This window comes from Schistocerca nitens, chromosome 1, assembly GCF_023898315.1.
Source record: "Schistocerca nitens isolate TAMUIC-IGC-003100 chromosome 1, iqSchNite1.1, whole genome shotgun sequence".
In the NCBI taxonomy this organism is placed as follows: Eukaryota; Metazoa; Arthropoda; class Insecta; order Orthoptera; family Acrididae; genus Schistocerca; species Schistocerca nitens.
In genome coordinates, this window is record NC_064614.1 from 1,292,464,968 (window position 1) to 1,292,537,056 (window position 72,089).

Below are 72,089 nucleotides of genomic sequence, written 5' to 3' on the forward strand. Positions count from 1 at the left end.
GCAACGAAAGGATTTTCTTTTGGGAGTCGAGTATCTTTTTCCCGAAGCATTATTCCTTCTTTACTGCACCCCACGCTCCCTAACATCGAAGAATTAACACAGAACTTGCATCGCTATGAAATGCTCTGGGTTCCATGCCTTCTCCCTCTGAATCGAGAAACGTTTCTACGGCAAGGACAGAATTTTCTATTGGGAGTCGAGTTTTTCTTTTCCGATGCATTATTCCTACTTTACTGCATCACTCGCTCCCTCACATTGACGAATAAACACACAAATTGCGTCTTATGAAATACTCTGGGTTCCATGCCTTCTCCTTCTGAATCGTGTAACGTCTCTACAGCAACGAAAGGATTTTCATTTGGGAGTCGAGTATCTCTTTTCCAAAGTATTATACAATCCTTAATGCATCCCGCGAACCCTCATATTGATGACTTAACAGAGATATTGCATAACTGTGAAATACTCTGTGATCCATGCCTTCTCCTTCTGAATCGAGTAACGTTTCTACGGCAAGGACAGGATTTTCTTTTGGGAGTTAGGTATCTCTTTTCCGAAGCATTATTCCTTCTTTACTGTATCCCACACTGCCTAACATTGAAGAATTAACACAGAACTTGCGTCACAATGAAATACTCTGGGTTCCATGCCTTCTCCTTCTGTATCGAGTAACGTTTCTATGGCAACGACAGGATTTTCTTTTGGGAGTCGTGTTTCTCTTTTCCGATGCATTATTCCTTCTTTACTGCAAACCCTCGCTCTGTCACATTGACGAATTAACACAGAGATTGAGTCGCTATGAAATACTCTGCGTTCCATTGCTTCTCCTTCTGAATCGAGTAACGTTTCTTCGGCAAGGACAGAATTTTCTTTTGGGAGTCGAGTATCTTTTTCCCGATGCATTAGTCCTTCTTTACTGCATCCCTCAGTCCCTAACATAGACAAATTAACACAGAAATTGCGTCGATATGAAATACTCCGGGTTCAATGCGTACTCCTTCTTAATCGAGTAACGTTTCTACGGCAACGACAGGATTTTCTTTTAGGAGTCGAGTATCTCTCTTCCGATGCATTATTCCTTCTTTACTGCATCCCTCGCTTCATCACAATGACGAATTAAAACAAAAATTGCGTCGCTATGTAATACTCAGTGTTCCATGCCTTCTCCTTTTGAATCGAGTAACGTTTCTACGGCATGGACAGGATTTTCGTTTGGGAGTCGAGTATCTCTTTTCCGATGTATTATTCCTTCTTTACTGCATCCGTCGCTCCCTCACATTGAGAAATTAATAGAGATATTGCATCACTATGAAATACTCTTTGTCCCATGCCTTCTTCTTAAGAATCGATAACGTTTCAACGGAAAAGAGAGGATTTTCTTATGAGAGTCGAGTATCACTTTTCCATGGAATTATTCCTTCCTTACTCCGACCTTCGCTCCCTCACATTGACGAATTAAAACAGAAATTGTGTCGCTATGAAATACTCTGGGTTCCATACCTTCTCCTTCTAAATCGAGTAACGTTTCTACAGCAACAACAGGATTATATTTTGGGAGTCGAGTATCTCTTCGCCAATGCCTTATTCCTTCCTTACTGCATCCCTCGCTCCCTCATATTGACGAATTAACACAGAAATTGCGTCGCTATGAAAAACTCTAGGTTCAATTGCTTCTCCTTCTGAATCGAGTAACGTTTCTACGGCAACAAAAGGATTTTCTTTTGGGAGTCGAGTATCTCTTTTCCGTTGCATTATTCCTTCTTTTCTGCGTCGCTCGCTCCCTCACATTGACAAATGAACACAAAAATTGCGTCGGTATGAATTTTTCTGGGTTCCATGCCTTCTCCTTTTGAATCGTGCAACATTTCTATGGCATCAAAAGGATTTTCTTTTGGGAGTCGAGTATCTTTTTCCCGATGGATTATTCCTCGTTTACTGTATTCCTCACTCCATAAAATTGGCGAATTAACACAGAAATTGCGTCGATATGAAATACTCCGGGTTCCATGCCTTCTCCTCCTTAATCGAGTAACGTTTCTACGGCAACGACAGGATTTTCTTTTGGGAGTCGGGTATTTCTTTTCTGATGCATTATTCCTTCCTTACAGCATCCGTCGGTCCCTTACATTGAAGAATTAACAGAGATTATGCATCACCATGAAATACTCTTTGTCCCATGCCTTCTCCTTCTCAATGAAGTATCGTTTCTACGGAAACGACAGGATTTTCTTTTGGGAGTCGAGTATCTCTTTTCCGATGCGTTATTCCTTCTTTCCTGCATCCCTCGCTTCGTCTCAATGACGAAGTAACACAGAAATTGCGCCGCTATGATATACTCTGTGTTCTACGCCTTCTCCTTCTGAATGGAGTAACGTTTCTACGGCAAGGACAGGATTTTGGTTTGGGATCGAGCATCTCTTTTCCGATGTATTATTCCTTCTTTACTGCATCCTTCGCTCTATCACATTGACGAATTATCTCTAAAATTGCGTCACTATGAAATACTCTGTGTTCCATGCCTTCTCCTTCTGAAACGAGTAACGTTTCTACGGCAAGGACAGGATTTTCTTTTGGGACTCAAATATCTCTTTTCCGATGCATTATACCTTCCTTAAAACATCCCTGCTCCCTTAGATTGACGAGTTAACACAGAAATTGCGTCGCTATGAAGTACTTAGGATTAAATGCCTTCCCCTTCTGAATCAAGTATCGTTTCTACAACAACGACAGGATATTCTTTTGGGAGTCGAGTATTTCTTTTCCGATGCATTATTCCTTCCTTACAGCATCCGTCGCTCCCTTACATTGAAGATTTAACAGAGATATTGCATCACTATGAAATACTCTATGTCCCAGGCCTTCTTCTTCTGAATCGAGTAACATTTAAATGGCAATGAGAGGATTTTCTTATGAGAGTCGAGTATCACTTTTCCGTGGAATTATTCCTACCTTACTCCGACCCTCGCTCCCTACCATTCACGAATGAACACAGAAATTGCGTCGCTATGAAATACTCTGGGTTCCATACCTTCTCCTTCTGAATCGATAACGTTTCTACAGCAACGAATGGATTTTCTTTTGGGAGTCGGGTATCTCTTCTCCAATGCATTATTCCTTCCTTACTGCATCCCTCGCTCCCTCATATTGACGAATTAACAGAGATATTGCATCACTGTGAAATAATCTGTTTTCCATGCCTTCTCCTTCTGAATCGAGTAACGTCCTACGGAAATGACAGGATTTTCTTATGGGAGTCGAGTATCTCATTTCCGTTGCATTATTCCTTCCTTACTGCGTCCCTCGCTCCCTCTCTTTGACGAATTAACACAGAAATTGCGTCGCTATGAAATACTCTGGGTTCCATGCCTTCTCCTTTTGAATCGAGTAACGTTTCTACGGCAAGGACAGGATTTTCTCATGGGAGTCGAGTATCGCTTTTCCGATGCATTATTCCTTCTTTACTGCATCCCTTGCTCCCTCACATTGACGAATTATCTCATAAATTGCATCGCTATTAAATACTCTGTGTTCCATGCCTTCACTTTCCTAATCGAGTAACGTTTCAGATGTGTCGACAGAAGTGCCGACGCAGTGTGATTTGAGGGGACCGCAATGCACGCTATAAACACACGAAGGATGGCGTGAGGTCTGAAACAGGATACGTAATGAATGCTATTAAGGAAAGTACGTAGCTTTTGGAATACTTAACTTTAATCCAACCTTGTTGAATACATCGTTCTTGATGAGACATGCTTTATGCGATAAGTATCAATTGCTATGTAAGGCTAATGGCGCCTTGCTAGGTCGTAGCCATGGACTTAGCTGTACGCTATTCTAACTGTGTGCTCGGCAAAGGAGCGCGGCTTCGTCAGTGTAGTCGCTAGCAAAGTCGTCCGTACAACTGGGGCGAGTGCTAGTCTCTCGAGACCTGCCGTGTGGTGGCGCTCGGTCTGCAATCACTGACAGTGGCGACACGCGGGTCCGACATGTACTAATGGACCGCGGCCGATTTAAAGCTACCACCTAGCAAGTGTGGTGTCTGCCGGTGACACCACATTCCTCCCCCGCAAATCGGCGAACGGTCGTGTTATAAGGCTTCCGCCCCCTGTGGGGAGGACCCCATGTTGACGTATGCGATGGGGTGGGGAGCCTAACAACAGGCGAGGCTGTGCCACACGCACCCGGCCATTCGGTCTGAGGGGAGCTAGGAAACGCCTGAAAACCTAGTCCATGTGGTCCGGAGCGGGCAAGAGTTCCATGGCGGAGGACGGCTGGTCACGGGAAGCGATCGGCGGCGCGTGACCCAGGGAGGCGCCAGGCGGTTGCAGCGACGCGTCCACTGCGGGCGGCGCCGGCGGGAGAACAGGCGGCGGCGGCGGCGCGTCGCCATAGGGCAAAATGAAAGGCAGCGTCGGTAACACCTCGGGAGGAGGCGAGCCAGTAGATGGGTCCCGAGGGCGCTGACCGGATGGCACCGTCGCTGAAAGCAGACGGGGAGCGGCAGAACCCAGGCGACGACAGAGGCGCAGCTGATTGAGATGCCGACGCACCTCACCAGAGGCCCCCAAAACCAAATACATCACGCGGCCGAGGCATCGAAGAATGCGCCCTGCGAGCCAACGCCGTGAACCGCGATAGTTGCGATAGAATACAACGTCGCCTGGAGCAAAAACAGGAGTCTGCCGCTGCACAGGAACCTGATGCAGCGGATGCAGCAAAGACATCAAGGTTCGATGAGGACGACCGTGGAGCAACTCAGCCGGCGAGCGACCATCTCGGGGCTGAGAGTGATACGAAGACAAAAAGAGCGACAACGCGTCCTCCTGAGAATGCGACTCTTTCAACTTCAACATCTGTGACTTGAAAGTCCGGATCAATCGTTCAGCGGCACCGTTTGATTGAGGCGAAAACAGCGCGGATGTCAGATGTTGAATACCATTGGACTTGCAGAATGACTGAAATTCTGTGGACATGAATTGTGGGCCATTGTCGGAAACAATAGTCTGTGGAAGACCTTCAATGCAAAAGATAGCAGATAACGCTTGGATGGTGGCAGATGACGTCGTGGAAGACATCCAGACAACAAAAGGAAAATTACTGAAAGAATCGACCACAACCAACCAACGAGCATTCTAGAATGGACCAGCAAAATCTATGTGCAAGCGTTGCCAAGGGGAAGTGGCTTTCGGCCATGCAAAGAATTTCCGCGGCGGTGCGGATTGTTGTTTGGCACACACCATGCAAGAAGAGTACATATTCGTAATCGCTGCATCGATTCCGAACCAAGTACAATGCTGACGAGCAAGTTGTTTCGTTCGCACTATACCCCGATGTCCTTGGTGAAGAAGCCGTAAGACAGAGGACTGTAACGAACGTGGGACCACGACTCTGGGCTGATCATTATCAGAACGCAACAACGAAACACCACGTCGTACAAAAAGTCTCTCCTTGTGAGCAAAAAATCGGCGAACCAACGGATCCTCGATCCGCGACTTTGACAAGGGCCATTGTGTAGCAACAAAACGCAAAACAGTAGCAAGGACAGGGTCAGCAGCTGTGGCTGTAGCTACACGACGAAAATCAATAGGAAACGATTCGACCACGTCATCGGTTTCCGCATCAATGAACATGCAAGCAAGTTCGGAAGAATCGAATGCTCGATCCTCAGCAACAGGCAAACGGGACAATGCATCGGCATTTCCGTACTTAGCAGTGGACCGATACAAGATACCGTAGCGGTACTGCGAGAGAAAAATTGACCAGCGAATGAATTTCTGCGCTGTATGCGGAGGTACAGGCTTGTTCGGATGAAAAAGCGATGTCAAAGGTTTGTGGTCCGTGATGATGGTAAAGTGACGACCATACAAGACATCATGGAAAATAGTAACACCAAATACGAGAGCCAAAGCTTCTTTCTCGATCTGTGAGTAATTTCTTTGCACAGACGATTGCAACTTGGACGTAAAGGCAATAGGGCGATCATGCGATCCATCTTTGTGCGCAAGCACAGCTCCGATCCCAAAATCCGATGCATCTACCATCAACAAAAGGGGTGTCTGGGGATCGAATGGCGTAAGGCAAGTATTTGACGAATTAACACAGAACTTGCGTCGCTATGAAGAAACCTGGGTCCCATGAATTCTCTTTCTGGACTGGGTAGCGTTTCTACGGCAACGAAAGGATTTTCTTTTGGGAGTCGAGTAACTCTTTTCCGATGCGTTATTCCTTCTTTACTGCATCCCTCGTTTCGTCTCACTGACGAATTAACACAGAAATTGCGTCGCTATGAAATACTCTGGGATCCATGCCTTCTCCTTGTCAATCGAGTTCGTTTCTACGGCAACGAATGATTTTCTTTTGGGAGTCGAGTATCTTTTATCCGATGCATTATTCCTTCTTTACTGCATCCCTCACTCCCTCACATTGACGATTTAACACAGAAATTGCGTTGTTATAAAGAAACCTGTGTCCCATACATTCTCATTCTGGACCAAGTAGCGTTTCTACGGCAATGACAGGATTTTCTTTGGGGAGTGAGGTGTCTGTTTTCCGAAGCATTATTCCTTCTTTACTGCATCCCAAGCTCCCTAATATTGACGAATTAACACAGAACCTGCGTTGCTATGAAATACTCCGGATTCCATGCCTTTTGCTTCTGAATCGAGAAACATTTCTACGGCAAGGACAGAATTTTGTTTTGGGAGTCGAGTTTCTCATTTCCGATGCATTATTCCAACTGTACTGCATTTCTCGCTCCCTCACATTGACGAATAAACACAGGAATTGCGTCGCTATGAAATACTCTGGGTTCCATGCCTTCTCCATCTGAATCGTGTAACGTTTCTAGAGCAACGAAAGGATTTTCTTTTGGGAGTCGAGTATCTCTTCTCCAATGCGTTATACCATCATTAATGCATCCCACGCTCCCTAAAATTGACGAATTAACAGAGAAATTGCGTCGCTATGAAAAGCTCTGGGTTCCAGTCCTTTTCCTTCTCAATGGAGTATAGTTACTACGGCAACGAGAGGATTTTCTTTTGGGAGTCGATTTTCTCTTTTCCGATGCATTATTCCTCCTTTACTGCATCCCTTGCTTCGTCACATTGACGAATTAACACAGAAATTGCGTCGCTATGAAATACTCTGTGTTCCATTCCGTCTCCTTCCGAATCGAGTAACGTTCCTACGGGAATGACAGGATTTTCTATTGGGAGTCGAGTATCTATTTTCGATGCATTATTCCTTCCTTACTGCATCCCTCGCTCCCACAAATTGACGAATTATCACAGAAATTGCGCTGCTTGGAAATACTCTGTGATCCATGCCTTCTCCTTCTAAATCGAGTAACGTTTCTACGGCAAGGACAGGATTTTCTTTTGGGAGTCGAGTATCTCTTTTCCGATGCATTATTCCTTCCTTACTGCATTTCTTGCTCCCTCACATTCAGGAATTAACACAGAAATTGCGTCCCTAGCAATACTTTGGGTTCCATGCCTTCTCCTTGTGAATCGTGTAACGTTTCTACAGCAACGAGAGGATTTTCATTTGTTAATCGAGTATCTCTTTTCCGATGCATTATACCTTCCTTAATGCATCCCTCGCTCCCACATATTGACAAATTAACACAGAAATTGCGTCACTATGTCGTACTCTGGATTCCATTCCTTCTCTTTCTCAAACTAGTAACTTTTCTACTACAACGACATGACTTTATTTTCGGAGTCGAGTATCTCTTTTCCGATGCATTATTCCTTCTTTACTGCATCCCTCGCTCCCCCACATTGACGAATTAACACAGCAATTGCGTCGCTATGAAATACTCCGAGTCCCATGCCTTCTCCTTCTGAATCGAGTATCGTTTCATGGCAACGATAGGATTTTCTTTAGGTGTCGAGTATCTCTTTTCCGATGCATTATACCTTTCTTAATGCAACCCTCGCTCAATCATATTGACGAATTAACAGTGATATTGCATCACTATGAAATACTTGGTGTTCCATGTCTTCTCCTTCTGAATAGAGAAACGCTTCTACGCCAATGACAGGATTTACTTATGGCAGTCGAGTATCTCTTTTCCGTTGCATTATTCGTTCCTTACTGCGTCCCTCGCTCCCTCACATTGACGAATTAACTCAGAAATTGCGTCGCTATGAAATACTCTGGGGTCCATGCCTTTTGCTTCTGAATCGAGTAACATTTCTACGGCAAGGACAGAATTTTCTTTTGGGAGTCGAGTTTCTCTTTTCCGATGCATTATTCTAACTTTACTGCGAAACTCGCTCCCTCACATTGAGTAATAAAGAAAGGAATTGCGTCACTATGAAATACTCTGGGTTCCATGCCTTCTCTATCTGAATCGTGTAACGTTTCTACAGCAACGAAAGGGTTTTCTCTTGGGAGTCGAGTATCTCTTCTCCAATGCGTTATACCATCCTTAATGCATCCCATGCTCCCTGAAAATGACGAATTAACAGAGAAATTGCGTCGCCATGAGAAGCTCTGGGTTCAAGTCCTTCTCCTTCTCGATGGAGTATAGTTACTACGGCAACGAGAGAAATTTCTTTGGGGAGTTGAGTTTCTCTTTTCCGATGGATTATTCCTTCTTTACTGCATCCCTCGCTCCCTCATATTGACGAATTAACAGAGAAATTGCGTCGCTATGAAATACTCCGAGTCCCATGCCTTCTCCTTCTGAATCGAGTATCGTTTCATGGCAACGATATGATTTTCTTTAGGTGTCGAGTATCTCATTTACGATGCATTATACCTTTCTTAATGCAGCCGTCGCTCAATCATATTGACGAATTAACAGTTATATTGCATCACTATGAAATACTCGGTGTTCCATGCCTTCTCCTTCTGAATAGAGAAACGCTTCTACGGCAATGACAGGATTTACTTATGGTAGTCGAGTATCTCTTTTCCTTTGCATTATTCGTTCCTTACTGCGTACCTCGCTCCCTCACATTAACGAATTAATACATAAATTGCGTCGCTACGAAATACTCTGGGTTCCATGCCTTCTCCTTCTCAATCAAGTATCGTTTCGACGGAAACGAAAGGATTTTCTTTTGGAAGGCGAGTATCTTTTTTCCCATGCATTATCCTTCTTTACTGCATCCCTCACTCCCTCACATTCACGAAATAACACAGAACTTGCGTCGCTATGAAATACTCTCGGTTCCATGCCTTCTCATTCTGAATCGAGTAACGTTTCCAAGGCAACGATAGGATATTCTTTAGGCGTCGAGTATCTCTTTTCCGATGGATTATACCTTCCTTAATGCATCCCTCGCTCCCTCACATTGTGGAATTAAAAGTGATATTGCATCACTATGAAATACTCGGTGTTCCATGCCTTCTCCTTCTGAATCGAGTAACGCTTCTACGGCAATGCAAGGATTTACTTATGGCAGTCGAGTATCTCTATTCCGTTGCATTATTCGTTCCTTACTGCGACCCTCGCTCCCTCACATTGACGAATTTACACAGTAATTGCGTCGGTATGAAATACTCTGGGTTACATGCCTTCTCCTTCTGAATCGTGTAACGTTTCTACAGCAACGACAGGATTTTCATTTGGGAATCGAGTATCTCTTTACCGATGCATTATACCTTACATAATGCATCCCTCGCTCCCTCAGATTGACGAATTAACACAGAAATTGCGTCACTATAAAGTACTCTGGATTTAATGCCCTCTCCCTCTCAAACAAGTATCTTTTCTGCTGCAATGGCAGGATATTCTTTTGTGAGTTGAGTATCTCTTTTCCGATGCATTATTCCTTCTTTACTGCATCCGTCGCTCCCTCACATTGACGAATTAACACAGAAATTGCGTCGCTATGAAATACTCTCGGTTCCATGCCTTCTCATTCTGAATCGAGTAACGTTTCCAAGGCAACGATAGGATATTCTTTAGGCGTCGAGTATCTCTTTTCCGATGGATTATACCTTCCTTAATGCATCCCTCGCTCCCTCACATTGTGGAATTAAAAGTGATATTGCATCACTATGAAATACTCGGTGTTCCATGCCTTCTCCTTCTGAATCGAGTAACGCTTCTACGGCAATGCAAGGATTTACTTATGGCAGTCTCTATTCCGTTGCATTATTCGTTCCTTACTGCGACCCTCGCTCCCTCACATTGACGAATTTACACAGTAATTGCGTCGCTATGAAATACTCTGGGTTCCATGCCTTCTCCTTCTGAATCGTGTAACGTTTCTACAGCAACGACAGGATTTTCATTTGGGAATCGAGTATCTCTTTACCGATGCATTATACCTTACATAATGCATCCCACGCTCCCTCAGATTGACGAATTAACACAGAAATTGCGTCACTCTAAAGTACTCTGGATTTCATGCCCTCTCCCTCTCAAACAAGTATCTTTTCTGCTGCAATGGCAGGATATTCTTTTGTGAGTTGAGTATCTCTTTTCCGATGCATTATTCCTTCTTTACTGCATCCGTCGCTCCCTCACATTGACGAATTAACACAGAAATTGCGTCGCTATGAAATACTCCGTGTTCCATGCCTTCTCCTTCTGAATCGAGTAACGTTTCTACAGCAACGTAAGAATTTTCTTTTCGGAGTCGTGATCCGCTTTTCGAATGTATTATTCCTTCCTTACTGCATTTCTCGCTCCCTCACATTCAGGAATTAACACAGAAATTGCGTCGCTATGAAGAAACCTGGGTCCCATGCATTCTATTTCTGGACCGAGTAGCGTTTCTACGGCAATGACAGAATTTTCTTTTGGGAATCAGGTATCTCTTTTCCAAAGAATTATTCCTTCTTTACTGCATCCCACGCTCCCTAACATTGACGAATTAACACAGAACTTGCGTCCCTATGAAATACTCTGGGTTCCATGCCTTTTGCTTCGGAATCGAGTAACATTTCTACGGCAAGGACAGAATTTTCTTTTGGGAGTCGAGTTTCTCTTTTCCGATGCATTATTCTAACTTTACTGCATCACTCGCTCCCTCACGTTGACGAATAAAACACAGTAATTGCGTCGCTATGAAATACTCTGGGTTCCATGCATTCTCTATCTGAATCGTGTAACGTTTCTACAGCAACGAAAGGGTTTTCTTTTGGGAGTCGAGTGTCTCTTCACCAATGCGTTATACCACCCTTAATGCATCCCACGCTCCCTGAAAATGACGAATTAACAGAGAAATTGCGTCGCTTTGAGAAGCTCCGGGTTCCAGTCCTCCTCCATCTCTATGGAGTATAGTTACTACGGCAACGAGAGAATTTTCTTTTGGGAGTTGAGTTTCTCTTTTCCGATGGATTATTCCTTCTTTACTGCATCCCTTGCTTCGTCAAATTGACGAATTAACACAGAAATTGCGTCGATATGAAATACTCTGTGTTCCATTCCGTCTCCTTCTGAATCGAGTAACGTTTCTACGGCAAGGATAGTTTTCGTTTGGGAGTCGAGTAACTCATTTTCGATGCATTATACCTTCCTTAATGCATCGCTAGCTCCCTGAAATTGACGAATTAACACAGAAAGGGCGCCGCTTTGTAATACGCTGGGTTCCATGCCTGCTTCTTCTTAATCGAGTAACGTTTCTACGGCATCGAAAGGATTTTCTTTTGGGAGTCGAATTTCTCTTTTCTGATGCATTATTCTTACTTTACTGCATCTCTCGCCCCATCACATTGACGAATTAACACAGAAATTGCGTCGCTATGATATACCCTGGGGTCCATGCCGTCTCGTTCTGAATCGAGTAACGTTTCTACTGGAACGACCGGATTTTCTATTGGGAGTCGAGTATCTCTTTTCGATGCAATATTCCTTCATTACCGCATCCCTCGCTAATACAAATTGATGAATTATCACAGAAATTGCGCCGCTTTGAAATACTCTGTGATCCATGCCTTCTCCTTCTGAATCGAGTAACGTTTCTATGGCAAGGACAGGATTTTCTTTAGGTGTCGAGTATCTCTTTTCCGATGCATTATACCAACCTTAATGCGTCCCTCTCTCCCTCACAATGACGAATTAACAGTGATATTGCATCACTATGAAATACTCTGCGTTCCATGCCTTCTTTTGAATAGCGTAACGTTTCTACGGCAATGAAAGGATTTACTTATGGCAGTCGAGTATCTCTTTTCCGTTGCATTATTCGTTGCTTACTGCGTCCCTCGCTCCTTCACATTGACGAAATAACACAGAACTTGCGTCGCTATGAAATACTCTCGGTTCCATGCCTTCTCATTCTGAATCGAGTACCGTTTCCACGGCAACGATAGGATTTTCTTGAGGTGTCGAGTATCTCTTTTCCGACGCATTGTACCTTCCTTAATGCATCCCTCGCTCCCTCACATTGTCGAATTAACAGTGATATTGCATCACTATGAAATACTCTGTGTTCCATGCCTTCTCCTTCTGAATCGAGAAACGTTTCTACGGCAACGTAAGGATTTTCTTTTCGGAGTCGAGATCCGCTTTTCTGATGTATTATTCCTTCCTTACTGCATTTCTCGCTCCCTCACATTCAGGAATTAACACAGAAGTTGCGTCGCTAAGACATACTCTGGGTTCCATGCCTTCTCCTTGTGAATCGTGTAACGTTTCTACAGCAACGACAGGATTTTCATTCGTTAATCGAGTATCTCTTTTCCGATGCATTATACCTTCCTTAATGCATCCCTCGCTCCCACAGATTGACGAATTAACACAGAAATTGCGTCACTATGACGTACTCCGGATTCCATGCCTCCTCTTTCCCAAACAAGTAACTTTTCTACTACAACGACAGGACATTCTTTCCGGAGTCGAGTATCTCTTTTCCGATGCATTATTCCTTCTTTACTGCTTCCCTCGCTCCCTCACATTGACGAATTAACACAGCAATTGCGTCGCTACGAAATACTCTGGGTTCCATGCCTTCTCCTTCTCAATCGAGTATCGTCTCTACGGAAACGTAAAGATTTTCTTTTGATAGGCAAGTATCTCTTTTCCCATGCATTATTCCTTCTTTACTGCATCCCTCGCTCCCTCATATTGACGAATTAACACAGAAATTGCGTCGCTATGAAGTACTCTGGATTCCATGCCTTCTCCCTCTCAAACAAGTATCTTTTCTACCGCAACGACAGGATTTTCTTTAGTGAGTTGAGTATCTCTTTTCCGATGCATTATTCCTTCTTTACTGCATCCCTCGCTCCCTCATATTGACGAATTAACACAGAAATTGCGTCGCTATGAAATACTCCGAGTCCCATGCCTTCTCCTTCTGAATCGAGTAACGTTTCACGGAAACGATAGGATTTTCTTTAGGTGTCGAGTATCTCTTTTCCGATGCATTATACCTTTCTTAATGCATCCCTCGCTCAATCATATTGACGAATAAACAGTTATATTGCAGCACTATGAAATACTCGGTGTTCCATGCCTTCTCCTTCTGAATAGAGAAATGCTTCTACGGCAATGAGAGGATTTACTTATGGCAGTCGAGTATCTCTTTTCCGTTGCGTTATTCGTTCCTTACTGCGTACCTCGCTCCCTCACATTAACGAATTAATACAGAAATTGCGTCGCTACGAAATACTCTGGGTTCCATGCCTTCTCCTTCTCAATCGATTATCGTTTCTACGGAAACGAAAGGATTTTCTTTTGGAAGGCGGGTATCTTTTTTACAGGCATTATTCCTTCTTTACTGCATCCCTCACTCCCTCACATTCACGAAATAGCACAGAACTTGCGTCGCTATGAAATACTCTCGGTTCCATGCCTTCTCATTCTGAATCGAGTAACGTTTCCAAGGCAACGATAGGATTTTCTTTAGGTGTCGAGTATCTCTTTTCCGATGCATTATACCTTCCTTAATGCATCCCTCGCTCCCTCACATTGTGGAATTAAAAGTGATATTGCATCACTAGGAAATACTCGGTGTTCCATGCCTTTTCCTTCTGAATCGAGTAACGCTTCTACGGCAATGCAAGGATTTACTTATGGCAGTCGAATATCTCTTTTCCGTTGCATTATTCGTTCCTTACTGCGACCCTCGCTCCCTCACATTGACGAATTTACACAGTAATTGCGTCGCTATGAAATACTCTGGGTTCCATGCCTTCTCCTTCTGAATCGTGTAACGTTTCTACAGCAACGACAGGATTTTCATTTGGGAATCGAGTATCTCTTTACCGATGCATTATACCTTCCATGATGCATCCGTCGCTCCCTCAGATTGACGAATTAACACAGAAATTGCGTCACTATAAAGTACTCTGGATTTCATGCCTCCTCCCTCTCTAACAAGTATCTTTTCTGCTGCAATGGCAGGATATTCTTTTGTGAGTTGAGTATCTCTTTTCCGATGCATTATTCCTTCTTTACTGCATCCGTCGCTCCCTCACATTGACGAATTAACACAGAAATTGCGTCGCTATGAAATACTCCGTGTTCCATGCCTTCTCCTTCTGAATCGAGTAACGTTTCTACAGCAACGTAAGAATTTTCTTTTCGGAGTCGTGATCCGCTTTTCGAATGTATTATTCCTTCCTTACTGCATTTCTCGCTCCCTCACATTCAGGAATTAACACAGAAATTGCGTCGCTAATAAATACTCTGGGTTCCATGCCTTCTCCTGTATCGTGTAACGTTTCTACAGCATTGAAAGGATTTTCTTTTGGGAGTGGAGTATCTCTTTTCCAATGCATTATACCATCATTAATGCATACAACGCTCCATGAAAATGACGAATTAACAGAGAAATTTCGTCGCTATGAAATACTCTGGGTTCCATGCCTTCTCCTTCTCAGTGGAGTATCGTGTTTACGGCAACGATTAGATTTTCTTTTGGGAGTCGAGTATCTCATCTGCGATGCATTATTCCTTGTTTACTGTAGCCCTCGCTCCCTCACATTGACGAATTAACACAGAAATTGCGTCGCTATGAAGATACCTGGGTCCCATGCATTCTATTTCTGGACCGAGTAGCGTTTCTACGGCAATGACAGAATTTTCTTTTGGGAATCAGGTATCACTTTTCCAAAGAATTATTCCTTCTTTACTGCATCCCACGCTCCCTAACATTGAAGAATTAACACAGAACTTGCGTCGCTATGAAATACTCTGGGTTCCATGCCTTTTGCTTCTGAATCGAGTAACATTTCTACGGCAAGGACAATTTTTCCTTTTGGGAGTCGAGTTTCTCTATTCCGATGCATTATTCCAACTTTACTGCATCACTCGCCCCCTCACATTGACGAATAAACACAGGAATAGCGTCGCTATGAAATACTCTGTGTTCCATGCCTTCTCCATCTGAATTGTGTAACGTTTCTACAGCAACGAAAGGATTTTCTTTTGGAAGTCGAGTATCTCTTCTCCAATGAGTTACACCATCCTTAATGCATCCCACGCTCCCTGAAATTGACGAATTAACAGAGAAATTGCGCCGCTACGAAATACTCCGTGTTCCATGCCTTCTCCTTCGGAATCGAGAAACGTTTCTACGGAAACGACAGGATTTTCATTTGGGAATCGAGTATCTATTTTCCGATGCATTATACCTTCCATAATGTATCCCTCGCTCCCTCAGATTGACGAATTAACACAGAAATTGCGTCGCTATGAGCTACTCTGGATTCCATGCCTTCTCCCTCACAATCAAGTATCTTTTCTACTGCAACGACTGGATTTTCTGTTGAGAGTTGAGTATCTCTTTTCCGATGCATTGTTCCTTCTTTACTGCATCCCTCGCTCCCTCACATTGAAGAATTAACACAGAAATGGCGTCGCTATGAAATACTCCGAGTTCCATGCCTTTTCCTTCTGATTCGAGTAACGTTTCTACGGCAGCGTAAGGATTATCTTTTCGGAGTCGAGTTCCGCTTTTCTGATGTATTATTTCTTCCTTACTGCATTTCTCGCTGCCTCACATTCAGGAATTAACACAGAAATTGCGTCGCTAAGAAATACTCTGGTTTCCATGGCTTCTCCTTCTGAATCGTCTAACATTTCTACAGCAACGACAGGATTTTCTTTTGGGAGTCGACTATCTCTTTTCCGATGCATTATTCCTACTTTACTGCATCGCTCACTACCTCACATTGACGAAATAACAGTGATATTGCATCACTATGAAATACTCTGTGTTCCATGCCTTCTACTTCAGAATCGAGTTACGTTTCTACGGCAATGACAGGATTTACTTATGGCAGTCGAGCATCTTTTTTCCATTTCATTATTCCTTCCTTACTGTGTCCCTCGCGCCTTCACATTGACGAATTAACACAGAAATTGCGTCGCTATGAAATACTCTGGGTCCCATGGCTTCTCCTTCTCAACCGAGTATCGTTTCTACGGCAACGAAAGGATTTTCTTTTGGGAGTCGAGTTTATCTTTTCCGAAGCATTATTCTTACTTTACTGCATCCATCTCTCCCTCATATTGACGAATTAAAACAGAAATTGCGTCACTATGAAATACTCTGGGTTCCATGCCTTCTCCTTCTGAATCGAGTAACGTTTCTACGGCAACAACAGGATTTTCATTTGGGAATCGAGTATCTCTTTTCCGGTGCATTATACCTTCCTTAATGCATCCCTCGCTCCCTCAGATTGACAAATTAACACAGAAATTGCGTCGCTATTAAGTACAATGGATTCCATGCCTTCTCCTTCTCAAATTTTCTACTAAAACGACAGGATTTTCTATTGGGAGTCGAGTATCTCTTTTCCGATGCATTATTACTTCTTTACTGCATCCCTCGCTTCTTCACATTGAAGAATTAACACAGAAATGGCGTCGCTATGAAATACTCCGAGTTCCATGCCATTTCCTTCTCAATCGAGTGAAGTTTCTACGGCTACGTAAGGATTTTCTTTTCGGAGTCGAGTTCCGCTTTTCTGATGTATTATTCCTTCCTTACTGCATTTCTCGCTGCCTCACATTGACGAATTAACAGTGATATTGCATCACTATGAAATACTCTGTGTTCCATGCCTTCTCCTTCTGAATCGAGTAACGTTTGTACGCCAACGACAGGATTTTCTTTTTAGAGTCGAGTATCTCTTGTCAGATGGATTATTCCTTCTTAACTGTGTCCCTCGCATCCTCACATTGACGAATCTACACAGAAATGTTTTCGCTATTGTTGTGTCTAGACAAGCCAGTTGAGATTTAAGGCGAGGAAGCCGAAAGGGCCCGCGTGAGCTCACGCAGGCTAGTTTAGGTCTGAAACAGGTACGTAATGAATGCTATAAAGAAAAGTACGTAGCTGCTAGAATACATAACTTTATTCCATCATTTGTGTACAGCATTCTTGATGATACAAGTGAGACTCTATCTTGAAATGGTTAATGGCGCCATGCTAGGTCGTAGCCATGGACTGAAGGCTATTCTGTCTCTCGGCAAATGAGAGAAAGGCTTCGTCAGTGTAGTCGCTAGCAAAGTCGTCGTACAACTGGGGCGAGTGCTAGTAAGTCTCTCGAGACCTGTCGTGTGGTGGCGCTCGGTCTGCGATCACACAGTGGCGACACACGGGTCCGACATGTACTAATGGACCGCGGCCGATTTAAAGCTACCACCTAGCTAGTGTGGTGTCTGGCGGTGACACCACAGCTATAAAATATTCGGGGTCCATGCCTTCCCTTCCTAATCGATTAAGGTATCTACGGCTACGGCAAGATGTTTTTTTGGGAGTCGATTACCTCTTTTCCGAAACATTAATCATTCCTTACTGCATCCCTCACTCCCTCACATTGACGAATTAACACCGAAATAGCGTCGCTATGAAATACTCTGGGTACCATGCCTTCTCATTCTGAATCGAGTAACGTTTCTACGGCAACGAAAGGATTTTCTTTTGGGAGTAGAGTATCTTCTTTACGAAGCATTATTCCTTCTTTAGTGCATCCCTCACTCCCTCACATTGAGGAATTAATACAGAAATTTCGTCGCTATGAAATAGTCTGGTTTCCATGCCTTCTCCTTCTCAATCGAGTATCGTTTCTGCGGCAACGAAAGGATTTTCTTTTGAGAGTCGAGTATCTTTTTTCCGATGCATTATTCCTTCTTTACTGAATCCCTAACTCCCTCACATTGACGAAATAACACAGAACTTGCGTCGCTATGAAATACTCACGGTTCCATGCCTTGTCCTTCTGAATCGAGTAACGTTTCTACGGCAACGAAAGGATTTTCTTTTGGGAGCCGAGAATCTCTTTTCCGATGCATCATACCTTCCTTAATGCATTGCTCGCTCCCTGAAATTGACGAATTAACACAGAAATTGCGCCGCTTTGAAATACTCTGGGTTTCATGCATCCTTCTTCTGAATCAAGTAACATTTCTACGGCAAGGACAGGATTTTCTTTTGGAAGTCGAGTATCTCTTTTATGATGCATTATTCTTACTTTACTGCACTCCTCGCTCCCTCACATTGACGAATTAACACAGAAATGCGTCGCTATGATATACTCTGGGTTCTATGCCTTCTCCTTCTGAATCGAGGAACGTTTCTACGGCAACTACAGGAATTTTTTTTGGGAGTCGAGTATCTCTTTTCCGATGCATTATACCTTCCTTAATGCATCACTCTCTCCCTCAAATTGACGAATTCTCACAGAAATTGCGCCGCTTTGAAATACTCTGTAATCCATGCCTTCTCCTTCTGAATTGAGTAACGTTTCTACGGCAAGGACTGGATTTCCTTTTGGGAGTCGAGTATCTCCTTTCGATGCATTATTCCTCCATTACTGCATCCCTCGCTCCCTCAAATTGACGAATTATCACAGAAATTGCTCCGCTTTGAAATACTCTGTGATCCATGACTTCTCCTTCTGAATCGAATAACGTTTCTACGGAAGGACAAAATTTTCTTTTGGGAGTCGAGTAACACTTTTCCAATGCATTATTCCTTTTTTACTGCAACCCTCGCTCCCTCACATTGACTTCAACACAGAAATTGTGCGCTCTGAAATACTGTGGGTTCTAAGCGTTCTCCTTCTGAATCGAGAAACGTTTCTACAACAACGACAGGATTTTCTTTAGCCAGCCGAGTATATCTTTTCCGATGCATTATTCCTTCTGTTCAGCATCCCTTGCTCCCTCACATTGAAGAATTAACACAGAAATTGCGTCGCTATGAAATACTCTGGGTTCCGTGCCTTCTCCTTTTGAATCGAGAAACGTTTCTACATGAACGACCGGATTTTCTTTAGGCAGTCGAGTATCTCTTTTCCGATGCATTATTCCTTCTGTTCAGCATCCCTCGCTCCCTCACATTGGAGAATTAACACAGAAATAGCGTCGCCATGAGAAACTCTGTCTTCCATGCCTGCTCCTTCTGAATCGAGTAACGTTTCCACGGCAACGACACGATTGTCTTTTGGGAGCCGAGTATCACTTGTCCGATGCATTGTTGCTTCTTGAATGCATCCCTCGCTCCCTCACATTGTCGAATTAACATAGAAATTGCGTCGCTATGAAATACTCTGGGTTCCATGACTTCTTCTTCTGAATCGACTAACGTTTCAACGGCAAAGACAGAATTGTCTTTTGGGAGTCGAGTAGCTCTTTTCCGATGCGTAATTCGTTCCTTACTGCATCCTTCGCTCTCTCACATTGACGAATTAACACAGAAATTGCGTCGCTATTAAATACTCTGGGTTCCAAGACCTCTCCTTCTGAATCGAGTATCCATTCTACGGCAACGAAAGGATTTTTTTTCGGTAGTCGAGTATCTCTTTTCCGATGCGTTATTCCTTCTTTACTGCATCCCTAACTCCCTCACATTGACGAATTAACACAGAAATTGCGTCGCTATGGCATTCTCTGGTACCATGCCTTTTCCTTCTTAATCGTGTAAAGTTTCTACGGCATAGACAGGATTTTCTTTTGGTGGTCGAGCATCCCATTTCCGATGCATTGTTCCTTCTTTACTGCATCCCTCGCTACCTCACATTGACGAATTGACACAGAAATTGCATCGCTATGAAATACTCTGGGTTCCATGCCATTTCCTTCTGGATCGAGTATCGGTTCTACGGCAACGAAAGGATGTTCTTTTGGTAGTCGAGTATCTCTTTTCCGATGCTTTATTCCTTCTTTACTGCATCTCTCGCTCCATCACATTGACAAATATTGCAAATCAGAACTCACTATTCAGCATACTATGACAGAACCACTTCTTCATCCAGACAACTGCTTTTTGCTGTTGACCCATCTTGTGCCTCCATTTAGCATTTGAAACTCTTTGTTAATCTTCTGTATTCCTCTGAGGAACTCAGCTTCCTATCGTCTCTTGCAACACTCTGTCCCCTCTAAAAACATTCCAGTTATAGTTCCTGAAGTTTTCTCTTACACTTAAATGTAATAACATATTATGTGCTTGAAGAATTATAAATTGGTGCAATTTATATCTTTGTCTAAGTAGATCTATTCAGTCTTGCTATTAATAATTACCAATTGCGTGAAAGTTTAATGTAGTGAAAAAAGTGCAGCAGCTTTGATTTGTCTCCTATGGTTTCCACCGATGGGATGCTACATGTTGGTTTTGAGTGAAGCTAGCGACACTATACCTGGATATACTGCACAACAGACTTGAAAACATCCATTTTTGTACCCTTTGGCTGTGTTGTGCAATACTAAGCACGGGAAATTTTTGAAGAAATGAGGTCCCATTATGTACAACACTACACACTTTTAATAACTACCTGAGATTCTGATAAAAATTCATCTAATAGGCATGTATTCTACAAGCGTCGTCAGATGTGGCGCAGCTCTACCGTTTCTGAGCTGCGAAGAGACGAACCAGGAATAGCCGGCACAGGGCAGGAGCTGTCTGCGCCGCCTCCCCGGACAGCGCGTGCGAAGCCGCTGACGCCATTAACACCTGTGACGACTGCCACGATATAAGCAAAATATGTCTCACCACTAGGTGTTTCTGATGCTGTAATAAAACAGCGGCAACTGCATTCTAAGATATACTGAACAACTCTGTCACCATGAATAAAACTAAGAATATCTGGTGGCCTGAAAAGACCTCCTGGGACAGGTTACACAGTGCAGAGAAGACTCTCCTCAGCTTCCGGTAGCGGTCCGCAAATGGTCGCCGCTGGCATCTCACTTGCTCTGTAGCTCTCAGACACTGGTTGAGTTAACGTAAGTCACTCCTCACCAGAAGAACTAAGTCCACATACCTGGAAACAGCGGTAACTGCAATACAACTTGAGAGCCGTGTTAACATGTATGTCCATTTCATTTCGATACTCAGAAAATTCAACGACTCAGCAGCTACACGTAGCGCGAGACAGCCTGCAAACACCAATTCGCTGGAGATCCTCACCGCCGCACCGGAGAAATGGCGCGACTCCAGGATACCACTGTCCCGATAAGACAATAGACTGAGGATCCTGTGAGACTTGTGGATGTTTCGAAACAAGTCTTCGGTGACCGCCGTCACCGCGGTAGCGTAATACGTCATCATATAGGCAACCAACCACACAAAGGTGATGGAATCCTTTTTTCTCGCGTTTATAGCTTGCAACCAGGTTACCACATGTGCTGTTACTGCCACGTTAATGACGAGAACAACATCTGCGTACAGTGTACCAGCACGTGTCCTCCGTAGCTCACACTTCTCAGTGTCCACTGGGAACGGCGTCAGCCCGAAAATCCTGCAGGTGGCGTAGTATGGTGCTACTGATCTTAAGAGGTGTCTTCTATTCGCCATTTCTACATTGGCTAGAACTACAGGATACCTACGTCACCTGTGATGAAAGAAAAAATTTCGCCACTTGTAGTAAGCAAGACGCTTGCATTAGAAACAGAATTAACCTGAAAAGATCGATATGTGACTGATTAACAGAGTACACTCAGCCTGAAGACGGCACTTCCACGACAAATGAGTCACGGAGTAAACATAGGCATGACCAAACAGCGAATTCATAGCCTCTATTTTTCGATATCTGAAATCGATACAAAGATGCAACAATTATAACAAAACAGAACTTGACCAACCAGTACAGTTGCCGTACCTCTACAGACCGAAAATAGTGAAAATTGAGAACCCGAATCACTCCAAATTTCTTGAGTATGATGTGTAGGTAAATTTTGGTTGTTTTATCGCATAACTTCTTATGTTCATTTAAGAAAGTGAGCTAACTGACCTTGCCGTAATACATTTATTAATTACTACAAGTATTATTATTGTTACACAAAAACCGTATATCAACCTTATTGCAAAATTTACTGTTAGTAATATCTTTAAGAAGTCTTGCTTACATCTCAGACAGAGCCAGAAAGATTTAAACATTCTGGGTAAAGTAACAAAATAATTGAAAGTAAATAAAGCTCAAAAAAGCTAGTCTGAGAAAAAACATCATTATACACAACATAATGTGATCACAAATTTGCCATTCTCTAGGTCAGTCCTGTAAATTTACTCGTCTGACTGTTTATAAGTTAACATATTGGGGCTAAAAGCAATTACACATTTGACTAGACGTAAGGATTTTTCAAAACAATATTTATACCACATCTGAATCTCACTGGCATGAAATTATCTTCATTGGCTCACAGTTAAAACAACAAATTTAGTAAAATTACACAATGCTTGTCAGTTCCATCCACCAATAAAAAAAGATATGTGCTAAATATTTTACATGAAATAGGAAGTTTCATATACATGATGAAAGATCCAGACATTATTTTGAACGAACAGGTCAAACCAGAAATATTCATTGTAAATTTCACTTATGTTATTCTACGTGCTTCATGTTGAAATACTAGATAATGTGTTAACATAGATACCATTATTTGGGATTGAATTTATATAGTTTGTGATATAGCAAAGATAATCATTATCATTGTATGTAAAGCACACCGCCATTGAAAATTACACAATAACCAAATCTGTTTGTTCTAATTGCCACAAGGTTATATATGTTACTGGCTAATGTCTCTGACATGTGCTAAGAATGCAGTGTATGTAAGTTGTGTGAAAAAACAGTTGTCATGTTAACTAATAAGAAACACTAGTCACTTGACATAAATCTGTCTGGAAAGATAATTTGTCTTCTCTAATGATGGACATTTGCGCTTGCTACTTTCCCAGCAGTGTGTAAACAAAGAAATTCTTTGTTATTCAGTCTATGTCAGTGAACCCCAATACCGCTGGCCGGAGTGGACGAGCGGTTCTAGGCGCTACAGTCTGGAACCGCGTGACCGCTACGGTCGCAGGTTCGAATCCTGCCTTGGGAATGGATGTGCGTGATGTCCTTAGGTTAGTTAGGTTTAAGTAGTTCTAAGTTCTAGGGGACTGATGACCTCAGCAGTTAAGTCCCATAGTGCTCAGAGCCATTTGAACCCTCAACCCCAGTACCAATAACCCTGATGCCACATACTTTTCATAACTCAATACAAAATCTCCTTTTCCTGGTTGAGTTTTAATAATCACCATGTCCCAATGCATAAAATAGCCCCAGAAACCTATCCATATTTTAAACTTTAATGTAACACACTCATCATATCACAAGTGAAACCTCAAAATGATTCTCTTCCTGCAGAACTGAAATGTTACATAAATACCTCCCAGTTCTTACATACTAAAAATTAGTTTCTTCCCTCATAAGTATGGAAAATCTCTTTTCTTCTAACTATTCCCAATGCTGTCCTGATCATGATTCCTTATTTATAGCTACAAGCAGTACACAGTATCATCAACCTCATTCACTACATAAATGACTGGAATAACTAGAAGAAAAAACGCAGGTGTGCAAAATTTGAAGGCAATCACATCAAAGGTGTGGTCACGACAAAATAATTCTATTAGTATAACAGACGTTACTGATGAACCACCTAATGGTACTAACAAATCAGAAATGTTATAAAGGCCAATTGAAGCCTTCCGAGGCTCGTCGCCCAGGAAGAGGGAGGCAATTCACAAAACATGTTGACAGTGGTCAGATAGATGCCGGCGAGAAGATTGAAGACGATTAGGTGAAGAGTCTTTTGAGGATAAATCTGATAATAAGATAATCCGAGCTGTCATTAATGCTCATATATATGTTATACCTGTTGATATTACTGTTCATACCGGTGCAACTATGTCTGTGATAGATTATATGCAATAGAAACAACTAAATATTTTTAGAGAGATTCCAATATTGCCTATTTAGAAATGTAATGTTACCGGCGCATTTGGGGGGGGGGGGGGGGGGAATTTAATATCGACCACGATCTGAAACTTAATTAATTTAAGTCTCGACGTATGAACTACAGTGAAAGTTCCTGGTCATGAACAAACTGTCAGTACAGTGTATCTGGGGATCGGAATTCTTATATAAAATGAAAGCGGTGACAGACCTAAATTTAGGTACTATTACATTAGACAATAGTGGTAACATGATTACAGTAAATCTGGTAAGCAATGTGGATCATCTTTTAAAGTATGCCATTGGTTTAAATATAAGTTATATCATGCCTAATCGTATAGATTGGTGTGATGAAATGCATACTCAGTCCATTAATGCAATGAACATAGAGCTCTGTGATCATGTTAATGAAAAAGTCGCTGAGCCTACTTACCTTACAGAACACCAACAGATCTAGTTAAGTCATTTATTAACGAGGTATATAACATTTTTTATAGTAAACCATGTGTAATAAAAGGTTATGTTTGTCATCTAGAAATACATCCTTATAAAACATTTTGTAGGTCATCATATTTCATACCTTGGTCTAAGAAAGAAGCCATATCAAAAGAAATTCGTAAGCTGTTGGAATGGAATATTGTAGAACCTTCACATTCCCCCTACAGCCGTCCTTTGTCAGCTTTAGCAAACCAGACAGTAGCATTAGACTCATGATGGATGTTTGACATATAAATAACATTATTGTACCTGTTAGAATATGACTAGAGAGCTTCGAAGAGTTGTTATAAAAATTTCATACTATGAAATGTGTAAGTTCTGTAGACATAAGACCTCGTTCTGACAAATAAATCTTCATGAATAATTCAGAAAATGTAGAGATAATATATTTTCTGGAAGAAGCTACCAGTTTCTGGCAATGGCTTTTGTGCTAAACATAAGTGGTGGAGTATTCATAGCAGTCTTGGATACAGTGCTAGGACCTGAGTTAATACAATTACATCATATGTAGATGATATTCTACTCGCTACAGAACCTTGGGAAGAAAGAATCGAAGTCTTAGACTTTTTTAAATTAGGTGTTACACCATAATAATTGAATTTCTTAAATACCTTTTCTAAGTTTGGTAAGAATCAAATGAAATGTTTTAAGTCACATTATATCACCTACAGGAATCAAACCCAATCCAAAAAAAAACTGGATGCAATAAGAAACATACCACATGCAACAAACAAATGGCAACTGAAATAATTTCTGGGTTTGGCTTCGTTTCTTAGAAAATTTGTACCTAACCATCTACTGGGTAACGATCATTTATTAAATTTGTTTCGGAAAAATACTTCTTGGTACTTGTCAACAAACTGTGCAGAAGTCTATAAACAGATCAAAAACGTTTTAGGTAACCCTTGTATTTTGTACCACCATAATATATCTGAAGACTTTTGTTTATTCACTAACGCAGGTTTAGCTGGGTTATTCTCATCTTTACTCCAGGTAATAGGGGATGAAAAAGAAATTAAAGCAACTGAGTTTGTGAGTCAAGTTCTATCATTCAACGAACGTAATTATACCGAACAGAAGTGGAGGTTTTGGCTGTACAATGGGCATTGGAAAAGTGCAATTATTTCATTTATAGAAAACACTTTAAAGTATATACACACCACCAGTCAGTATGCTTTCTATTGACCTGTAAATTACTAGATAGTATACTTGCCAGATGGGCATTAGTGCTTCAAAGTTATGATACAGAATTAAATACATTAGTGGAAAAGATAATGTAGTGGCTGATCCTCTGTCGTGACTGCCACAAGGCCAAAATGGTTTAAATGAAACTGTTGAACAATCATCTGCTTTTAGAACACTGATAATTAAGAATTCTCCATTCAAAAGTCAATATCTGTCTATGTGTAAAAATCTAGGGCCGTTAGAAAAGAGAGTCATATACTAGAAACAAGAAAGAGCTCGAATGATAAATGAAGAGAAAACTATTCTGTTAAATATAAGTTGTATAATGATATCTTATTTTATAAGAGGAACAACAACTTTAGGATATGGAAGGCAAGTATTCCTGAAAATTACTTATTGCACATAATGTTATCTGATAATGCTTCATCTTTCGTTAGAAATAAATGGAAACACTGCATGACATGGAATAAGATCAAACACATGTTAATAAGTTGACTCCATCCAGAGTGTTTAGAGAGTTGAATCGATTTATTAGACCATATGCTCCCAGTCTACAATATCAGTGGATAGACCATGTACCTGTATTCGAAAATGTACAGAATAACTTACGGCATTTATCTACCAATCATACACCTGTTGAACTCATGCTTAATGAACCTGAAAAGAATGAGTGGGTTAATTCCATACCTGTAATTCCTGAAGTGGCAAGACGCAAAGACTAGTCTGAGAGAAGTTAAAATCTGCTGCTCTAAAAAGAAAGGAAAAATATAATACTGAAATGGGTAACCTTATAGTATTTAGTATTGGGATAAGATATTGTTAAAAAAGACCTGAACTCATATTTAATGAAGATACAGAATAAGAAGTGGCAAGAAGTTTATTCTGGACCTTACATAATAAGTAATATACCACATGAAGGTAGTTATTTATTACAACACTCTGAAACTAGAAATGTGAAGGGTTTATATCATCATAAGGACCTGAAAAAGTTCTATGAGTGATGCCTTATATTCAATAATAATATAGTACGTTTCTGTGTGAATATCTTTATGTGGGGGGCTTAATTTTTTGTGTATAATAAAGATCTAAGATTGTCTTCTTTTAGTGTGTTTTCTTAGATGTAACTTTTGTTCGGTTAGATTTAAGGTAATGTTTCAATTTTGTCATGTTCCACTGTGAGTTAAAGTTATAGTCTGGCAAGTTGTTATTCTCACAGTAGAAGCTCTGGATTCGTAATATTTACGTAAAGGGCTGCAATACGCTGTTTGAAGTTAATTTTTAAATTTTTCTGATTAAATAATATTTAGAATTCCTTCTTATAATGAGTTATTTCGTGACAGTTTAAAGATTTCAATTGCTGAGCCATTATTCTCGCAATTCAAGATCTTTCTCACCAATTCATTACGAAAATGCTGCAATATGTAGAATGAAATGAGATTTATTAAACACTTGCAGTTAGTTAGAGTACTGGAATTTTTCAATTTTATGTTGTTCTTTCAATTAGCTAGTAATTATAGTGTTATTAGGTTTAGTATTAACCAAATGTGCACACGTAAAGACATTTGTGCATTAACACCAAATTCGCATTTGTAGTTACTTCTTTTATTAAAAAAGACAGAAAATCTGGTAAACTGACCCAATTACATCAAGTTGAAATCGTCTTATCTAAAACAAAAAAAAATGGCGGTATATTTCTGCCTCTTGCGATTTCATCAGAATAAATTTCCTTTTTCAAAACCTACGTTAGTGGTTATTGCATGGTCGAGGCAACAAGAGCCATACACAATTATCACTAACAGCTAAGCTCTCGTTAAATACTTATAATATCGTTATTACTAATGGGTACTCACTATATGATTATGTGAAAAGTATCCACTGATGTATATCGCATTTGTAGTCAAGGAAATCATGACATGTAATGAACTGCAATTAATGCTTGAAGTGTGATTGTGTGATGGGACTCTGATGATAAAATATCCAAATATCTGCACAAAAGACAATACTGGACTATTCTATTGACAGATATATACGAACTGTAATTACATTGATACAATGTCTGTGAATAGTGAGTATAGTGATACACAAACATTAAATAAATTCACGATACACGACAACTGTCACATAAACATGAATTTAACGAATCATAATAGTGATAAGTGCACACCTGGAACACAGAGGAATGAACAAACATCTACTTTGTGTTTCCAGGAACAAGGTTGAAATGGCTCTGAGCGCCATGGGACTTAACATCTGAGGTCATCACTCCCCTGGAACTTAGAACTACTTAAACCTAACTAACCTAAGGACCTCACACACATCCATGCCCGAGGCAGGATTCGAACCTGCGACCGTAGCGGTTGCGCGGTTCCAGACTGAAGCGCCTAGAGCCGTTCGGCCACACTAGCCGTCCCAGGAAGAAGGTATCAATATTAAGTATCTTATATATGTTCTTTATATTGTTTCATGACAAATCTCGAGACATGGTCCTGTTAGGTTTCGGATTTTCAACTCACCAGCTACAAACCTAGTAGGTCATGCCATCTGGCCATCAAAACGTCTTCAACATGAGAGCTACAGCAGTCGATCATGAAGACAAAAAAAAAAAAATGTCATAAGACATTTTGTAAATTTTGTTATTTTATTAACTGAGCTTCTGACCACAATCCATTGGTTATGACCTGTAGATTAAAACTGAAGAAACTGCAAAAAGGTGGGAATTTAAGGAGATGGGACCTGGATAAACTGACTAACCCAGAGGTTGCACAGAGTTTCAGGGAGAGCATAAGGGAACAATTGACAGGAATGGGGGAAAGAAATACAGTAGAAGAAGAAGAATGGGTAGCTTTGAGGGATGAAGTAGTTAAGGCAACAGAGGATCAAGTAGGTAAAAAGACAAAGGCTAGTAGAAATCCTTGGGTGACAGAAGAAATATTGAATTTAATTGATGAAAGGAGAAAATATAAAAATGCAGTAAATGAAGCAGGCAAAAAGGAATACAAACGTTTCAAAAATGAGATCGACAGGAAGTGCAAAATGGCTAAGCAGGGATGGCTAGAGAACAAATGTAAGGATGTAGAGGTTTATCTCACTAGGGGTAAGATAGATACAGCCTACAGGAAAATTAAAGAGACCTTCAGAGAAAAGAGAACCACTTGTATGAATATAAAAAGCTCAGATGGAAATCCAGTTCTAAGCAAAGAAGGGAAAGCAGAAATCTGGAATGAGTATATAGAGGGTCTATACAAGGGCGATGTACTTGAGGACAATATTATGGAAATGGAAGAGGATGTAGATGAAGATGAAATGGGAAATATAATACTGCATGAAGAGTTTGACAGAGCACTGAAAGACCTGAGTCGAAACAAGGCACCCGGGAGTAAACAACATTCCATTAGAACTACTGACAGCCTTGGGAGAGTCAGCCCTTACGAAACTCTACCATCTGGTGAGCAAGATGTATGAAACAGGCGAAATACCCTCAGACTTCAAGAAGAATATAATAATTCCAATCCCCAAGAAATCAGGTGTTGACAAATGTGAAAATTACCGAACAATCAGTTTAATAAGTCACAGCTGCAAAATACTAATGCAGATTCTTTACAGACGAATGGAAAAACTAGTAGAAGCCGACCTCGGGGAAGATCAGTTTGAATTCCATAGAAATGTTGGAACACGTGAGGCAATACTGACCCTACGACTTATCTTAGAAGCTAGATTAGGGAAAGGCAAACCTACGTTTCTAGCATTTGTAGACTTAGAGAAAGCTTTTGACAATGTTGACTGGAATACGCTCTTTCAAATTCTGGAGGTGGCAGGGGTAAAATACAGGGAGCAAAAGGCTATTTACAATTTGTACAGAAACCAGATGGCAGTTATAAGAGTTGAGGGACATGAAAGGGAAGCAGTGGTTGGGAAGGGAGTGAGACAGGGTTGTAGTCTCTCCCCGATGTTATTCAATCTGTATATTGAGCAAGCAGTGAAGGAAACAAAAGAAAAATTTGTAGTTGGTAAAAAATCCATGGGGAAGAAATAAAAACTTTGAGGTTCGCCGATGACATTGTAATTCTGTCAGAGACCGCAAAGGACTTGGAAGAGCAGTTGAATGGAATGGATAGTGTCTTGAAAGGAGGGTATAAGGTGAACATCAACAAAAGCAAAACGAAGATAATGGAATTTAGTCGAATTAAGTCGGGTGATGCTGAGGGAATTATATTAGGAAATGAGACACTTAAAGTAGTAAAGGAATTTTGTTATTTGGGGAGCAAAATAACTGATGATGATCGAAGTAGTGAGGATATAAAATGTAGACTGGCAATGGCAAGGAAAGCGTTTCTGAAGAAGAGAAATTTGTTAACATCGAGTATAAATTTAAGCGTCAGGAAGTCATTTCTGAAAGTATTTGTATGGAGTGTAGCCATGTACGGACGTGAAACATGGACGATAAATAGTTTGGACAAGAAGAGAATAGAAGGATTTGAAATGTTGTGCTACAGAAGAATGCTGAAGATTAGATGGGTAGATCACATAACTAATGAGGAAGTATTGAATAGGATTGGGGAGAATAGAATTTTGTGGCACCACTTGACTAGAAGAAGGGATCGGGATCGGTTGGTAGGACATGTGTTAAGGCATCAAGGGATCACCAATTTAGTACTGTAGGGCAGCGTGGAGGGTAAAAATCGTAGAGGGAGGCCAAGAGATGAATACACTAAGCAGATTCAGAAGGATGTATGTTGCAGTAGGTACTGGGAGATGAAGAAGCTTGCACAGGATAGAGTAGCATGGAGAGCTGCATCAAACTAGTCTCAGGACTGAAGACCACAACAACAACAACATTGACTGAGGAATTATGTTAGGCTCAGAGCAATTACTTACACAAATTTCTTTGAAATACTACATGAATAATTTTTTGAATTATATAAATGAGCCCTCCTGTTAAGCTCTTCACTAAAATATTTAACTAATTTTCTTTCAAAAATAATTATTGGTATTAATTACTTAAATGTTTATCTGTGGTTATAATTTCAAATATTTTCAAAGAGCAAAATTTTTAGGGTCATATAGTTTAGAGTGCTTAGCGATATTCATTTTTTAGTGCCTCTCTTGAACTAAGTGTGCTAATGTAATTCGCAACATTTATTTCAAGCGGCCTATTGAAGACACTGTTTCATAGTATAGTAATTGAAATACTTATTTTTATTTGAGTTACTTACATGAGTTATTATATCAATTTTTGTTTGAAATTTATAAGTTTATTAATATTGTAAAATAATTTAGATTTTCAAAGAAGCTAACGGCTTCAGAATAACAAGTAGGTGTTACATTGCTTAGTTTTTTGTTTTTAGTAGTATCAGTGTATGTTTTAGACTGTAGCGATATCTTCTGTTCTGTTAGCTCTCTTACAGTTAGAATCTCGGTTCCATTTATGTTTGTTGCTGAAAAGTGTTATTTGTGAAAGTTTCGTTACGTATGAGTTACAAATAAAACATAATCAAAAGTAATCTCTGGTTCAGCTTCGTTGTTTATGGGTTTTTATATGTGCTCTTATTGAAGTGCTACGATTTTACATCTGAGGCTGTTTGGTTTAAAAATACTAGACTTCACCTACAATAATTTTGAAATCATTCTCAATTCAACAGCAGTTACACAAGTTTCATGAAAAAGTTAACTTCCGAGTTATCACAGAGCGATAGGCTAACTGTCACTTATTTGAAGCCGCGTTACGTCTGCTATTACTGTTTCAAGAGATTATAATGAAGTTTCTGACATGTACTCCCAGTTTCAAATAAAAATAAACTAAACGTGACCCTGGAGATCGAAGACATTGTGGGGGTCGACAGAAGAACATCTGTGAATGCACAATGAAACGCAGCATTATTCTGTGGCGGCGAGTGCACTAACAATCTGCTTTACTCTTTGATTCTTATAAGTATTCTTTGTGTTGACTTATGTTCTTTGAGTTGACTGGTGCTCGAGCTTTAGCAAATAAAAAGAATTTTGTTTGACTACGACGTTGTATCTCTTCAGCAGACGGAGATAAGCTGTAGTTGACCAAACAGCGTCGCCCGACAACTTAATAAACTCAAATTTAGAACCCGCGAAACACTACAAAAGGAGGAGGAGCCACATTACTCGTTATTGAATATTGTTATCAATAGAAGCACTAACCTATTTCACAAGAACATGTAGTCCATTTGCCTCGGCAGTTGCGGCTGAAAGTTCTTATTGCGCCTTCCTCAGCATTTGTGGTCACTGGAATAACATCTCGGAGGTGACAGATATGTACATTGCGATTGTGAGAAACGACGCAGAATGTTCGGGCTGTCGCTCAGGTGTAGGTTCGTAATGAACGAGAAAAACATTGATTAAAACATAAAAAATGAAATGGTCTGTAATTGATGTAGCGTAGGATGGAAGTAACATTTTAAGGAAGTAATATTTTTAAGGTGGCTGTCAGTTTAACAGCCACTGCAGGAACAATCGAATCAATACAGGAGACTAAAACCCACACAATTTTTTTTTTTTTTTTTGCTCCGTAATTTCTTTGTTTGCCTAGTTCAGTATTTCGTATTTTCTCAAACCCTTTGGTGTCAATATTATGCTTTACTTTACTATGCTTCGGAATTAATTATCCAAAGATTATGTATCACCACGTAGGCTCATATTCATGTCATGAGAGAAAAAAACTCGGGCAAGAACTAACAGGGAGTCAGCACTTTGAATGCCTGCAGTGAGAACCTGTTATTTGGTTATATAGCAGGAGCCACGATTATTATGCAGTTTTTTATCAATGATTATTTGTTTAGTTTTAGTCAGTTATGTTAGCTCTAAGACACAACGTACATTGCACGTGAAAATTCTCATAACATACACAAAAAACTGATTACAAATACTTAGTATAATTGTGCTGTTTGAGGCTTTCCCGGAGCTGCATATGCTTGATAGGTTCCCGGGAATTACGCCGGATAATATTGTAGAAACCGCACAATATTTCAGCGAGACAACTGCCCGCCATCTTCAGGTGCTACTGTTGCGTCGCTGAGAAGCTCGCCAATTTATTATATGCTGGCTTTCTAGAACAGCGCAGGCGCCAGCGGGGCACAACGTCATCGAAGACCAATCGTCGACAGCGTCGGATACCAGAGTCCTCTGCTGGAGAAACGGGTCGCGGTCTGCGGAAGCGCGCCGCGGCGCGGGAAAATGCGGCCGTGAGCGACGGATCCCGTTCGCGCGCGCGATGTGTTGGCGCGCGATTTAAGCATCTGCGCTAAGGCTTCCCATCTGCGTTGACTCGGTGCGGTTGCTAATCTGTGGCTGACGGTTCCTTAGTGCCGCCAAGGCTGGCTCCCAGTCTTTGCTCAGGTGAATCCCCGTGTCTCTGTTTATTAGGTGACTGCTTATACGTATTTCGACCGCCTCTTTGATGATAGAGTCCCAGTATGTGGAAGCATGCGAGAGGATCTTGGTTTCTTCATAATTCATGCCGTGTCGCGTGTCAAGGCAGTGTTCAGCAACCGCAGATTTCTCTGGCTGACCCAACCTCGTGCGACGTTTATGTTCGTCGCATCTGTCTTTGACCTACGACACGTCTGACCAATATAAGACTTCCCACATTGGCACGGGATTTTATATATTCCTAGTCTCCTCAGGCCGAGGGTGTCTTTAACAGAGCCCAGCACTGACTGCACTCGTGCTGGAGGCCTGAAAACACATTTAATCCGGTATTTCTCGAAAATTCTGCCCATCTTAAAAGACATGCCACCGACATACGGTAGAAAAACCAACCCCGTGGTGTTCTCTGCTTCTTCAGGCTGTTCTTGAGGTCTGGAGTGTGCTGGTCGAAATGCGTTCCGGATCTGCTTCTCGGAGTACCCGTTCTGGGCTAACACAGAGCGGAGATGGCTAAGCTCTGCCGATAAGCTGTCCTGATCTGAGATGGCTCTAGCCCTATGCACTAGCGTCCGTAATACACCGCTGCGCTGTTAGGGATGATGACAGCTCGTAGCTTGTAAATACAAGTCTGTGTGCGTAGGCTCCCGGAACACACTGTGACCCGAGGAGCCGTCTCCTTTTCTACGAACCAAAACATCCAGAAACGGGAGCTCACCATATTTTTCTACCTCCATGGTGAAACAGATGCTTGGATGGAGGGAGTTCAGATGTTCCAGGAAAACATTTGGGTTTCAAAACCGCCGTCTGAAGTGCTTTATCCTCCAAATCTTCCATAAGAAGATTTGCTACTATGGGAGACAGAGGGCTACCCATAGCAACACCGTCAGTCTGCTCAAAATACTGGTCGTTAAATAAAAAGTAAGTCGAGGTAAGCACGTGTTTGAAAGGGTGTAAGACGTCCTCTTCCAGCTTAGCTCCTACGAGTTGTAATGAGTCCATCAGATGCACCCGTGTGAACAAAGAAACCACATCGAAAACTCACTAGTAAGTCGGTAGATTCAAGACGCAGGTTCTTCAGTCGCCGTATAAAATCTTCTGAGTTTCGAATATGGTGTTCACATTTCCCCACCATGGGACTCAGAAGAGAAGCCAGATGTTTAGCTAGATGGTATGTTGGGACACCTATATTACTGACGATAGGGCGAAGCGGGACATTCTCCTTATGTATCTTTGGCAGGCCATAAAGTCGTGGCGGAACTGGTGCTCGTTCTCTTAAACTCTTCTTCAGATGGTCGGGAAGTTGGCTGGATTTGAGGAGAGCGGATGTCTTCCATTGTACGGCATCCGTCGGATCCTTCTGGAGACGACGATACGCTGTATCCTGTAGCAGGTCCATCATCTTGCCAAAATAAGATGTAGCAGGCAGAAGAATAGTGGCGTTATCCTTGTCAGCTGGTAAAATTACTATGTCATTGTCTTCTTTTAAAGAACGGAGCGCTCTTCTTTCTTCAAAGGTGACGTTCTGCTTGGGTGCGGGCATCCTGGTTATTGATCTACAAGCCTCTCGCCTTATTTCTTCAGCAGCATCATTCGCAAGTCTTAAAACACCTTGTTCAACTGCACTTAGTACAATTATTGAGATATTTAGGTAACTTAAAATGCTGCCATAATATAGTTATTAAGGCATGTACGACAATTCTTACTGTGGTGTCACCGCTAGACACCACACTTGCTAGGTGGTAACTTAAATCGGCCGCGGTCCTGTAGTACATGTCGGACCCGCGTGTCGCCACTGTGGGATCGCAAACCTAGCGCCACCACAAGGCAGGTCTCGAGAGACTGAGGAGACCTCAGCCCAGTTGTACGGACAACATAGCTAGCGATTGGACGTGCTAAGCCTTGCTCTCATTTGCCGAGAGATAGACAGTAGAATAGCCCTCTGCTAAGTTAAATGGCGACCACCTAGCAAGGCGCCATTTGTATCAGTGCCTATAGCTTACTAATATTCAAGAGAGATGTATTCCAAGGACTAATTAAAAGTTAAGTAACAAGCATCTACGTACTTTTCTTCTTATTCATTTATAAGTCTCATGTTCCAGACTTCACGCCCGTCTGCGTTAGCATTGCGTGCCCTATCGGCTACAGCATTGTGTCTAGGCTGTATGGTCTAGACACAACACTTACATTAAATGTTTAGCACAATACCGAAAATATTAACTCATTTGTAAAGTAATGATGAAACTTCCTGGCAGATTAAAACTGTGTGCCCGACCGAGAATCGAACTGGGGACCTTTGCCTTTCGCGGGCAAGTGCTCTACCATCTGAGCTACCGAAGCACGACTCACGGCCGGCACTCACAGCTTTACTTCTGCCAGTATCTCGTCTCCTACCTTCCAAACTTAACAGAAGCTCTTCCGCGAACCTTGCAGAACTAGCACTCCTGAAAGAAAGGATATAGCGGAGACATGGCTTAGCCACAGCCTGGGGGATGTTTATCAGCGCACACTCCGCTGCAGAGTGAAAATCTCATTCTGGAAACATCCCCCAGGTTGTGGCTAAGCCATGTCTCCGCTATATCCTTTCTTTCAGGAGTGCTAGTTCTGCAAGGTTCGCAGAAGAGATTCTGTTGAGTTTGGAAGGTAGGAGACGAGATACTGGCAGAACTAAAGCTGTGAGTACCGGGTGTGAGTCGTGCTTCGGTAGCTCAGATGGTTGCCGGCACGGTAGCTCAGCGCGCTCGGTCAGAGGGTTAGCTGCCCTCTGTAATTAAAAAACTGAGTTAATGGATCAACAACGAACTGGAACGGGTGTCTTTCGACGTCCGCCCAGAGCAGATACAACGAACGAAAACGAACAAAATGAGATTAAAAAAAAAAAAAAAGATGGTAGAGCACTTGCCCGCGAAAGGCAAAGGTCCCGAGTTCGAGTCTCGGTCGGGCACACAGTTTTAATCTCCCAGGAAGTTTCATATCAGCGCACACTCCGCTGCAGAGTGAAAATCTCATTCTAATGATGAAGATGTTTGAAACATGGGAGATTCATTCTTTAACTAATGAGGGGCTGGCGTGTGGGTACGGACAGTGGGACGTTAAATCTGTGAAGGAAAGCATTTAGAATCTAAGGGAAACAATACGGATAAGGTAAATTACTTATTACGGAAAGAAATTAGTTTACAAACTATGGAATGTTCCTGTGACAATTATTCAGATGTAGGACCCAGAAAGCATCCTACTTGCTAGTATACTACAGAACTCTCCCTCATTGGTATACCACAGATTCCTAAATTTAGAATTTTGCAACACTAAATATCGGTGTGGTGGTGAATAATTTAATATCTCGTTGAAGTAGACCTATGTCAAAGTCCAATTTTTTATTGTAAAGTGGCAGGTTCAAAACAATTTTTACTTTTTTCTGTATTTATCAAAGCTCTTTACGTTACAGAATAACATTACGAGCTTCGAAGAACTGATTGGGAATAATAATACTTACTCGTCATTTTTCTCTCTTGGCCTTCTAAATGTTTCGTACTAGTGCGTGAACGTTACTGGCACTGATGAGGCTACGTCGAAATTTCGCGACGTGTTGATGAATGCCAATCCTATCATCTCCTGGCGAAATGTCGAGATTGCGTTGGTATCCCACATACAGGGTCTAGTGCGTGTAAGTGCAGTGGTACTTCAAAAAGTCACTAATGTATGTGTTGGTAGTTTTTTCTCTCCGTCGTGCAGTCTTCTCACAAAGACGTCACAAACTTTATGACTTGATGTTTTCTGCACAGTCCTAACAACACCACTAACAAGGGAACATCCCCATCGCACCCCCCTCAGATTTAGTTATAAGTTGGCACAGTGGATAGGCCTTGAAATACTGAACACAGATCAATCGAGAAAACAGGAAGAAGTTCTGTGGAACTACGAAAAAATAAACAAAATATACAAACTGAGTAATTCATGCTCAAGATAAGCAATATTAAGGACAGTGCGCACTCTGAAGCGCCGTGGTCCAGTGGTTAGCGTGAGCAGCTGCGGAACGAGAGGTCTTTGGTTCAAATCTTCCCTCGACTGAAAATTTTACTTTCTTTATTTTCGCAAAGTTATGATCTGTCCATTCGTTCATTGACGTCGCTGTTCACTGTAATAAGTTTAGTCTCTGTATTTTGCGACGGAACTGCAAAACCGTGCGATTAGTTGACGAAAGGACGTGCCTCTCCAATGGGAACCGAAAACATTTGATCGCAAGGTCATAGGTCAACCGATTCCTCCACAGGAAAACACGTCTGATATATTCTATACGACACTGGTGACAGCATGTGCGTCACATGACAGCAATATGTTGTCGACCATCCTAACTAGTACACTTGGCGAATGGGTAAAAAGATTCTTCTACCTTGCCCGATTTAGGTTTTCTTGTGGAAGTGATAATCACTCCCAAAAAAGGGATGAAAACATAAGAGTTTGTCACATAAACTGAAAACAAAAAGGTAAAATTGTCACTCGATGGAAGACTCGAACCAAGGACCTCTCATTCCGCAGCTCATCACGCTAACCACGGGACCACGGCGCTCTTGAGCTCGCACAGTCCTCGATATTGCTTATCTTGCGCATGGACTACTCAGTTTGTATATTTTGCTTATTTTTTCATAGTTCCACAGAACTTCTTCCTTTTTTCTCGATCGATCAGTGTTCAGTTTTTCAAGGCCTATCCACTGTGCCAACTTATAACTAAATCTGAGGGGTGTGCGATGGGGAGGTTCCCTTGTAAGTACCTTTCGGGATAGACTTACGATTTTGCGTCCTCGTGTCCACACTTCAACATCTGTGTTTCTTCCCAAGGGAAAATAAGCATTAATGGCTTCTTCTTGCCACACACACTTGGAGAGGCTAATCAAGCTACAAACATATCACTTGTGTTAGCTATAATTATAAGTTGCAAATTACCTGAATGCTGACATAATGTTGTGCAGTACACCGTATTCAGGCAGTAATAGAAACATCTGCAATTATAGCCGTTACACCCTGTATACACCCGAGATGTGGTCGACTATCCCCAAGAGTGGTGTGTGTGTGTGTGTGTGTGTGTGTGGAAGGGGGGGGGGGGAAGGCTTTGATGATGCTCTCACAAAATTCACTAACTCGGCACAACTTATTTTCTTTCTCATATTCCAACGTATGCCCTTCGTTGAGGCTGCGTTTAACAAGTGCTGATTTGTCTTTACGCCACATGCGTACGCATCTAATGTGTTCCATCCACCGTTGCGAGATGCTGTGCTGCGTTTTCCGAATCTGTTGGCGGCGACACTCTCAAAGCATGCCCATATATACCTAGTATTCACAAGTGAATTATATCATTTACCGAGCTAAACATATTTTTCGTTTTTCGTAGTGGTTGAAAGACTGCTGGTCTTTTTTCCCGCAGTTCCTCACCGTTTTGGCTTACATAGTCTCATCATAGGCGATAAAGGTATGTTCCAGTTACTTACGGATGGCTCTATCATTCGTTTTCTTCTATGCACGTGAATCTGCGCTTCACTGTACTCTATTTCTGGCAGCATACAGTCTAAGCTGTTGCAGAGCATCTCTGCGCCAGTGACGTTAGCTCGTTGCATGGAGGTACAGATCTGAGTGGGTCTTTTTTCGATAGACTGCGTCTGCTAGGAAGACGGTATTTATCTCCTCTTATTAGCATGTCCAAAACTGGAAGACATCTCTTATGTTCTAGCCCCATCGTCAGTTATTTGTTTTCGCGGACGCTGTTCAGGTGGTCCAGTACCTCAGCCAGAGCCTTTCTGTCATGTTCCCACAGGACGAAGGTGTCATCCACGTAGCTTATTGGCTCTTACCTATTACTACGTGTAGTACGGGCCGATGAAAAAATATTAGAGATTGCACCTGCTGGTTGTATTCTCTTAATTATTACCTAGAAATGGAATTCTATGGAAGATTTTTTTTTAAATTTTGTGATGTGATTGCTATGTCACTGTTGAGTGTTTTAGGGTGTCTATTAGGGAGCTGTTATAACCATTTGCAGTTCCTGTTTGTTTTATTATTTCAGTTTATTGTTCACATTTCTAGGCAATATTTCATATCAGTTTGCCAATGTCTTCAAACGAAAACGCTTAAACATACCCTTTACCGTAGACAACAAGACTGGACAGAAGTTACCTCACAACAATAACACACGAAACCCAGTTCATCGCACAGGTGTGTACAAAATCGAATGTTTGGACTACTTCTACAACGCCAAACAGATAGATCATTTGAGATTAGATTTGAAAAAAAAATACCACACATCAGCAGCAGTCACCCACCTGCATGAAACAAAACATCATGTTAACAACACAAGAAGCAGCATCATACACGTCAGACCTAAAGGCAAAAAACTAGACATCCTTGAAACACTGTAATTATACAGGCACTAAACAAAACAACCGGAATCCAGCTTAGATGACAATATTTACAAGAATATTTTCTGTTCTCAGAAATTGCCTAGGTTATTAAATTTGCAGTGCGCGCGCACACACACACACACACACACACACACATACAACTTAAAATTTACCATAAATATTTAGTTATGTTACCATGACATCCCCCAAATATGCAAAGGATTGAATTCATTTACAAATATACCATCACATCAACAGTTTGTACATTCTGTCAGCTTGACGCTATATGTGCATCAACTAATGGAACAAGTTTCAGATCGATTTGCACGCTTTAAAGCATTAACCAATGTATTACCACAACCTGTAGTCAGTTGTTACATGTAACAGATATAATCTTTAGAAGTCCCTGCTTTAGAAAGTTTCCTCTCATCCAATCACTCCTTCCACCCTCTCTCTTTCTCTCCCTCTTCCTCTGCTTCCAGCCTTTCATTAACATCTGTGAATCCTAACCAAAATTGTTATTTATGTATAATTTTACAACTGTAGCCAACATAACTGTTGTGCTCAAAGTTTGGAATGTGTTACCTGATTGTATAAACGCGAACGAAGTTTAAGCTACATGAACTTTATAAAATCTGATTTATATACCACCTGAAATATTTTTACCAACACATGTATTCAACACCTCAAAACAAAGCTCTCCAAAATGCTTTAAAATTTATTCGATAATAATGTTGTTATCATGTATATTCTTTGTAGTTTGTGATAATGTTTCTCTTTTGCGATATGATCCTTGCATCTAGTAGCTTTCAGACGCCATATATGTTTACAAAATATGACAGCATAAATATGACATGTTACGACTGATGATCTTAGATGTTAAGTCCCATAGTGCTTAGATCCACTTGAACCACTTGTTTGAAACGTTAAAAAGCGTCGTGGATATAAATCAATGCGGACTGGTAACAGTAAACTTATTTCATTTGGTGTCAATAACTGTCACGGTAGAACCTAACCTAAAATTTTCGCATTTAAAGATTTCAATTTTTCCAGCGTTTCTTGTAACGCCGTAATATTCTAAAAATATAATGATTTACACCGTCAGGCGCCTTTGACCCATCACAAAATATCACAGGAGCCGATAATTTATGTCTAATGAATTAAGTACATTATCACTATGTGTGTAAATATCGTTCTGAGCATCTAAATCGCGAAGGAATCCTAAATGTGATTTTGTTACCAAATGGTCAAGTAGCCAGTTGTGTAAATCTTTAACGACAATGTTCTAGAACGCTGGCAATGGAAACTGGGTGGAAATTGCAACATTTCTGTACCTCAAGTCCTGCGCAAAGCCTTAGCTTCAGCATATTTCAGGCGCTGATAAAACTGACTACACAAATGACTTCATATGTTACTAAGGTCTAAAGAACACTCTTTATATTACTCTGTTGATATGATATTAACACAACAAGATTTTTTTATTTTGAAGCTTTTATGATGGATGTTGGTTTTTATAGTGAGGTTACCATAGCATCGCTTAATTTTAATTGTATCTCCCCCTCTTCGTCGGCGACTATACCAATTTTCTCCTTTGCTATATCAGACATTGTCTTTATTATGTCACGTCATGAACCTGTCTTTTTCCCATAATGCATTGTCGGTATTAGCGCCTGCAATATTATGCAAAACCATTAATATAAGACCTGTTTCAGATTGATGCATACAGTTTCCTATTTATTGTAAAGGTTATCTTTAGTCTTTCAGAAATATATGGTTGCTATGTAGACTTCAGACTACATAGGAAAATGACTTTAAACTAAAGCAATGACTTGAGTAATAAAAGTATCGTGTTTTTCATTCATGACATGAGTGTTGCATACATCCTTTGTTCATGACTTTGAGGAGTTCCTAAAATAATCAGTTTTGTCTTGCTGACTTTTGTGTCGGCTTCTGTGGGGTCAGCACCGTCACAAACAAGGAAGGAGAGAAGTTGCGATGGAGGGTGGCAGGAATCCAAAACGATTAGTTCTAAAGAGGAATGAACCAAAACTTAACTTCTAGTTATGAGACATCTTCGTGTGCTTGCCGTGCGTCATACATAAAAGTACTTTTATACACTACTAGTATTGGCAGAATGCAGGCCAAGTATCGTCTTCCTATTACTCAGTAATGATGCTCTCGAAGTCTGTGACAGAACTGGGGCCGACCGACGGCAGCCGGCTGGTTACGCCAGCGTTAACAGGGGGCGCTGGGTGTGGCGCTGCCCGCTCTGTCCAGTGGCGCCTCCAGCGGTCCAGTTCCATCAGTTCCGCAGGCGGTGCCGAGGAGACAACCGGGGGCGGCCACGCCGAACGCAAGATCACCGTAGGATGCGAATCTGGGGACAGAAAATCTGCGCAACAGTCTCGCAATCGACAAGCAAGAATGTGGTTTTGACGGCGGCGCAGCAATCCAGCAGCACATTGAATTAAATACATGCAAGCGCCCAAATTTCGAAGAATCGGCCCTCTCTTCCAGCACCTGGTGCGACCAAAAACTCTGAAGAGATTAGGACCAATAGGCGCAAAGCGATACATGAGGAGCGTGGGAGGCGTCGTGCGCTGTGGTGGGTGCAGCGACTGGAGCAGCGTGCTGGAGCAACTGGAGCAACATGGCGACGGCCGTGTAGGAGCTCCGCCGGCAGCAGACCGTCGCGGGGCTGGGAGCGGCGCGTCGCGGGGAAGAGCAGCGGCGCTTTGTCCCGTGTGTGCGAGGCACGTAGTTCTTTCGTCTGTTGCTTGAAAGTACGCACAAATCGTGCGGGTTCTCCGTTCGGCTGATGATGAAACGGAACACTGGTAAGGTGGACTGTACAAGGCTGTTCAAAGTCCTGAATCGTAAACTGTGGTCGTTTGTTTGTAACCGACACTTCAGACAAACCTTCCAAGTAAAAAATAGATGACAAAGGTTGAAAGGTACTACGCGACGTAGTCGAGTTCATAGGCCACTGCAGACGTATATTTGCTAAAAGAATCCGTAAAAGTAAGCCAACGAGTGTTCCCAAAGGGACGAGCAAAGTCATTATGCGCTCGTTGCCACGGCGATTGAGACGTTGGCCAAGCTGAAAACGTTTGCGGCGGGGCCGATAGTGTTTCAGCACAATCGCGAGTCTATGAGGCCACCTCTTTAATTTGGGCGCCCATGCCACGCCACGCACATTGTCAACGCCTAAAGTGTTTCGTGCGTACAATCCCCCAACGTCCTCGGAGGAGCAATCGCAACACACTTTCTTGCAACACTTTAGGAATAAGCGCACCATTCCGGAGTCATTTTGTAATAAAATCACACCGTGCTAAACGGAGAAGTTACGCGTACAAGCAAAATGTCGGCGCACAAAAGAATTCGGAAAATTTTTCACTGAACGAGGCCAGGTCATATAGATGTAGTGCAACAGGGGGTCAAAGTCACGGTCTGATTCTGTGGCCAGAGAAATTTTCCTATAGCGCCGTGGAGAAGTAGGTAAAAGTTCAATGTGAGGCGCATGTATCTGACAACAAGATGCGGCAGTAACATCGAATTCAGAGTCACGACGAATAGGAAGCCGAGAAAGGCCATCAGCATTTGGATGCTTAGACGTGGGCCGGTACAATATTTCGCACTGGTACTGTGCAAATAACAGAGCCGAAGTTGAACCATCTAAGTCGTGCGCGGTGGAACAGGTTTGGACGGATGAAAAAGAATGAAGTCACTTATGGTCCATCACTACGAAAAACTTCCGATAATGGTGAAACTTCGCCATGCCATAGATGATAACGAGCGCTTTCTTATAGATTTGAGGATAGTTACACTGAGTTTTCGTCAATAACTTGCAAGCAAAAGCACTCGGCTTATGCACTGAAGCAAATCTGTGAGAGTTCAGAGTTCCAATTCTCTACGAAGAAGTGTCCATCTAGCTAAGCCACAGGCTTAGCGGGATCGAAGAGAACAAGGCATCTGTCACTCAACAAGAAATTTTTAAGTTTCTGAAATGCCTTCTGACACTCTTTGGTCCAAACAAAAGGCAGATGCTCCTGGAGCAAGCGATGCAACGGAGCCGCGATCTGTGATGCGTTGGCTAAAATTCGGATATAATGTGCCATCTTCCTGAAAACTGACAGCATTACCGTCACGTTCCGCAGGGCAGAAGGTGCTGGATGGCCAGAAAATGTAACTGAAAGGGATGAACACCTTGGATGTTAAGAACATGTCATCAATACTGAATTTCAATCTGAAGAAAGCACGTTTCTCCAGGCGAAACTTCAAACCTGCAAATGAAACTACTTGAAAAAGCGTACGACGGATTCTGATATTTTCCTGCGGTATATGTCCTGACACCACAATATCGTCAAAGTAATTTGAACAGAATGTAACTTTTGCAGTAAGCTGTTCAAAGTACTGTTGCTATATGGCTGGTGCGGAGGCGCTGCCAGAGGGTAAGCGCAAGACATTTGAACAACCTAAATGCGTGTTGACCACAAACAGTTTCTGACACTCCTCATCTAACGGAATTTGCAAAGACGCATCGCGTGAGTCAGTTTTTGAGAAACAGCGGTTGCAGCAGGCCTGTCCTGTAATTACTCAGAGCGAGGCAACGGATAAGTATCAAATATTCTGCTGTTTAAGACTTTCCGGATGTAGTAGATGCTTCATTGGTTCACGGGCGTCGCGTCGGATAATGTTGTGGAAGCTGCACAATATTTTGACGAGACAGCTGCGCGTCATCATCAGGTGCTTACTGCTGTACTGCTACAAAGGCTCGCCAGTATATATGCTGACTCGCTAGAAAAACGCAGGCGCAAAGGGTTGAGGCTACAACGTCATCATAGACGTAGAGCACGGCGGCAACCAGTGCCCCCTGCCGTACAAACGGGCCACGGGCTTCTCAATGGTGACGCGGGAGAAGCGCGGCCGCAAATAGCTGGCCAGCACGCGTGCAGGCAGTGTGTTGGCGCCCAGTTTAAGTGTGTGGACTTCTCCGTCTGTGTCCACTCAGATTCGTCCGTCCGCGGCCGATGATGCCTTAGTACCGCCAGAGCTGGTTCCCATATCTTACTGAGTTGAAATCCCGTCTTTCTATTGACCAGGTCACTACTTATGCGAATTTCGACTGCTTCTTTAATGATGAAGTCCCAGTACGTGGAAGTGGACGAAAGGATCTCTGTCAGCCAGGAAAGTCTGCTGTGGCTGAAAACTCTCATGACACAGGACAGAGCATGAACTACGCAGAGACAAAGCCTGGCGTGACGAAGATGTAATGGCGTACTGTGGTCTACAGTGACGAAAGCAGATTCTGCCTGCACCCAAGTGATGGTCGTTTGCGCGTACCACGTAGCCCTGGTGAGCGCTGCCTCGTAGAGCGCATTCGTCCAGGACACTCTGGCCCCACCGCAGACGTTATGGTGTGAGGAGCGGTAACCTACGACTCTCGCACACGTTTGGTGTTACTGGAGGGGACGCTAACCAGCGCTTGCTACATGCAGAGTGACGGTAGACCCGTTCTTTAACCGTTTTTGCAACAGGAAGGTTATATTTTGTTACAACAAGATAATGCTGGCCGTCAAACTCTACGTGATCTGCAAGACGTGCAGCAACTTCCCTGTACTGCACGATCTCGGGAGTTGTCTCCAACCGAGCACGTTTGGGACGTGATGGGACGAGGAGTGACTAGTGCGACTCGTCGACCAACTACTGCAGAACTACGTGAACAAGTCGAGCAGGCGTGGAACAACATACCACGGAACAGTATTCGCCATCTGTACGACCGACTGATACCAGAATCTGTACCTCTATTGCCGCCTGTGGAGGCTACACGACGTACTAACATGGTGATGCAGCATGGATTGATGCTTGATGCCTCACAACGTCTTGAGCTGTTGATCTGTAAATGTAATCATTTCATGCAATCGATATGTAATAATAAATTCTGAGTGAATTGAAAACACCAAAAGAGTGCACTAATTTTGTTCTGGCAGTGTAATTTGCAGAACCTTCCCAGAACTCTGTCATTCTAAGAATAGGAGATAGGTGCGTGCAATAACCAAATTCAAATCAGTTTTCGAGCACTCTAACATTATGCTACTCCAGGCGGGTGTAAAATGAATGTGCGCAACGAAAAATAATAAAACGCTAAAATGAAGATTTGGACCAGCCTCACTACCTCCTGAAGCAGACCTTAGGATCTCTTGGTTCTATAAATTACAATCTAAACACAAACGAATGATGAAGGCAACTAATCCTACTAAACGATAAGCGTTGTTCCTGCTTATATATTCATTTTAGATTAAAAGAAACCTTTACATTACAAAGTTTACATTTCCTAAGTAAAATTACTGATCAATTGCCCAACTCTGCCCTTTGTTATGACTGCGAGGTCTAATATCAATAACGCGGAATGACTGACATCATCTACGTACGAAACACTTGAAGATACTACTTTCAAAGATGATCTACGGTGACGTGGAACCTCAGTGGAAGTAAACTACCGTGATCACAGCTGTTTAGCTTTTACAGCCCTAATAAGCCGAAGCAATTTGCGATATCGCCATATATACTGCGTCCGGTGCGCCGAAGTGATGGTTCTCGTACTCGTCTGCGACGATGGAAAAACTCCAGCCACAAATAATTTTTTTCAAACGCTAAGACGGCAGAAGGCGGTCCTCTGACTAATATAATCTAATACTGTCTTCTCCTCTCTGTGTTCTACAGACGAGAAACGCGAACTCCCAACCACAAGGACGGTGTTCACGTAACGTCTCAACGTAAGTATAGGAAGTGCCCTCAATTACTGAACGCTGCGTACTCAACGACGACTTCAAACCCGCAGGTGAAGTCCAGAATCGTATACGTTCGCAACAGTACAGTTCGTAACTGTTCAAACTATAAACTCTACTGAGAGCAAAGACAGCAAGTCTGTCTGTACCAACAAAAGCTGATATCGAGCGACCGTCACACACGGGCGCTCACAACGGAAGACCACGTCTCTCCAGCTGTGGCTTCCCAGCAAGTCTTGGCTCCCCGTCATTGTAATTCCGAAAACTAATCATATTCCCGAAACCACGGAATACTCTCCCTCTCTACAGATTCTTCCGAACGCCGACTAACCATATTTTAGTCTTTTGTTGTCCAGCGCGGACAGTTTGCGAGGAAAAACCTATATCGTACAATGGTACACTTGTGAGTAAAAATCCTGGGAAATAACCCAGCCTTCGTGTTTTCCAAGGTGCCGCTTTTTCGTTCTTCTCACCTGCCTCCAAGATTTTCAGCGTTCGGAAGTATTACCCGGTTATCCTTCCAGCCCCTACCACAACAAGGCCGGCCGTCACCCTATTGTGCTCCAGAGCTCAGGTGCTACGGCGTCCGTCTTGCTATTTCCTGTGTTTAAGCAGGACCAACACACCTGTTGGGTCTTCCACCCAGAGCTTGAGTTCCGCAGGCCGTTTCATTTCCAATGGCGTTCCAACCTCCACTAGTATAGACAATCATTCATTACGCCGTTTTTGTAGTAAATACACTCCGTCATCTTTCATGTACTAAGCGTTAACAATTATTTACAAGACGTACGTGATAATGTCAGTTCAAAATGCTTCAAATGGCTCTGAACACTATGGGACTTAAGATCTCAGGTCATCAGTCCCCTAGAACTTAGAACCACTTAAACCTAACATAAGGACATCACACACATCAAAGCCCGAGGCAGGATTCGAACCTGCCACCGTAGCGGTCACGCGGTTCCAGATTGAAACGCCTAGAACCGCACGGCCACCAGCGGCCGCCCGATAATGTCAGTCTCCTTTATATATGCATATATACGATGTACAACCTATCACGTGATACCTAATTGTGTTTGCAGATCACGTAAAAGTATGTGGAGGAGTGCTTGTAAGGTGCGAAATTATAGCCACCCTACAATACCTCCACCTAACTAACTATTTTGTACTATGATGGGGTAATTCTTATAGTATTATCTCATCCTGTACAAAATCATATGACCATCAATTGCCTGTACAAGCGAACTAATAAGAATACGAGGGCAGAGGAACACTTGAATCGATATGTTTTTCTACAGTCATTCTGCATTCATTCATGGGTTTACTGCCATAAATTCACTTATTACATGTTTATTACAATCTGTCTAATCTTTATGTTTGAGACATATTTCCGAGACGCGACAGTTGGAATATACAATATCAAAAGAAATTATCTAACATTACAAAAATTTTTAATACTCTTTCAAAAATGGCAGTTCCCATCTTTCTTTAGACTTAAGGCACACGTTCTCTGTCATTCATCCATCCCTAAGACATAGGTCGAGGCAAGAAATATTAAAGTAAAGTATCCTAATCTTTTCAAAGTGGTCGCCCAATAAGTTATATGTGCTTCATTTAGCCATTAATATGCAAGAGAAGCAGTTACATCAAATATTCAAGAGGTTATCTATTGTTCATTATACAAATGTATAAAATTCTGTGAAACAGTTTGCGTAATTTTTACTTGGTCATATTTATGCTCTTGGTCTACATCACAAAAAAACATCATTTCACAAACTGATTGACCAAGTCTAGTGTTGCCCTAACGTGTATACTCTTTAAACATTTCCAAAATCTATGTTCTAAAGTGTTCTTTGACGACTGCATTTACATTTACTGTGACAATTAGTATTTGTAATAAGAGTTCGGATCGACCACCAATTTATCTAATGTGTTTGTTCACAGTGTGGTAAATGTAATACATAAAATAACAACCCATAGCATCATTAACAAAGAAATGACAAAGAATAATTTTACATAAATACATACACAAATAAAATTCTGGAAGTACGCAAATAGATAAAAACAGTGAAGGACATCGCATCATTATCAAAGAGAATGTCAAACAATATTTTACATGAATACATACACAAATATTTTCTTAAGAATACCCTGAAAAATAAGTAAAAATGTTCACACAAATGGTAGATGTCGGAAACTGTTAGTTTGTGGGTGTAACTGTTCAGAGTTCACTACATTATGCACCTTTTTCATGAAGAGTCACACACTTATTTGGATTTCACAACACACTTTCATCTTAATTTGTGTACGGGGATGGAAGCACTGTTTTCTGTGAAGTTTAGGAAGCGAAGATTGTTCGAGATCGTACATGCTGCCTTTACAAGTCAGTCTTTGGACCCCCAGCCGGGGGTGAACAGCCTGGTATGAGTGTGCATAGGAAACAATATTTCGGCAATCGACCACGTTGCCATCATCAGGTGCGCGGATGTACTGACGGCGGTGGGCCGGCGCCAGGTATATATAGGACAATCCCTCTCCCGCTCCTCCCTCAGGCGCTTCCTATGAGTCGGTTTGCGCGCGGTCCAGGTACAGCGTCCGTTCTCCCGCCGTCTGGGCGCTGCGTCCTAGGTCTTCTCGTTCAGGATGGTCTGCCGGCACCGCTCTCGTTAATTCTTTCCTCCTCCCCCGAAGTCGGTACACTCTGGGAAACATCCTTTTTCTTCTTAATCCGGGTGATCGCGGGTTCCCACGCCTTGCTAAGGATGTAAGCGCTGTCACGATTTAGTTGTGGCTCCCTTACTCTGATCTCTGTGGCTTCTTTGATAACACAGTCCCAGTATTTGGAAATCTTTGTCAGGACTTTGGTTTGGTCATAACCCATGCTGTGGAGTTCCGACAGGCAATGCTCAGCGATTGCCGACTTACTGGGCTGTTGCAGTCTAGTGTGCCGTTGATGTTCTCGGCATCGGTGCTCAATGGTACGAATGGTTTGACCTATGTATATACTACCGCATTGGCAAGGTATCTGATAAACCCCTGATTTACGTAGACCAAAGTTATCCTTGACACTACCAAGAAGGCTCTTGGTTTTGCTTGGAGGACGGAAGATGGTTTTCACTTGGTGTTTACGTAAAATTCGTCCAGTTTTTCCGGATAAGGCCCCACAAAACGGAATAACCGCCAAGGCCGCCTCCTCCTAAGGTTCATCCTCAGTTTCCGTCGGTGTTGCAGGTGTGGGATGTAGAGCCTTCCGAATTGTGCCTTCCTTGTAACCGTTTCTCCGAAACACGGTCTTCAGATGGTCCAGTTCTTGTTGGAGACTGTCCCTGTCGGAGATGGTGTAAGCTCTGTGTACAAGAGTTTTGAGCACGCCATTCTTTGGTGCCAGGTGGTGGCAACTATCCGCATGTAGGTACAAATCGGTGTGCCTCTTCTTCCTATACTCGCGGTGGCCCAAAGTGCCGTCAGCTCGTCTTATAATCAAAACATATAGGAAAGAGAGCATCCCATCCGTTTCGATCTCCATGGTGAACTTAATATTCTCGTGTCTGGAGTTGAGATGTGTGAGGAAGTCTGCCAGTTTATCTCTTCCATGTGGCCAAATATCGAAGGTATCATTCACATATATAATGAAACAGATGGGTTTTAGATGTGCTGATTCAAGAGCGTCTTCCTCGAAATGTTCCATGTACATATTTGCGACAACAGGTGAGAGTGGACTCCCCATGGCTACTCCTTCCGTCTGCTCGTAGTATTCACCGTCAAATAAGAAGTAAGTTGATGTCAGAACATGTCTGAAAATGTTGGTGGTCTCTTCGTCAAATTTCTGGCTGATGAGTTTAAGTGAATAGAGATACCACGTCGAAGCTCACCAGTATGTCAGATTCCTTAAGCACAAGGTTGTTGATGCGTCCCAGGAAATCCACGGAGTTACGGATGTGGTGTGTACATTTCCCAACGTAAGAGCTAAGCAGTTGTTTGAGGTGCTTGGCGAGAAGGTACGTTGGGGCACCAATATTGCTCACAATGGGACGTAACGGAATCGATTCCTTGTGCACCTTCGGCAGTCCGTAAAGTCTAGGAGGGACAGCAGCCGTCGGGCATAGCTTCTTAGTGATCTCGTCAGGGAAGCTGGAAGCCTTGAGAAGCGCCAGAGTCTTCCTCTCGACCCTCTTGGTAGGATCGGCGTCAATCTTGCGGTATGCGCTGTCACCAAGAAGGCCCCGCATCTTCTCAGCATAATCCTGTCGGGATAGGATCACTTTTGCGTTGCACTTGTCTGCAGGTAATTTTACTATGTATGCATCTTCTCTTAGCTCCCGTACGGCGGCCCTCTCCCTGTAGGAAATGTTCGGATTCATCAGCTTTGTTTTGGTTAGAGCTCTGCAGGTTTGGCGACGAACTTCTTCAGCAGCTTCGGGTGGAAGTCGAGCATGTGTTTATTCCACTGTCCTAATGATGTCAGCAATGGGTACATCTTTAGGAGTCGGAGCGAAATTCAATCCTTTCTTAGGAACCGAAATACCGTCATCATCCAGTTCCTTGTTAGTGAGATTGATGATGGTTCAAAATAGTTCAAATGGCTCTGAGCACTATGGGACTTAACTGCTGAGGTCATCAGTTCCCTAGAACTTAGAACTACTTAAACCTAACTAACCTAAGGACATCACACACATCCATGCCCGAGGCAGGATTAGAACCTGCGACCGTAGCGATTGCGCGGTTCGAGACTGTAGCGCCTAGAACCGCTCGGCCACTCCTGCCGGTATTGATGATAGTCTTTCCGCTGCTATCAGAAGGTTGTTTCTCCGATATACGTTCAAACTTGGATGCCTGTCGTTCGGTTGACTTCCTCTGGGTTGAGTTTGCTGTGGCTCATGTGACACCATCAACCCAATTCCACGTCCAGGGGTTGAACCGGTTGGCCAGTTGTAGATGTAACTGTAGGAGTTCTTTGTTGGTAGTGTCCAAGCGCCATCGCGTGAAGCGAACTCTCTCTCGTACCAAAGCTAGGCTGGCACGTTTCTTGATTCTTCTGGCAGCCGCTTAGTCGATGTGACGATTACCCTTAGCAAAATTCGGTACCACACGTTCTTCTCCGCACTTCATAAGAAAAACAAAAGAACTCAGTAGACGACTTCTCCGATGACGCAGCTTGTCGATCCTTTTCATGCTGCGATACATCTCCTCCCCGTAGAGGTATGTGATGTGCTTCATCCTATGCACACTCGTACCAGGCTGTTCACCCGAGATTTATTTCTTGATAAAATACGCCTGGAGAAATTGAAGAATCACCTCAGCCGATTGTTGATCTCATTAGGGTACCAGTCTCTCCCAGAACTGATGATGTGGAAAGATCCTCGAATTATACAGTCAGGTAAGTGGGTGTATTATTTGAAAGTTTTCGTCAACTCTGCACACAGTATGAGGGAGGTACAGTCAGGTAAGATCGTTATAGGTCACCTAAAATTCTTCTGCGTCGGCTAAGAGAAATGTAAATGTGCCTAGTCTTCAGTTCTTCGTGTTTCTTCTTTTACTATGTTTGTGTTCCTACTCTTCTGTTCTTCATGTTGCTTCTTTCTCGTGATATAACTATTGTATTTTGGATAAGGATATCGGTAATTGTGGACAGGTAGGTTGTGTGTTTGGTGACACTATACATGGAACTTGAGTCGTTGTGCGTGACTCAGATTCCTCAGAAGCCAATGCCAGGTGACTGCAAAAGACGGCAGAGGGCCGCAGAAGACGGCGGAGGGCCGCAGAAGAAATCAAATATAGTTGACAGTTCCGTACAGCTATTAGCAGTTGCTGTAGGCTTACTTGACTGTATTATGTGTACAATTGGCTTATCTCGTCTCCATCGTGTAGTACAACGGTGGAAACAAGTTATCGGTGGCCGTTTAGAGACCCATGTTTCCCCGAACGAGCAGGGCTGTTGCGGCTGCCGCCTGTTACCTGCGCCGTCATTGTCTGGCGCCCGAGATCTTTGAGGTCGCCGATGAATAGCCCAGCTGTTTGCCCACGTCCGCGATGCGGCTTTGGTTTACAGACGGCGTCCCATTAGCCTCCCATTCCGTCTGCACGCCATGTTGTTGCTTCCAGTGGGTCTCACAAAGCTTTTTTTTTTTTTTTTTTGTGCATCCTGTACTCACTAATGCCCACAAGTAGTTTCCGATTTACAACAAATACTATACAATACATAACACAATTTATTGACATTTATGAGATAGAAAATTTTAAGATGCATTCAATAGTGAGGTCATTTACCCTTACATTTATTATTCTGCTATTTGTATAATTAGCCAAGACACTCACGTATTTATTATAACAAAAGCAAAACGAGGATAATGGAATGTAGTCGAATTAAATCGCGTGATACTGAGGGAATCAGATTAGGAAATGAGATGCTTAAAGTGGTAAATGAGTTTTGCTATTTGGGGAGCAAAATAAGTGATGATGGTCGAAGTAGAGAGGATATAAAATGTAGACTGGCAATGGCAAGGAAAGCGTTTCTGAAGAAGAGAAATTTGTTAAGATCGAGTATAGATATAAGTGTCAGGAAACCGTTTCTGAAAGTATTTGTATGGAGTGTAGCCATGTATGGAAGTGAAACGTAGATGATAAATGGTTTAGACAAGACGAGAATAGAAGCTTTTAAAATGTTGTGCTACAGAATAATGTTGAAGATTAGATGGGTAGATCACACAACTAATGAGGAGGTATTGAATAGAATTGGGGAGAAGAGAAATTTGTGGCACAACTTGACTAGAAGAATGGATCGCTTGGTAGGACATATTCTGAGGCATTGTAAGATGGCAAGAACTATGCCTCTTACATGAAGCCATTAAAGATCACCTAACTCACGTTGAGCGAACAGTAGGGCTGAACATAAATGACTGACAAGGCACGATGCATCTTGTAGAGGGTATAGTATGGACGGCAATTGAAGCCAAATTAATTGCGAAAGGTTGCAAGGAAAATAGTGAGAGAAACTCGGGACTCCACGAAAAGCACGGCAAAAGTAGGAAAGGTCATGTTATCAAGGCTACAAAGCTGGATAAAACGTGTCGAAGAAAAGCAACAAGAGCAACCGGACATAGGGCCTAACGAGATGTTGAAAGAGGAGGTGGAGAGATTAAAAAGAAATTTAGAGGACGAGGTATAACGTCTCATTACAGAGACGTCAGGAAAGGAGAAGGGTGTAATTACTGCGTCGACTGAACCGTCACGTGCCGGAACACAGATAACCGCTTCACGGTGTGACAAAGTTGACACTATAAACAACGGGAGCCACGCCTTCATTCACAGCTCTGAGGCAACGACCGAGGTAAACACGGACAGCGCGCAGCAGTCCAGTGAGTACAATTGCTGCCGGCTGATTAGATGTACCGAACAACTGTCGAACATTCCGGGGCGGGAGAGATGACGATAGCGTGTCGGAACGAATTTCTCCACGTCCCGAAGTTCATACGAATCGTAAGAACGGTCGAAATGATAACTCGAATGATGACCGGTTTGACTACAAGTATTTTGTATCAGTCCGAAAGTTCCATCGCTACAAGGACGAAGGTAATAGCTTGCATCCAAAACCTTTTATGGGACAATTCGAGTTATCTTTGCCCCCACACTGGCCACTGATGTACCAGCTGGATTTTGTGCGCTCCCCTATGGAGGGCGCGACCGCTGAGTACATGAGAAATGTAGAGAAGACGAGCGTCTCGTTCGAAGAATTCAAAAATGCCTTCTGGCTAGTATTGGTCTAAAGAGTCCCAAGAAAGGATCAAACAAGAAATTATGGTGTCCAGAGATATGGAAGGGGCAAGGTACTGGAGTCCGGTCAAATTTTTTGAAAATATGACAAAAAGGAACCAGTACCTAGACAACCCATGTAGCGGTGTGGAAATCATCAGATTATGCTACATGGAACTTCCCATCTCGTATCAACAATCACTTGCCGGTCGTTGTGGTAGCGATACTGAGGTATTTAAGGGCATTTTGCGCTAACTGGAATTCGCATTTCAAGAGGAACAGGGACGGGAGAAACGCCGACTGCGTGAACAAAACAACAACCGTCGCAATAATGGACCTCAGTGGGATAGTAGGCCAGTGCCGAACTACAACGGCCACAATCAAGATAAGAGTAATGCCAACTCGAAAAGAAGGTACACGGAAGAAGAGCGACACTCTCCGGTGCAACATAATAAATTACAAAGGACTTGGGGCGGTAATCAGCAATCGGGAAGGAACAGGAATAATGGTTACCAAAATAACAACCAGGAAGAGGTCGAAGTCCGCCCTCCGAAGCCTGATCCATCCCACCTTAACGGGCAGGATTACGAATGACTAGACCAGAGCGCGGACGTAGTAAATATAGGCTTAGAATAACGATTTTTGCTAAAGTGTCTTGTTTGTTTGTGTATGTACTGATCTTAGTGGTAGAATGTCTCGTTTATATGTGCCGATATTTTGTGTTTTTATTGTTAATAATATCTCGCCTCTCGATGTTGTGAAAGTGAGGTGCACTAGATTATTTTGTAAAAACACACGATTAAAGAATGGAAAACAAGTATTTCTGGGTGTACCCCTAGAAAAAGATAGATTAGGAACTCTGTAAATTACGCAAAAGTTCCCCGTAATTGTATCTCTGTCATTGGAGAACATATTTAAGGTGGCCAGTCCCGTAGGTCGTTACGAGGACGCACCGATGCATCTCGTATGCCCCTGAATACGTAAGAGGTGGACAGCTATGCGCAGTTGCGTGAATTAGCACACCAAGTGCATGTTGAAAAAGAAACGGATGTAATTATCTAAAGAGCAAACGGCAGCATTAATACGCCAGAAATACTTGTTGATACCAAGATAGTGCAACAACTGCGAGTGTGAGCAGTGAGCTATATTTGTGCTGTGCCATTGAGACATTGCTAATACGAAATATGTTCACAGGTCTTATAAAAACATTCGTGACAATAGTATAAAACGGGAAGAAAGTAGAGGAGAGAAGAAGTGTCGCAATAGAACACGATAAAGGAAGCTATCCAAACTTCCAACAAAAATCTTGGTAAGACTGACACATGTCTACGTTTGTTGTGTTTTATACATGTTCGCAGGCACAATAAGAGGGACGTCTGCCACATAGGGAATTCAGAAGAAAAAACAAGATTAGAGATAAAAGGTAGTTAATAGTAGGTATGTAGTCGGGTTGGCCAACACCGTGTTAGTCGTAGGAATTGGTAGTTAGAAATGGTGATGGGATCCTGTCCAGATAATCTTGATTCCCTATCCCTTGATTGTGTGTGTGTGTGTGTGTGTGTGTGAACGACTGTGAAGCAAGTTGTCTTGTACAATTTTATGTTTATGTATAAAAAAGTTCTGTTACATTTCTATTTTAATTGATCCTGAAGTAGATTTACAAACAAGTAAAATTATTGCTTTTGCAATGAAATAAGTTCATTGTCTTCAAAAAAAGTATGGTACTGATGGTTAAACATAAGCACTTTCCGTGTACTAAAATTAGTTGTCTTAGTGTGTTAAGGTGGCGTAACTGAACGAGAGGGAGTTGAAGCTACGACACCTGGCACACCACACACGAGCTGACAAGGGACGAGGACGACAGCAGTGAGGGGAGCACACAGCTGACGATGGTGATGGCATGCAGACCACGCCCTGAATCGACTGGGCCGGTGGTCAACCCAGCAGCCAAGGAGAGGTGGGATCCAGCACCTCTGTGTACGACAGAGGGGTCGGTCCTGGTCTCTGCACACGGTACGGATCGGGGGCAGCAATGAAGATGTCCAAGAAGGTTTCTATATTTGTTGCTCGCCACGTCAGGTGGAGCGACAGCGCAGTTGACCCTTCGTGCCTAATGACACCAACTTTTAAGGCCTGAGCAAAAAATAGGCTCTTGTCTGATCACGGTCCCTCCCTTGCCCTAAAACGTCTATAGAAGGAACAATGACCTGTGGCTGAGCCGCTAGAGGTCACCGATCATAGATGCACCGATGGGGTCTTGTGCCTGTCGGACAAGATGTCAACAACGAGCTCTTAGGTGAGAGCCATCCTGCCTCAAGAAGATGCGGGCGCCTGTGGCGCCATCTCCGTAATCGACGTTGCTCTCTTCTCAGCCGTTAGCCATTCCTCAACTTGCTAGTCAGAACTAATGTCACTTCCGTGCCTGCAAGAAACTTGTGCCGTGTGTGTGTGTGTGTGTCAGTGTGGATTCAAATGAATAACATGCGCCTCAACGAACGTAAAGTACTCATTTGTTCTGTTTATGTATTATGTTATAAGAAAGTTATGATTATATAAATGTGCCATTTGTTAAAACGTCATATATTTGTCATGCCACGTCTCTTTGTGTTAGAATAAGATTTCATACTTATACCTTGTTACAAATACACAACAGTGGTTGCTCAGTACGCAATGATTCTTCTCATTTTGGTTGTGTTATATATATATATATATATATATATATATATATATATATATTGTGTATACAAAATCCAGACACTGGACTGGGCCAGACCTTGTTGAATTGTGTAAAGACGACACTTTCACCATGCACAATATAAACGTCCAACGACAGTGAGAAAAAAAGAAAAAAAAAAGAAAAAAAAAGAAAAAAAATTCATTTATAAAATGTCAAAGGGGCGTTCACATATAATTGAATGAGAGCAACCACTATCAACTTCACAAAATGTTACATGGATATTCTTCATGTATGTTTTTAGTAATTTAAGTCGAGCAGGGATGGATAACTGAGAGTGAATGGACCTTAAGTTATAATTGCGGGTCTTGCCATTCAAATGACAAGCACAGAGGTGCTTAAACATGTGTATTTGCCCTTTGCGACGTGTGTCGTTGTAATATAATTGTAGTTCTCTTTTGAGTACTCCTACCAATAATAGTCTCAGGAATCGGCAGAGATTAAAATAAAATTACGACTAAATAATGACCACGTATTTACCAGTAAATCCAGTCATTGAAGGCAGGTACCCTAGGAATGAATGGGAGTTTGCATCAGAGAAGAGCAATGGTAATCAATTGCCCATAACTAATCACGCAAACGGATTAAAATACCAGTTATGGAGATATTAATTTTGTACCATAGGTGGTAACACCACAGGAGTCATCACCTGTACTACAAAACTGATTTGAATAGAGGGGCTATGTAAGATGGCAAGAACTATGCCCCTTGCATGAAGTCATTAAAGATTGAAAGGGTACAGTACCGCCCGACATTGAAAATAGGTACAACATACTTCATTATTTTTTTCAGAACAACACATTTTTTTTTTTGTAAAACTAACTCAATTTCAATTAATACAGCGAAGCCGGATACCAGTGTGGGAAAGAATGACAATTTATTTATTTAATTGATCACATGTGCACTCCCACAAAGTAAATCCCTACATCCAGTTTGGTGAGATCTGTGAAATGAATGAATGTATGGTAGTCTGCTAACCGCAGATAGTGAATGTGAATATATGATCATCTTTGAGTCGATCCTTTGGCCACCTTTGGTGGGACCAAAGAGATGAAATTTACCTGAGCTTTGAGCGCCTGAAATGTGGCTGACCAATACGGTAGCAAGGTGCTCCCCCACTTCGACAGAGGTGTGAGAGGACCTGGAGAACGGCCATGTTTCAGCACTCTGCCGCTGGATCTTGTGCTGTTAAGACCTGTTTTAGTTGTGCTCCATAATGAGGAAAGAGTGGAGACATGGTATGCATGTGGAATATTTAAGAGTAGTTTGAAATAATAATTTCTCTATTTCAGGAACTTTTGTGGGGAGAATTAAATGTCAGGCAGGTAATATTAATGGGATTGTAGTAATCTTCGGAAGTGACCAATGGTCACAATGAAACCACGTGTAGCAATAAGTTGAAATACTTCCGTGTGCTTAAGTTAAGCTGAATTACTAGCGTGTGTACAATAAGTTGAAATATTTAAGAAATAGCGTGTGTACCATGAGTTGAAATATTTAAGAAATGGCGTGTGCAGGACTTGAAATTAGAGACGAGTACTTCCACGTGGTGAGTACTGTGTGAGTCTCAATCTGTGTATGAGACAAAGGATAAAGAGAAGTACTCGTCCATGGTATCAGTTGAGGACTCGCGTGTGTGATGAATATGATCTTAATATTACTTTGCGTGATATGATTCCGTGTGACGCTAGATTCAAACTCTGAGAGAGAAGCAAGGTGAGTCGGCCGTCTATCCAGCAACGCCACTTGGCTTGCATTGCACAGGAAGACGTGCATATATCTCCAGAGTTCATAGTAGGAAAGTAGAATTACAAAGTGGGGCAGTGTCGTGTGAAACTGGGATAAATACTAATTGAAGTGGGAAAGCTGAAAGTGATAGTGTTGTGACTATTTAGTGTTTTGTATTTCTTATTGCAGTGTGATGTATGCCATGTAATTTGGGTATGTGTGGTTTGCATGGGAGAGTAGCAAGGTAGTTTCAAAAGATTAGTGGGTTATGCTTGTTCCTTTTGTACTGCTCGGTCTGGAGGAAAGTTTCGTGATGATGATTGTGAGAGTCGAAGTGTGAGAAATAATAAAAGATCCACCATCCTATCCAGAAAGTGCACTGTAGCGTTAAATAATTACGAGACCATAATATAGAGATTCACCAATGTAAAGCCATGCCCACTGGGCGGAATTTCTCATGTGTTATTGTTGTAGGTTATAGAATTTGTGTGTTTAGGTTATAGAACTTATCGGAATAAATAAGATAGTGAAAAGAAAAAGATTGGTGGACTTTTCCTTGGAATTGTATGTTGTCATGATGTCCCGAATTTATAATGTGTGCGCCATTCATATTCAGTGCGGTGGCCACGTGTTGATAAAAGCCGTTAAATAAAAGACAAAAAGAAAATGTGGTATTGCCAGTGCGTAGTGAACAGTCAGAGTTCTGTAAATCACTGATAGTCAGATATGTGTTTCCGTTGCGCATTATTCATACAGGAGGATAATTTGTAACTTTATCGTGAGTACTAGAGTTCAAGTTACTCGACAGATAAGAATGAATCCACTCGCTTGGCAGACCACTCATCTTGCGGGCCTAACTGCTTGATGCCACAGTATGAGCAAGGCATGTGGGTGCCTCTCAAGATCACCTAACTCACGTTGAGCGAACAGTAGGGCTGAACAAAAATGACTACCCTCTACAAGATGCATCGTGCCTTGTCATAGTATGGACATATTTGAATCATTAATGTCAGGTGATGGTTTTAAAGTAATTCACATGACATGAAAACTTTGTGGAAACACGTCGATTTACTGGGGGCTAGTTTATCCCAGGGAAGTATTCGAGTTGACTGTGGCTGGCTGGTGAGCGGCAAAGGGAAGCGACAATAGGCAGCTTAGGGTGGCTCAAGCTCTGAGAAAGCAGTAAGGTGGCACGGCCTCCAGCTGCCTTAAGATGAGTGACAGTGAGTGGGTGGTTAACCCCATGCTGCTATACTGGGAAGCAGACGGAGAACTTGTACGCCTGTTGATAAATGTCCGTTGTCCCGTTTTCAGTGAAACATGCGAGAAAACCGCGCAAAGCTGCGGTGCAGCGGTCAATTGAGGCCAAAATATGCGTGTTCGTGACTATAGCAACTTCACGCTGAATTCACGGTCCACAGAGTCAGAAGTAAATCAGGTGAAGAGCGATAGAATGAAATACGCCAGCCTCCGATGGGAATGTAGTACCAAGGAATCTGAAGTACTCTCCTGGAAGTCGGAATTCCGGAAAAATTGGTGTTTTGTGCAGACGCTAACCTTGATGGATGGCCTGGGAGGAGCTAAATAGCAGAAGTTGAGAGGAAGGCAATGTTTGTGGGGATTTGTTCACTTCCCAGAGCAGGCATTGGTCAGCGCTGGGAAGCGACACATAATTAACTCGACTTGCGCTGCAATTGGCGGAAGTGATTTTGCTGGAGGGGAAACCGAGGCGAAGAGCGGACTGGGAGAAGTCTCCGTAGTGGTCTTCCGTTCCCAGCTTGCCTAGAGTACGGACGTGGCGTTCTTTACTCAGCTTGCCTGAGAGAGAGTGAGCATCTCTGCAGTTTAGGACTTAGCAAACGGAACGATTGAGCTTGGAGATTTTCGTTCAGCTATGTACTGAGCAAGATAGCTAGAAGTGAATAGACGAGCACAGCCTTGCAGCACCACGAGGTCGGCCGACGTCCGTATAAAGACGCCACTCCGCCACGCTGCATTCGGTGATATTGCGCCCGCTACGGCCACTGATTAATTTGTTGGATCCCGTCGGAAAAGTTTCCACGAGGGTTTCATGGGCCATGTATTGTAGAATTCTTCTCGCATTTCGCATTACGCCTGGGTCAGTCGACAGGAATTACTTTTGATTTATCGCGCTTTACTCCACGCAAAGGCAATTTATTACCACTGCCTGTTAGGAGAGTCATGTAATGTGATGACTGAAGGTCGTGAGTTAAAATAAATCTGTGCTAATCGACTGTTTTCAATCAAGTAGTTGAAATCCCAAGTCATTTTCTTAATTATTTTATGTTCAACATTTGGATCTGGTGTTCAATAGCTGAATATAACATCAATGTGCACCCCTTTTTAATTAAAAGGGATCAATTCTGAAACAATTAATGTCAAAACTGCCACCGCAGTTCAATCAGGAGTCACAGGGCCTTATTACTTTCTTTGCGTTATCCGACATTACGGCAGTTTTGCACTCTCTGTTGATCTGTTAGTCACGCCAAAACCAGATAAGTGACGGGTGGGGTGTTACAGCATCAAGGGATCACCAATTTAGTATTGGAGAGAAAATGGAGGGTAAAACTCACAGTGGGAGCCCAAGAGGTGAATACACTAAACAGATTCAGAAGGATGTAGGTTTCAGTAGGTACTGGGAGATGAAGAAGCTTGCACAGGATAGAGTAGCATGGGAGCTGCATCAAACCAGTCTCTGGACTGAAGACCACAACAACAACAACAGTTTCACGTACCAAGTTAATGTTACTTGTAAAGTAATACACTTACACCTATGTCAATGAATTATTAAATATCTGTCGGCACCTGTATTCCTATAAAAATACATGTTCATTAGTTGTTCATACGATAATGAAATTTGGTGAGGATTAATTATAATAGTTCAAATACCACTTGTTAAACCATTTGATAAACAACTTGTGAAATTACTTGTTAAACTACTGGCCAGTATGATGTTTGTACTAGTCAAACTACTACACTGTCGTGGGTATCACAAGATCGTCCGATTTCATGGCTCTTGGTTCCATCGTGGCTGTCGTCGTGAATATCTGTGAACAATAAAGTGAACGTCTGCACACACAAACATACACAAATAATGATTAGGTGGGCCACTTCTTCATTTCATGCTCCTGGAGTGCTTCCTGTGGACAATCATACTACACAGCAAGTTTAGTGCAATTACTGATGTCTTTTATTTTAATCACGCTTTCAAGTACCTTTTCTCATGGTTTTACTCAGTAATACCTTTTCTTCTCTGTACCGCTTTTTCGGATCTGCTGCTGTTACCTTTCTCTGGTGGTATTTTTATTTTAATGAAGTTACATTTTATTTTATTTGTGGTACGTGGAAATATAAAGATTTTAGAACATTATATAAAATCACTGCTCATGAACACGACTGCCATGCCCTTATGTATTACCCTCTGTGTCATGTGCTTTGAACATACAGCTTCGTACTTTTCCTTTATTACATTTTACGCGTCTATATCCCCGTATTACGGTTCCTTTTCATGTCCCCCTAACACTCAAATAATCTTTCGGTGCGCTCATACGGAATTCCTCAGAACTGACCACCATGTACACAATTATTCCGTCTCTTTGAACAGCATAAGAACAACATCCCCATACAAATAACGGTGCGCTCTCGCATAGACACGTGGAGCTGGGCACCTATTAAACTCCCGTTTCTCTGAATGGAGACAAATCATACTTGGACGACACATCTGCGTGTCACCGCAAACCCTATTAGCAAGTCACTCATTTATGGTCCTATTGCTAAACATGTAAAATAGACACTTATTTCTAAAAAAATTTTACTGGCGTTCTCTCCTAATGCCTTCCACGTCCACTGGTTAACTTTTTTTTTTATTCCCACATATTTACAACATTTTTACAGTACCGCACGTTTCTCAATTTCACTTTATTCCTTCATGGACAGATAGCACCTCTTAAACTCTAAACACCTTCTAAAATTGTACACTCAGCTTGCTGTGCACATAGTAATAGCGTACACAAAGAAACATACCATAATTTTCCTACCCACAACGTCCTGACTTTTTATGTACTGTAGTACCTCTTTTAACATGATAATAGAAAATTTGATAAATCTACAAATCCCTTCAGTGTAATACTTAACTAAATTTCTAACTATACACAATACCACACTTTTGCCATACAAGCTCTCTTCACTTCTCCCTACTTATTCTATAAATGGCTTGAGATGGCTCACATGATGGAGTCTCAAAGATTTTCCTGTTTTCACAGACTCAATTTCAACCGCATTTGCGTGCGCTAGTCTTCCTATACGCACAGGGCTGCTGTATCTCCTGAAGAACTTTTGACACAGCTTCATTTGTTTGTTGGACAACCTATAAGACGTAACTAAGTCCTTTTGTCCAACGACAGATTCCCTTACACGCGCTTTTTGGTCTACGCGCACCTTGCACTTCTCACCAGCGACCCGAATATTGCGCAAAGCCTCCTTCACTATGGCTATAATGTCGGCGCGTCCTTTGTGGAAAATCGACCAGTTCTCGAATTTTATCTGGAAGGTCCCTATTCTTCAGAACCGTCATAGGTGGCATCAGTGTAGTACTGTGGGGAAGCTCATTTATCACATCCTGAACATATTTAAGAAACACATCCCAGCTAGCATGATTCTTTCAACAGTATAATCTACATAAATTGACCAAATCTTTCATCGTTCTCTCTGCGATGTTCGAACTCGGGTCAAAACCTACCAATAAATATGGGCTTTATCTTATACCTCCTCAGTATGGTTTTCCATACCTCAGTTTTATATTGAGGTCCATTGTCTGAAATGATACAGTCTACAGTTCCCACTAGGTTTATGAAGTCTCTTCACAGGGCTCTACTTACAGTTGCACCAGTCTCCCTTTTTAGTGGTGTCAACGTTACAAATTTTGATGTCAGCTCCAATACTAAAGATGTCTTGGTTAATGGACCCTTTAAATCCATCGCTGCCATATGGTTTAGCTTCTCAGGAATAATTGGGTATAAAGGAGCCTGGGTCCCTATAGTTGTGGATCTCGCCTTTTGACACTTTTTACAGATGGGTAGTACTTTCCGTATGCGTGTCTCCATTATTTTAAAGTACCAGACATTCCTCATTTTCATAAAACGTTTTCGTGGACCGAAATGTGCGTAAATTGCGTGTGTATACCATATAAGCTTCTTTATTAACTCATTTCGTATGCACACCACCCACAACGAATCACTGACGTTTGCCTATAAGAATCCCTTTTCTGAAGAGGTAGTGCTGTCTTATGTAGGCCTGCCACCGATCCTTCCATTTTTCTTTTATTTTGACTAAATCTGGGTCCTTGTCCTGCTCATTCTGAATATTCCGCATCGTTTCAGTAACGAAGTTTTCAAATACCACGCCCTTGAGGTAGAACAACGAAAAGTGCTCTTGCTCTAATGCTTCGGCCGCCCTTTCTGTTATGCCAATAATTGAGCAGAACAGGGCGTCAGCGATAACGTTTGTCGGACCAGGTACATAGACCGTTGAAAACTGGTATTCCTGAAGCACCGCTACCCATCTAGCTAGTCTTTCATGCGCACGTTTGGCGGTTAGCAGAAACTCTAGGGCCCTATGGTCCGTATAGACTTTTGTTTCTCTACCAAACAGAAAGTATCTGAACTTTTTAAATCCCCATACAATTGAAAGGACTTCAAGATCGGCAACAGACTAATTTCTTTCACTTTTGGGTAGTACCCCGCTACCAAAGGCGATTGTTCTGTGCACTAATTTGCCATCTTGTTCAAATTCTTGAAACACCATGGCTCCCAGACCGGTCTTCGCGCTGTCAGTAACCATAAAAAAATCCTGTGCTAAGTCAGGACGCGATAAAATAGGAGCATTGACGAGTGCCGCCTTCAAATTATTGAATTCTCGGTCCGCACACTCATCCCACACGCAGGGTGTTCCTTTTCCTGTCAATTGGCAGAATCGGGCACTTGCTAATGTTCCCACATAGATTAACTTCTTACAGGAATTTATGATTCCTAGAAACCCTCTCCGTTGTTTTCTGGTTGTAGGAGTGGTAAACTTTGTAATTGCTGCCATCCTCTCTGGGTCGGGACTAAACCCTTTTCCTGTTGTCACGTGTGCCAGAAAGCTGACCCTACTACTCCCAAAACAAGACTTCTCAATGTTTGTGGTTACTCCATATCTTTTCAAACTGCTTAACACTTCCTCTAAGAGTTTGTTACGTCTCTCCCAGGTCTTTTCTGCTATCAGTATATCGTCTACATAACACGTGAGCTTCTCTTTTAACTCTTCGCTCAATATTTTGCTAAAACCACTGATAAATGCAATTGAAGATATATTCAATCCAAAAGGGAGCCTTTTGAATGAAAACACCTTCCGAAGATAATAATTGCCGTGTATTTTCGGCATTCAGTATCGAGCTCTATCTGCCAAAAGCTCGAGCGCAAATCAAGCGAGGAAAACACCGAAACCCCGTGAAATCTTTGAAACAGCTCCTCAAGCCTTTCAGGGCGATCCACAATAATGGTATTTATTTGCCGCGAGTCTAACACCAGTCGAATTCCACCGTCCTTTTTGTCTACCATGCGTAGTGATCTATTGTACTCAGTTCTCGAGGCCTCAGTCACAGCTTCGTCCTCCATTCTTCGTAGTTCACTTAGAAATCTTTGCCGGTAGGACCATGGGATGTCATAAGGAGGTACCCGAAATGGTCTATGTTTCTTTACCTCATATTTATGCTGATACCCCTTAATGCATCTAATTTTGGGTAGGAAGAACTCAGACAATGTTTGGAGCTTGCACTCAAAAATAACGCAGTCTTCATTATCTGTGTTATCCTGATTCTCAAGTTTCGAATCAATCCTACTGTTAATTTTATTAATATGTTCACGTTCTGACTTGAACTCTGCTCTGTTGTCATTATCTTTTTTACTCTCTGCCCTCTGAACTGCATGTTGCTCGTGAATTGTAGTTCTAAACAGCACACCGGAATTTGAGCTTTTATTGCCTTCTCATCAAATTTGATTCTTATTTTATTCTCTTTCCCTAACGTTAACTCCCCCCTTCCTAGATCGGTGATAGCTTTCTGCGCTGAAAGAAAATCTACACCGATTATTATATCAGCTGTTAGTTTCGGTGTTATGAACAGATTTGCCGTCATACGATGTCCTTGGCAATCAAAGTCTAGACGTGTTTGTTGCGATATTTCCATACCCTTTCCAACTAACGCACCTCGTACCTTAGTTTTTTGTACTGTGAGCGCTGGTGGATCAACTGAATCTTTGCATTTAGCAAACAGTCTATCTGAAATAGCTGAGAGTTCACTTCCACTATCTGTTACCGCAGTACCCCTAATTCCTCCAATTCGTATTTTTATCAGCGGATAGATGTCCTGTTAGGTAACGTTTCCTTTTCATCAAGTAATATTTTCCTCATTTTCTATAATATGTTCATTATTACTTCTGAGACTGTTTACTGGCGCATTTTCTCTAGTGCCCGTCGTCTGGCCTAGTCATTGTTCGTTTTCCATGTTATTTTGGCGTACTCTCCCAGGGTTAGGTCGTCTACTCTCAATCGATTGTTCCCGATTTCTGTTGTTCATTCCACCCCATCCTTGGTCAGACCGTTGACGAGTTTCTCTATTGTCGCCCCATGCTGCTCCATTATTTTGTGCCTCCCATCTCTGATCATTTTGTTGCCTATATTCTCTGCCATAGTTCCTCCGCTGTCCATTAATTCCACTACGATCTCTCTGGACCATGTTTTGGTGAGGCGGACGATTTACATTGTTTTGCTAATTATTGCCTCTATTATTCCCTCCGTTGTTCTTCCTTCTTTCAACTTGCACGTCTCACTGCCTACGATTTTCTCGCGCCTGCTGCTTTTTGAAAGCGAACTCCAACTCTCTTAAGATACCTTTGAACCCTTCTACAACACTTCCACATAGGTCGACGAGTGTTTACTGGTTGAAATTGGCAACTTCATGTAACATAATCTTTTGATCTCAGCCGGTGTGCATGGGTCGAGCAAATACTAATTTTTCTTGGTCAAGTTTTCAAAAAACTTGACCGGACTACGGAACCCTGAACCCTCCAAGTCTCTGCTCATCATTATTTCCTGCTTAACCCTATCTTGTCTCCTTGGATCAGTATTTGATTTAAAATGCGTCACGAAACTCGTCGTATGACGTGCATGTTTTTGCAATGTTCCGCATGCATTCGGCCGTTGTTTCCTTGATATGTGAACATACGAAGTCCAGTTTGTTCATCAGAGGACAGTGAAGAGGTAATGATAAATCAAACTGAGCAATAAAGGTTTTCAGGTGTAATGCATTACCCTCGTCTTTGTAATACTGAAATTTTCTTACAGAGATAAAATGCTTAAAATCGAAAATTTCATTAGAGTTTCTTCCCGCTCGGCCTATCACATTCTCACTTGGCGCTAAGTTTCCTGTCTACCGTTACCTTGGGCATCTCCTCTTCTATTCTCTGTCACGGTTTCCTCGATGGATAAATGTTCCGTGGTGCGCAATATCGGATAACAATTATGCACATGAAATATTTCAATGTTGTTCTCCGTATTCGCAAACTGCGCTCCAGTCGTGCCCTGTCTAGACGCGCGGACCATATCTCTAGCGATATTTCATTGCTCTGCAGATACACTTTCAGTCTGTAATTGACGATTAAACCTTACATTAGTGCACACTCTAATATCGTTTGGGCTTGGACATCATCGTGTAGAGTTTGAACTGGCTCTTTCGGTTTCTGTTGTTTCCAAATCGCCTAATACTTCTTTTCTGAGAGGTGATTTTTGCTTTGGTTGTGATCTGACTTCCTGAGATAATTGCTTAATTTCGCTCTCTATGTTCTGTTTAAATTGGGAGAGCTCCTCGGTCAATGCCTTATTAGGTGCAATTTCCGTCTTTTGCAGCTGCGGTATTTCTACCTGTTTCACGCGCCTCTGGAACTTCGTTAATGCACATCTACCTACCTTGGTCGTATTTTCTGTTTTCTCTAATGTTTCAGTAGCAACCTGCTTTGCACCCCTCGCTAGTAATCGCACCTCGGTCGCGGTTCTTCTGACCTCCCAAATCTAGTTTTGTTCGGAGCTTCACTACCTCATTTTTCATTTCCCTCGTCTCATGTTTTATTGATTGAATTTCGACACTAAAGCTGTGAATTTTACTTCTCAATTCGGCATAAATGTTTTGAATTTTATTTCCCATTTCGGCTCTAATGTTTTGAATTTTATTTCCCATTTCTGAGCTTAGGTGATCTTTTCCCATTTCTCCCTTCCATTTCTTGATATTCAAAAAAAGCCATCACCACCGTCTGTGGTATCGTCACGAGGCAGCATATGATATGCCACATACTGCGATCTACCTCACTTCTTAGTTGTCCTGCGTTCACTTGGACTCCCTACATTATATTCCCATATCTTTACGATTGCCTCAGTGTGTCGCTGTTCCTCATCTTCACTATCAGATTGCCCACCACGGGCTTGATTGTGTCTATCACCCTTGTTGTAACGGCGACCGGATCAGTCGCGGTTTGAACTGACAGACACGCGGTGGGACCTGCGGAGCGGCCTGCGAACAACAACACAACGAAAGAGGACGGACACGACCAACGAAGGACCTTACGACAACAACAAGAATGGACAACAGAGTCAAGAAAACCAAACAAGACAACCACGTCCACTCGTTCAGAAAACATGAAAGTAAATACACTGTCTAATGCGAGGTAACATGTCCTGAGACGTACGCAAGGTTAGACTGGCAGGCTGAGCGACAGGCAGGCGCTCAAGTACTCTATCGGGGGCGCCGCTATTGGCCGCTGCAACCACGTGTTCACTCTAAATGCGGGCCAGGAGGCGCGCACCGCCACAGATTACGGGGCGATGGTGCAGATACCTCTGGCGGGGATTCAAATACCGCGGCGCGCGGTACCAGAAATAACCCAACCTGCGTGGTTTCAGAGGTGCTGCTTCTTCGTTCCTCTCACCTGCGTCCATTATTTTCAGAGTTCGGAAGTATTATCCGGTTATCCTTCCGGCCCCTACTACAATAGCGGCCGGCCGTCACCCTATTGTGCTCCAGAGATCAGGTGCCACAACATCTGTCTAGCTACTTCCCGTGTTTAAACAGGACCAACACCTGTGTGGGCCTTCCAAGCAGAGCTCGAGTTCTGCCTGCTGTTTCATCTCCACTGGCGTTCCAACCTCTACTAGTATAGGCAATCATTCATTACGCCGTTTTTATAATAAAGTCACTCCGTCACCTTTCATGCAATAAGCGTTAACAATTATGTGACAGGTTGTACGTGTATATATGAATATATAAAGGAGACTGACATTGACACGTACATCTTGTAAATGCTACCTAATTGTGTTTGTAGATCACGGCAAAGTACGTTGATGAGTTCCTGTAAGGTGCGAAATTATAGCCACCTTACACTCTAACATGATTTTATTAATGCAAGGTTAGTATTAGTGACTAGAAACGATAATAGGAATTTGGGGACAATCAAAGGCGAAGTTATAAGGTCAAGGTCATGGGTCACCGTTCTGATACAGGTCTCCTTCAAGGCTGAGTGTCGAAGTTCACATTGACCTGAGACCTTGGAGGAGGACAATATCTGAGGTCATTGGTCAAAGTTCTCCTGGCACAAGTGGTCTAATGTTCTTTAAAAGTTAGCCACTTGACTTTATCTGATGTGTCGGCAGCTGGGCCAACACCTTGTAAATAGAGGTGGCTTAAAGGGCACGCGAGACTAACGCAGACGGGCGTGAAGTACTGGAACAGGATACGTAATTAATGCTATGAAGAAAAGAACGGAGCTTCTCATATACTTATCTTTAATGTCTTCTTGTACATCTCTATGGTGAACACAAGTGAGACTCTAATTACAATCACTGTAAGGCTAATGGCGCCTTGCTAGTTCGTAGCCATTAACTTAGCTGAAGGCTATTCTGTCTCTCGGCTAATGAGAGAGAAAGGCTTCGTACGTCTAGTCGCTAGCTCTGTCGTCCGTACAACTGGGGTGAGTTCGAGTCAGTCTCTCGAGACCTGCCTTGTGGTGGCGCTAGGTTTGCGATCACACAGTGGCGACACGCGGGTCCGACATGTACTACAGGACCGCGGCCGATTTAAGCTACCACCTAGCACGTGTGGTGTCTGGCTGTGACACCACATTATCACTAATGTTAATAATCTGTCATAATTAGTGAAATAAATCACTTGTCACTTTGTCACCGTTATCAACAAATTGAACCTGAAGTCCTTCCAGGACGATTAAACACATTCCTGAGTTGTTAATACCCTCACCAATTTATTTCAATAACAAAATATAATTTTAATGTTCACTGTTGAGATCTGTATAATTTCAATAGCTGTTTTAATATTACATATTTTGTATGAATAGCGTAAAGTGCAATGTGTAGCTGCAATGGATGGGATGGCAGACATAGTTCTAGATGGGTCAGTTCATTTTCTATTATTGTAATAAATATTTAATGTTCGGTGTATATGTATATAGTATTAGGAATTTTATATGTTTGTTGTTGTAACCGCGTCAGGAATGGCAGTGGAGTTGCTGCTAACGAAAATGTGGCAGGACCTAACGGGAGCAGCCAGCGAACAAACAAGACAGACGAATGGAAATGCAAGGACAAGCATAACAACAGACAACCAAGCAATACACCAAGATCAACAACAAAGTATTAAGCAATGGGTCACAAGAGATAACCGCACGAAATGGGAAGTAAGCACATGCAATGTAAACACGATGTCTTTAAGTGAGATATCAACCAACTCAACACGAATACCAGACTACCTCGCTGAGTGAGAGGCAGGGTACGTCGCTATTGGCCACTGGAACCACGTGCTCCACAGTGGTGCCCTCACGTTAGACTCGGGGCCAGGAGCGCGTACAGCCAAAGCTTACGGCGCGACTGCTGCAGAGACCTCAAATGGTCATCGAGTTCCATGCCATCTGGGGAGGATTCGAAACCCATGGAACTTGGTACCAGATCCCTCCCTCTTGAAACTTGCGCGTAGGGGCGAAATCGCCCTGGACGGTGCTGCGGTGGCCGGCAGATGGGAGAAGATCCGGGCTCGTCAACTGCCATTGCCTAGGAGGAAGGGATGTACGACGTGTCCATGGCGGCCGACCCAAATGCCAGGGTCTCAAAGGGATCCTCTGATCCACCTCGGGGTGGGGAGGGCCAGCAGCAAGCTCGCCGGGAGGCAGCAACTGGGGGCAGTGGCGGCGACTCAAGCACCACATCTGTGCCTGAAACAGATAGTGTAGGAGGGGGTGGTGGCGGGAGCCCCGCAGGGATACGCAGGCGGCGCTCAAACCCTTTCGACGATTGCACTGACGTCACGCACCAACCTTCGGCCGTGACGACCGTGGCAGGCATCCAACCTGCCTTCCCCACTTACACCTCCAGCGTGGCTGTGTGGGCCCACGTGTAACTCTGAGAGGGCCGGGTGGGGGTGGGGGGGGCAGCATCAGCAAATGTAGCAGGGCTGCAGATGTCGCCCATGGAGGAGCTCCACCGTACTATGTCCATCAATTGGCAAGGTGCGATATGTGCTGAAGAACAGGGTGACCGTCTTTGTAAACTGTTGTTTAAATGTGTGGACAAGCCACTCTGCTGAGCCATTGTAGGAAGGGTGCAAAGGTGGGCTATGGATATGTTGGATACCGCTGCCTGACAGAAGTCATGGAAGGAGGATGCTGTGAATTGGGGGCCATTATCAGAAATGAATGAATGAGGCCATCCCTCAATGGCGAGGCCCTGGGCCAGGGCCATGAGTGTGGCCACTGTGGTGGTGGATGCCATACGGATGACATATGTGAATTGGGAGTAGGCATCAATGACAAATAACCACCGTGAGAAAATGATCGAGAAAGGTGGTAGACAGAGGGAGCAATGCCCGTCAAATACAGTGAGTGGTATAGGACTTCCCATTTAAACGTTTCCAAGTCTGTTTTGACGGGTTTTGCGACAGTTGGCGAAAGCTTGGTACGTTTGAGCCGAACACTGGAAAGCAAATGGCCACAGTACAGCGAAGGACTTGAAAACGTGATCTTGCAGCATGGCTGTTCTCGACCAAGTATCTTCTGTGATTGTTCCTGTCGGTGTCAGTCGCTTCGAAAAGCTTCCCACTTCCACCGCCATGCCGGTCTTCGACGTCAAAATCACCGTTCTTGAAGCGCTGAAACAATTCTCTACAAGTACTTCCAGTAATAGGTACGTCACCACAGATCTTACTTACTTGCTTACTCCCTGGCCTTACAGCCCGTGTAGGGCCTTGGCCTCCTGGACAATCTCCATCCACTCTTCTCTGCTGGCTGCCTCGGCTCTCCATCTTCTGACTACCACTCCTCTCAAGTTCTCCTCCACGTTGTATAGCGATCTGGTCCTTGGTCTGCCCCTTACACGGCGTACACCTGGTTTTCCTTT